At 40.0% G+C, this 72,089-nt stretch overlaps 1 protein-coding gene across 1 annotated transcript; it reads left to right on the top strand.

Annotated features, from left to right (window-relative positions):
- Positions 1-25,652: 25,652 nt before the first annotated feature.
- On the top strand, positions 25,653-40,624 carry cunh16orf78 (chromosome unknown C16orf78 homolog). The gene is made up of 5 exons (XM_008120435.3): positions 25,653-25,916; positions 28,596-28,739; positions 34,561-34,714; positions 37,072-37,462; positions 40,259-40,624. Exons 1-5 carry the CDS (start codon positions 25,818-25,820, stop codon positions 40,404-40,406), a joined length of 936 nt encoding a protein of 311 aa, XP_008118642.3. The 5' UTR covers positions 25,653-25,817; the 3' UTR covers positions 40,407-40,624.
- The last annotated feature ends 31,465 nt before the right edge of the window (positions 40,625-72,089 follow it).

A 72,089-nucleotide genomic window follows, 5' to 3' on the forward strand; every position in this document is an offset into this window, starting at 1 on the left:
ACAATTACAACTACTATGTCTTTGTGTCAATAATAATAATAATAGCGACAACAATTACAACTACTATGTCTTTGTGTCAATAATAATAATAATAGCGACAACAATTACAACTACTATGTCTTTGTGTCAATCATAATAATAATAGCGACAACAATTACAACTACTATGTCTTTGTGTCAATAATAATAATAATAATAATAGCGACAACAATTACAACTACTATGTCTTTGTGTCAATAATAATAATAATAGCGACAACAATTACAACTACTATGTCTTTGTGTCAATAATAATAATAATAGCGACAACAATTACAACTACTATGTCTTTGTGTCAATAATAATAATAATAGCGACAACAATTACAACTACTATGTCTTTGTGTCAATAATAATAATAATAGCGACAACAATTACAACTACTATGTCTTTGTGTCAATAATAATAATAATAGCGACAATTACAACTACTATGTCTTTGTGTCAATAATAATAATAATAGCGACAACAATTACAACTACTATGTCTTTGTGTCAATAATAATAATAATAGCGACAACAATTACAACTACTACGTCTTTGTGTCAATAATAATAATAATAGCGACAACAATTACAACTATTATGTCTTTGTGTCAATAATAATAATAGTGACAACAATTACAACTACTATGTCTTTGTGTCAATAATAGTAATAATAATAATAGCTACAACAATTACAACTACTATGTCTTTGTGTCAATAATAATAATAATAATAATAGCGACAACAATTACAACTACTATGTCTTTGTGTCAATAATAATAATAATAGAGACAACAATTACAACTACTGTCTTTGTGTCAATAATAATAATAGCGACAACAATTACAACTACTATGTCTTTGTGTCAATAATAATAATAATAGCGACAACAATTACAACTACTATGTCTTTGTGTCAATAATAATAATAATAGCGACAACAATTACAACTACTATGTCTTTGTGTCAATAATAATAATAATAGCAACAACAATTACAACTACTATGTCTTTGTGTCAATAATAATAATAATAGCGACAACAATTACAACTACTACGTCTTTGTGTCAATAATAATAATAGCGACAACAATTACAACTACTATGTCTTTGTGTCAATAATAATACTAGCGACAACAATTACAACTACTATGTCTTTGTGTCAATAATAATAATAATAATAATAATAGCGACAACAATTACAACTACTATGTCTTTGTGTCAATAATAATAATAATAGCGACAACAATTACAACTACTATGTCTTTGTGTCAATAATAATAACAATAATAGCGACAACAATTACAACTACTATGTCTTTGTGTCAATAATAATAACAATAATAGCGACAACAATTACAACTACGTCTTTGTGTCAATAATAATAATAATAGCGACAACAATGACAACTACTATGTCTTTGTGTCAATAATAATAGCGACAAGAATTACAACTACTATGTCTTTGTGTCAATAATAATAATAATAATAATAATAGCGACAACAATTACAACTGAGCAGAGTCAACCCTGAGTCATCTGCAAAGCACATTACACTTACCCACACATTAGATTAATTGGATTTAATATCTACCTTTAAATAAATGCCTATATTTGAGCCAGGATTACTATGGAAATAAGCATGTGCCTTGACTTTCAATTGGATTATTGCGGCAAATAACACAAATATGTGGCCTATTCCTCCCATAATTAGAGGCGCTATTCTCCCAATAATTGCAAAACCACTGCTCAATCCTACATGGATGGGCCCCAACCAATTCAGAGCCGTTTCTCTTAGCTCCATGTCTAATTCTTTAAATAATTACACAGCAAACAAATTAAGGCGAATCAAAAGGAAACTGCTTGTCTTTAGAAAACCCGCTTAATTTGGCATGCTCTGTTGCAGCCTCTAAATGCACCAGTTCTTTCTGGCCCCGAATCAGACCAACAATTTCCTCTTTCTGGAGCTAATCTTTATAAATAATACCAAATTGAATTTGGCACTAAGTGAGCTGTGAAATCCTTAAGCCGCTGGATTTTGTTATTATTGCCATTATTATTTTAAAGACACATTAGTGTCATAGAGGCGGCTTTGGTTTCGCCCTCGAATGTTTGGTGGGAAAATTAAATTACTAGTTAGGAATACACAGAGGCGTGTACATTGCGGAACGGAGGAAATCAGAAGCAAAGAAGCTACAATTAAAACTATTTTCTCCCCAAAGCTGAACCACCCTCATCAGTTGCAAATTAGTTTCAAACCCACAGATTAACTGATTAAATGCATGCTTAATACTAGTGGTTCTGTTAAGTAGTTTTATACTCAGAGTCTAACAAACAGGGGAAGGCGCTCTTTGGATTCTATGTATATCGCTTCAAAAAGTAATTAGTTCTCCTGCATTTGGAAACCCTTCTGTTAATTCTACTCAATATAATAATAGTAATAATAATAATAATAATAATAATAATAATAATAATAATAATAATAAGACAGCTGGCACAACAAAACACTGCATGGAAAGTTCCTTGACAAAATTGAAGGAAAAGCTGATAAGGAGAAGACCTGGCTCTGGCTCACGAATGGGACCCTGAAGAAGGAGACAGAAGGCCTGATCCTTGCAGCCCAGGAGCAAGACATCAGAACAAAGGCAATTCAGGCCAAGATCGAAAAATCAGCTGATGACCCAAAATGCAGACTCTGCAAGGAAACCGACGAAACCATTGATCATATCCTCAGCTGCTGTAAGAAAATTGCACAGACAGACTACAAACAGAGGCACAACTATGTGGCCCAAATGATTCATTGGAACTTATGCCTCAAGTACCACCTCCCAGCAGCAAAGAACTGGTGGGATCACAAACCTGCAAAAGTATTGGAAAAGAGCACGCAAAGATATTGTGGGACTTCTGAATCCAGACTGACAAAGTTCTGGAACACAACACACCAGACATCACAGTTGTGGAAAAGAACAAGGTTTGGATCATTGATGTTGCCATCCCAGGTGACAGTCGCATAGATGAAAAACAACAGGAAAAACTCAGCCGCTATCAGGACCTCAAGATTGAACTTCAAAGACTCTGGCAGAAACCAGTACAGGTGGTCCCGGTGGTGATGGGCACACTGGGTGCCGTGCCAAAAGATCTCAGCCGGCATTTGGAAACAATAGACATTGACAAAATTACGATCTGCCAACTGCAAAAGGCCACCTTACTGGGATCTGCACGCATCATCCGAAAATACATCACACAGTCCTAGACACTTGGGAAGTGTTCGACTTGTGATTTTGTGATACGAAATCCAGCATGTCTATCTTGCTTGCTGTGCCATACAACGTCGTTGTGTCAATAATAATAATAATAATAATAATAATAATAATAATAATAATAACAACATTATTTTTATGCCCCACCCCATCTCCCCGAAGGGACTCAGGGCAGCTTACATGGGGCCTGGCCCGATACAGCAATCAAATAACAATAACAGAGCAAAACACAATTATCCCAATAAAAACATGAGCATCAATAAAAAAAACAATCATTAAAATCAACATGCAACATACAGTGTTAAAAACAGGGGACTAATTCATAAATCATACTCAATCAGATCCTGGGTCCTCGTTGGACAATTTATTTATTTATTTATTTATTTGCAGTATTTATATTCTGTCCTTCTCAGGGCAGATTACAATGCACAAATACATGGCAAACATTCAATGCCATTAGACATACAACATATAGACAGAGACAGAGGCAATTTAACATTTTTCCAGCTTCCGGCTTCATGAGGGTATGCTCGATTCCGGCCACAGGGGGAGCTGCTTCTTCTGACACCGAGTCCTTGATGGTAGTACTTCCTCATTCCTTTCCTCACACTGCTAGCAGTTTTTACAATGTCAGAAATTAGTTAAATTAGCCTCCTCTCATAAAGCGGTACCTAGGATTTTCTACTCAACAGATGCAATTGTTTTCTGAGCTGCTTAGGTGGGCAGTGAGCTAGGCTATTGATGGTCAGGAGCTCAATCCGACCTGGGCTTCAATCCCATGACCTCTCGGTAGTGATTTATTGCAGCTGGCTACTAACCATCTGCGCCACAGCCCGGCTGGACAGTAAGCCACAATGGACCACCACAAAAGTAGAAAAATCATGAATGTAAAAAATGGCACAGTGGGTAAAACCACTAAGCTGCAGAACTTGCTGACCAGAAGGTCTACGGTTTAAAACTGCAGGATGGGGTGAGCTCCCACTGTTAGCTTCAGCTTCTGCTAACCTAGCAGTTCGAAAACATGCAAATGTGAGTAGATCAATAGGTACCGCTCTAACGGGAGGTAGTTGTACAGCGCTCCAAGCTGTCATGCCGGCCGCATGACCTTAGAGGTGTCTACGGGCAATGCAGCACTCTGAAAACAGAAGAACTCCAGACATGAATCAATCAGGGGCAGCTAACGACTCTGAACAACGGATTCCCCCAGGCCTGGATGTGAGGCTGGGAAGGCCATTTAATGCTAACAAAGGTGATTAATTACAACATTCACACTGGCCTCCAACAGACAAGAGTTCTTTCCCCCCACCCAGGAACTTCCACAGATATATAAACCTTCCTTGCTTAGTTTCTCCATACCTCACAACCTCTGAGGATGCCTGCCATAGATGTGGGTGAAACGTCAGGAGAGAATGCTTCTGGAACATGGCCATACAACAACCCTGTGATCCCGGCCATGAAAGCCTTCGACAACCCACATTGGAACATTTGCTTGGCTTGGCTTAGTTGCATTTCATAGTTCCACGTTATATTCTCATTCCTGGAGACCTCTTGGGTCCTCCTCCCGCGAAAAAAGCAGGATTCGTATGGAATTCCTGCGACAAAACAACTATTGACTTGAAATCAACTTGTTTTATAGCTACACGTTTATTTGCCCCCTCTCTCCCAGCTTTCAGAGCTTAAGAGGTAGTGCCGAAGCACTTTCTGCCGTTTATTTCAGTTCCCTTCGTCTGAAGAGTTGAAATTACAACGTTCTTTCAGGGCTAATTTAGTGGTTTTCTCCTTCTCTGTTGGGCAAATATTGATTTTCTATTAGACTTTCTTTCAGGCCACAAGCCAGCTGTTTTCGTGTGGTGAAGGGAGCTCCGAAAGGAAGAAAAGACTGACCCGAACACCAAAGCTGGGATAAACAAATACAACCCTAGCCGCTCATTCCAAGGCCTTCTTCCCACTGTCTCTCCATTCTTTGAAGGGACATCGTCAAATCGCTGCTAATGAATTGGGTCAGATGCCACAACTCCGTAACTTATCTATGTCTCGGCTCCAGGCCCAGGCAAGAGCTTTATCAATGGCTATTTCAGGAGAGATCAAGAAGAAATGGCACTTGCGGCTCATCTTTAACTCTTTTGGCCAGCTGGGCATGTGTCAACTCTGGCCACAAAGCAGAAATCGCCCCGGCTACTTCTAGGAGCAAAACCTCCCCAATTCTACTCATTATTTCTCTACGCTGCAGTCCTACTTTTTCCAAAGCTTGGACCGGTAGCTTAAAAGAAAACTACGAATAGCTTGTTTTATTAGTGAGTGCCAAGAAGTTATTCATTAGCATGAAGGTCCGCAATTTAATCTTTAATTTGTTGCTTTGTGTGACTCTGATGAGGATTCTGGGATGCAGTTTCAAGATGATGGGATTCAGGTTCAGGATGAGTTTCAAGATGACTCTGATGGGAATTATGGGATTCAGGTGCAGAGTGTTCCTGCTGTGGGAGATGAGGAGCAGGGAGGCTTTCCCATGGGAAGAAATGATGTTGTTGCTGATGATGGTTTTCAGGTGCAAGAAGCAGAAAGGGAGAGTAGCTCCCAGCCTGATAACGCTAACAAGCCCTGTGGCCTTGAAAGCTATTATTATTATTATTATTATTATTATTATTATTATTATTATTATTATTATTTTATTATGACACAGCAAACAAGATAGACATGCTGGATTTCGTATCACAAAACCACAAGTCGAACACTTCCCAAGTGTCTAGGACTGTGTGATGTATTTTCGGATGATGCGTGCAGACCCCAGCAGGGTGGCCTTTTGCAGCTGGCAGATCGTAATTTTGTCAATGTCTATTGTTTCCAAATGCCGGCTGAGATCTTTTGGCACGGCACCCAATGTGCCCATCACCACTGGGACCACCTGCACTGGTTTCTGCCTGAGTCTTTGAAGTTCAATCTTGAGGTCCTGATAGCGGCTGAGTTTTTTCTGTTGTTTTTCGTCAATGCGACTGTCACCTGGGATGGCGACATCAATGATCCAAACCTTGTTCTTTTCCACAATTGTGATGTCTGGTGTGTTGTGTTCCAGAACTTTGTCAGTCTGGATTCGGAAGTCCCACAGTATCTTTGCGTGCTCATTTTCCAATACTTTTGCAGGTTTGTGATCCCACCAGTTCTTTGCTGCTGGCAGGTGGTACTTGAGGCATAAGTTCCAATGAATCATTTGGGCCACATAGTTGTGCCTCTGTTTGTTGTCTGTCTGTGCAATTTTCTTACAGCAGCTGAGGATATGATCAATGGTTTCATCGGTTTCCTTGCACAGTCTGCATTTTGGGTTATCAGCTGATTTTTCGATCTTGGCCTGAATTGCCTTTGTCCTGATGTCTTGCTCCTGGGCTGCAAGGATCAGGCCTTCTGTCTCCTTCTTCAGGGTCCCATTCGTGAGCCAGAGCCAGGGTTATTATTATTATTATTAAACTTTATTTGTACCCCGCTAGCATCTCCCGAAGGACTCGATGCGGCTTACAAAGGCCAAGGCCTCAACACACAATATAACAATACAAAACAAAAGGCAATTTAAAAACAATTAAACAGTATAAACCACAAGCAATAACAATACGCTAAAACACAATAGACCTGGGCCGGGCCAGAGTAATGGGTACAAGATTAAAAGTGCTGATGTGACAGGTGATATATAAGGCTTCTAGGGCAAGTGCAGAGTGTGATATGCGATCTTAGTTCTAATAAAGTGCTTATGGGACTTGGTGTTGGAGATTTCCTATTAATCTGGGAAGGCACATTGGAACAGCCAGGTCTTCAAGTTCTTTCTGAAGACTGCCAATGTAGGGGCCTGTCTGAGATCCTTGGGGAGGGTGTTCCAGAGTCGGGGGGCCACCTCAGAGAAGGCTATGATGAAACCGCTTCTCTAAATCGGGCTACCCTGTTTCCCCTAAAATAAGACATCCCCAGAAAATAAGACCTAGTAGAGGTTTTGCTGAATTGCTAAATATAAGGCCTCCCCCGAAAGTAAGACCTAGCAACGTTTTTTTGTTTTTTTTTTTGGAAGCATGCCCGCCTAACAGAACACCAGAGCATGCAGGATCGGTAAATGTATGTACCATAAAGTGTTGTACATGGAAATATTGGTAGTAACAAGAAATTATTGATAGGATTCACAGTTTGTCTGGTTATGCTGGTTTATGATGACAACTACTGTACAGTATATAATAAATGTTCATTTTTTTGTTCAACAATAAATGTGAATACTTCTTCATGGAAAAATAAGACATCCCCTGAAAATAAGACCTAGAGCATCTTTGGGAGCAAAAATTAATATAAGACACTGTCTTATTTTCGGGGAAACACAGTAGTTGTTTGGAATTTCGGGGGTTGCGCAGAAGTCTCAGAATAGCAAATAAGAGGGAGGTTAAAGGGCAAAGAAATGCCTTCACGGTATGCTATTAAAACAGTCTGCTGAGAGGGAAATATTCGTCAAAGCAACTCCTCTCTTGAATCCTTTCCTGTATTATCTCATAGCCTGGATGTATCCTCGTTTCTGGGACTTTGGCTTCATTTTAAGGACCTTGCTTCATGCCTAATGTTTTCATGGATTTGTTCCTACAGCCTTGTTTTTGTAACTATCTTTTGTAACTGAACTTTTACCTGTTATAAACTATCTTTTCCTTATTTCCTAATAAACTACAAAAGACTACGATCTGTGTGCAACCTGGTGTCTATAGCAAGGTGAAGCTAACCTGAGGTGTGACAGTTGCATTAACTGGCAAAAAAGGATTACCGTATATACTTGGGTATAAGCCGACCCAAATATAAGCCGAGGCACCTAATTTTACCACAAAAAATTGGTAAAAGCCGAGGGTGGGAAATGCAGTCACTACTGGTAAATTTCAAAAATAAAAATAGATAACAATAAAATTACATTAACTGAGGCATCAGTAGGTTAAATGTTTTTGAACATTTACATAAAACTGTAATTGAAGATGAGACTGTCCAACTCTGATTAAATCATAATTTTAACCTTCTTCAATGTCAATGTGATTTTGTACCCATCCAATAGTAATAAATACACTGAAATAATAAATGTAATAATAATGACAATAATAGAGAAAAATAATAAATGTAATAGTAACAATAATAGAGTAAAATAACAATTGTAATAATAATAATAATACGTAAAGACAAATAATAAATGTAATAACAACAATAGTAATAATAGAGAAAAAACAATAAATTACATATATACTCGAGTATAAGCCAACCTGAATATAAGCCAAGCAGGACCCTCACTCAAATATAAGCCGAGGGGGGCTTTTTCAGCCCTAAAAAAGGACTGAAAATTTCGGCTTATACTTGAGTATATTCGGTAAATAAAATATATGGAAGAAAGAAGGCTCATGTAACAAGAAAAAGGTTTAAGTTGTCAACAGGGAAGGGGGTGGATGTCGGGAAGGAGAAGGGAATGGAAAAGGAAAATGTATTTATTTACAACATTTTTGCCCTGCCTTTCTCACCCGAGGGGACTCAAGGGAACTGTATTGTATTGTAACTATGATTATCTATATATATAAAAGGGTAATGAAATTTCGACCTAGGACAAAACAACAAAACTGCACATCTCAGAAACACTAAACTTGGCAGCACAACCCCTCATCCATGCCTCTACGTTCATACAACAAAAAGAAAAGAAAAATAAAGTCCTAATTAGAGGGAGAGGAATAATTATTTTTATTCCAATTGCTGCCAGTTAAAAGGCTAAGCTCCGCCCACTTGGTCTCCTAGCAACCCACTCAGCCCAGGGGACAGGCAGAGTTAGGCCTCACTTAGGCCTCTTCCACACTGCCTATAAAATACAGATTATCTGATATTAACTGGATTATATGGCAGTGTAGACTCAAGGCTCTTCCACGCAGCTATATAACCCATTTATAATGGACTTAATATCCAGGAAAAGCTTTACCCTTTACCTTAATTACCACTAATTCCTCAATACTTGTATTTCCCATACCACCATACTTCGCCACAGCAACGCGTGGCCGGGCACAACTAGTGTATTATAAAATAACAATGATTGATAAAAAATTCCCTTTGGGGTGAAAAAAAAATTTTTTTTTTGCAGTTTGCAAATCAGGGTTCCTGTTGGAGGCAAAATTTTGCAAAGCTTCTCTTATATGCAAAATCTGCCAAGGCTGGAAACCAAAGCTCGTGTCATGGCAAAGCCGTCCCCAGCTGGAAATAGCTTGCCCTATTTTGGTATCTCTTTTTTGTTTCCTCTTATTATTTTTTTTGTAAAAAGAGCAATAAAGGACCACATGGTTTTCGACGTAACAGATCACTGCCAAGAACTGGTTCCTTTGGTCTTTAAAACAATTGAACGACCCCTGTATCTGTGGGGAACATGTTCCCGAACTTACTTTAGAAACAGGAGGGTGGGGATAAAAGTGAACCCAATGAAATGAACTTCTGCTAGAAGTTACGCTGGAAGACCTAGAAAATTTCTACAGAGGTATCATCTTTAGGAATTTGATAAATTATGGTAACTTCTGTACATTGGTGGGCATGGAAAATTATTTGAGAGGGTATATTTTTCTGGAAGGCTGGCCCTACAAATACAGTGGTTGTCCTATACTCTGCAAATAAAATGCAAAAACATATAAATACCAACCTGTAGAGAAAAGTGTAAGGCACATCTTCAGCCCTCTTTGCCAAAGGGGTTCCTAAGATCATCAGAAATACTGTATATACTCGAGTATAAGCCTAGTTTTTCAGCCCTTTTTTTAAGACTGAAAAAGCCCCCCTCGGCTTATACTCGGGTGAGGATCCTGGTTGGCTTATATTTGGGTTAGCTTATACTCGAGAATATATGGTAAATTTATTATTTTTCTCCATTATTATTGGTATTATTACATTTATTATTTTTCTCTATTATTGTTGCTACTATTACATACAGTAGTCTCACTTATCCAAGCTAAACGGGCCGGCAGAAGCTTGGATAAGCGAATATCTTGGATAATAAGGAGGGATTAAGGAAAAGCCTATTAAACATCAAATTAGGTTATGATTTTACAAATTAAGCACCAAAACATCATGTTATATAACAAATTTGACAGAAAACGTAGTTCAATATGCAGTAATACTAGGTAGTAATTACTGTATTTACGAATTTAGCGCCAAAATATCATGATGTATTGAAAACACTGACCACAAAAATGCGTTGGATAATCCAGAACGTTGGATAAGTGAGTGTTGGATAAGTGAGACTCTACTGTATTTGGGTCAGCTTATATTCGAGAATATATGGTACATTTATTATTTTTCTCCATTATTATTGGTATTATTACATTTATTATTTTTCTCTATTATTGTTGCTACTATTACATATATTTTACTCTATTTTTATTATTATTAATAATACATTATTATTTCACTCTGATCTTATTATTATTATTATTATTATTATTATTATTATTATTATTATTGCATTTATTATTTTACTCTATTTATTATTACTTGTATTATTTTCCTGTATTTATTATTATTATTATTACATGTATTATTTTACTCTATTATTATTAAAAGGATATGTAAGCACATTTACATTGAAGAAGATAAGAATAATGATTTAATCAGAGTTGGACAGTCTTATCTTAAATTTGAGCTTTATGTAAATATTCAAAAACATTTTACTACTGATACCTCAATTAATGTAATTTTATTGGTATCTATTTTTATTTCTGAAATTTACCACCCTCGGCTTATACTGGAGTCAATGTTTTCCCAGTTTTTTGTGGTAAAATCAGGTGCCTCGGCTTATACAGTAGAGTCTCACTTATCCAACACTCGCTTATCCAACGTTCTGGATTATCCAACGCATTTTTGTAGTCAATGTTTTCAATATATCGTGATATTTTGGTGCTAAATTCGTAAATACAGTAATCACTATGTAGCATTACTGTGTATTGAACTACTTTTTCTGTCAAATTTGTTGTGTAACATGATGTTTTGGTGCTTAATTTGTAAAATCATAACCTAATTTAATGTTTAATGGTCTTTTCCTTAATCCCTCTTTATTATCCAACATATTCGCTTATCCAACGTTCTGCCGGCCCGTTTACATTGGATAAGCGAGACTCTATTGTATTCAAAAACATTTAACTACTGATACCTCAATTAATGTAATTTTATTGGTATCTATTTTTATTTCTGAAATTTACCATCCTCGGCTTATACTGGAGTCAATGTTTTCCCAGTTTTTTTGTGGTAAAATTAGGTGCCTCGGCTTATATTCGGGTCGGCTTATACTTAACTATATACAGGTAATCGGTTCCAAATATAATTGCTAAAGCAACTATTCAAAGTGTTGAAGCTATTTTGCGGAGTAGCCAGCACCTTGTTCTGCATCTACAGTTCAGAGTTGAGCACCAAAACCTAAAACAGGTTCACTGCACCTTACAAACAGAGCCACCCTCTGCGTTCACTACTGTGTTCTTGTCTGATTTGCATCAGCTTGGTGAGGAAAACGGTGCCGTATTTCCCAGGAAATGCACCAAGGATTAATTATTTTTAACCATGTATTTTTAACCGACTAATTGGATTTCTTTGTAAGCGGAAAGAATAAGCAGGCGGCCCAGCCTTCTCTGTGATGGAGACGTATCTAAACAGTCACCGGAGTCCATTTCTAAAGTTCTAACTAAGCAGCATTTTAATGAAAGTTGTGAGGCGAACCGCTTGTGTTGTCTCCGCTGGTGACATAGAAGCAAGCAGCAGTCGGCACGCGGTACCCTGAAGGCAGACATTAGGAGCTTCTCTGCCGAATCCAGCTGAGAAGGTTCTCTGTTGAACGCCGCCATGCTGTGATTAGTTAATCATTTAAGTACATGGTGGTTTTAATTAACTGCCAGCTCTAGCTGGGCATCTGTTCTGGAGATCACATCTGATCCTGATTGTTCCAATCTGCAACATGTTTCCACAATCCAGCGACTGTGCCACCCTACTGTTTACGTCTACTGCATTCTGCAAAATAAGGCTTGGTGGAATTTGCAGCCCCTTGGAGCGTCCCTGAGGCCTACCAGAACCAAATGAGACTTACCGTCCAAAGTGCCACAGATGGTCTCCAAGCATTTGTCCACACAGGCATTATAACCCAGACTTACACTCAGTTGATTCCTAGTTCTTCACTTCCAGTGACTACTGTGTTTTAATCTATCCTTGGGTCACTTTGGAGTTTGTTACTACTTTGGAGTAGTGTTACGTCTTGGCTCTGCCTTTTCCTCTCCTTTGCTTTAGTTCCCCCTGCTTATAAGTCTTTCTAATAGTGTAGATACCTCACTTCGTATTATTTTTTGGGCGGAGCATAAAAACCCCCTAGATGCCAGTCTTAGCTGGTCTATTCCATTTGCCTGTATAGAGCTCTCTTGCTAGAGGGTTGTTGTATGTTTTCTGGGCTGTACGGCCATGTTCAAGAAGTATTCTCTCCTGACGTTTCACCCACATAATAATAATAATAATAATAATAATAATAATAATAATAATAATAATAATAATACTTTATTTATGCCCCGCCACCATCTCCCCAACGGGGACTCGGGGCGGCTTACATGGGGCCATGCCCAGAACAATACAATATAACAAAATATAAAACAACACATCATAACACAATTAAACAATACAATAGATAATAATATACATAATACAGCACAAAATCAGAAAAGCAATTAAACCAGAGCGGGCCACATGAACACTAAGTTAAAACTCGGGGTGAGAAAGAAATAAGAATAAAAACCAGGGGGAACCCACATCTATGGCAGGCATCCTCAGAGGTAGTGAGGCAGTGAGGTCTCTTGCTAAACTCATCTTTCTGCAGCAGAGCTACAGTGACCAGAAGCTTGGGCATTGTCTGGTAATCCTGGGCCCAAGCATTCCAAAACAGGTATCCTTAGCACCTTCATTCAGCCAGTATTCATATACCACCAGTCCCAGAGACAACAGAAGCTTTTGACTAGCTTAAGCTTCACAAGAAAGAAGATTGAAACAATTTATGAACACCAGCTTGCAAACCATTGCTTTGCATCAGAGGCAAAAGACTTTCAAAGACTCCAGAGAGATGACTGCAACCAGCAAAATCCCCTTTTGTAATGTATTATCCTAAGCTATCTTATAATAGTCCCGATAGGAGTTAACCCTTTATTCATCTTGTTTTCTCATTCTGGTTATCTTCTCACCATGCCTGAAGTGCCTCTGTATGTTAAGGGTCTTGATCTTAATAAATACAGATAGTCCCTGAGTAAAGCCAGACACTATAGTTTTTCCCAAAGGCTCAGGCGTGGGTATGTTTAGCATGGTGAAGAGAAGGTTAAGAGGTGACATGAGAGACATGTTTAAATATTTGAAAGATGAAACCAACTAGATTTCTGCTACTGTAGACAGTAGGATATGGATCTAGACTACAGGGAAGGATATTCCACCTAAACCAGTGGTTCTCAACCAGGTTCTCAACCCAGATGTTTTTGGCCTTCAACTCCCAGAAATCTTAACAGCTGTAAACTAGCTGGGATTTCTGGGAGTTGTAGGCTAAAAACATCTGGGAACCCCAGGTAGAGAACAACTGCCCTAAACATTAGTTATTCAACAGTGGAATATGCTGTCTCTGAGTGTGTTGGAGTCTTCTTCTCTGGAGATTTCCAACCAGAGGTCAGATGACCATCTGTTTGCTTCTGTATTCTTGCATGGCAGAACGAGGTTGGATTGGATGACCCTTGTGGTCTTCTCCAACTGTATGATTCTAGATTTCCAACTGGAGATTTCCAACCAGAGATCAGATGACCATCTCTTTGCTTCTGTATTCTTGCATGGCAGAACGAGGTTGGATTGGATGACCCTTGTGGTCTTCTCCAACTGTATGATTCTAGATTTCCAACTGGAGATTTCCAACCAGAAATCAGATGACCATCTCTTTGCTTCTGTATTCTTGCATGGCAGAACGAGGTTGGATTGGATGACCCTTGTAGTCTTCTCCAACTGTATGATTCTAGATTTCCAACTGGAGATTTCCAACCAGAGATCAGATGACCATCTCTTTGCTTCTGTATTCTTGCATGGCAGAACGAGGTTGGATTGGATGACCCTTGTGGTCTTCTCCAACTGTATGATTCTAGATTTCCAACTGGAGATTTCCAACCAGAGATCAGATGACCATCTGTTTGCTTCTGTATTCTTGCATGGCAGAACGAGGTTGGATTGGATGACCCTTGTGGTCTTCTCCAACTGTATGAGTCTAGATTTCCAACTGGAGATTTCCAACCAGAGATCAGATGACCATCTCTTTGCTTCTGTATTTTTGTATGGCAGAATGAGGTTGGATTGGATGACCCTTGTAGTCTTCTCCAACTGTATGATTCTAGATTTCCAACTGGAGATTTCCAACCAGAGATCAGATGACCATCTCTTTGCTTCTGTATTCTTGCATGGCAGAACGAGGTTGGATTGGATGACCCTTGTGGTCTTCTCCAACTGTATGATTCTAGATTTCCAACTGGAGATTTCCAACCAGAGATCAGATGACCATCTCTTTGCTTCTGTATTCTTGCATGGCAGAATGAGGTTGGATTGGATGACCCTTGTGGTCTTCTCCAACTGTATGAGTCTAGATTTCCAACTGGAGATTTCCAACCAGAGATCAGATGACCATCTCTTTGCTTCTGTATTCTTGCATGGCAGAATGAGGTTGGATTGGATGACCCTTGTGGTCTTCTCCAACTGTATGATTCTAGATTTCCAACTGGAGATTTCCAACCAGAGATCAGATGACCATCTCTTTGCTTCTGTATTCTTGCATGGCAGAACGAGGTTGGATTGGATGACCCTTGTGGTCTTCTCCAACTGTATGATTCTAGATTTCCAACTGGAGATTTCCAACCAGAGATCAGATGACCATCTCTTTGCTTCTGTATTCTTGCATGGCAGAATGAGGTTGGATTGGATGACCCTTGTGGTCTTCTCCAACTGTATGAGTCTAGATTTCCAACTGGAGATTTCCAACCAGAGATCAGATGACCATCTCTTTGCTTCTGTATTCTTGCACGGCAGAATGAGGTTGGATTGGATGACCCTTGTGGTCTTCTCCAACTGTATGATTCTAGATTTCCAACTGGAGATTTCCAACCAGAAATCAGATGACCATCTCTTTGCTTCTGTATTCTTGCATGGCAGAACGAGGTTGGATTGGATGACCCTTGTGGTCTTCTCCAACTGTATGAGTCTAGATTTCCAACTGGAGATTTCCAACCAGAGATCAGATGACCATCTCTTTGATTCTGTATTTTTGTATGGCAGAATGAGGTTGGATTGGATGACCCTTGTAGTCTTCTCCAACTGTATGATTCTAGATTTCCAACTGGAGATTTCCAACCAGAGATCAGATGACCATCTCTTTGCTTCTGTATTGTTGCATGGCAGAACGAGGTTGGATTGGATGACCCTTGTGGTCTTCTCCAACTGTATGATTCTAGATTTCCAACTGGAGATTTCCAACCAGAGATCAGATGACCATCTCTTTGCTTCTGTATTCTTGCATGGCAGAATGAGGTTGGATTGGATGACCCTTGTGGTCTTCTCCAACTGTATGATTCTAGGAAAACTGATTCACCAACAACTGCTATTTGTGATGCTCATTTTCTAACTTGGATATTCAGGCCTGTTGGCAAGCTCACTGGAACAAAAGTTCAAAGTATCCCCTTGTGATGGTGGCGGTGGGTTATTTTCCTCCCTTTGTAAAGTTCTTCAGCAAAAGTGCAGAGGTGTCTCATTCTTGTGAGGGGAAATAAGTGTTTGTGATGTGAAGGCAATTTGTACATTTCCTCCCCCATCCTAATTGTTTCTCACCTGAACAATGCAGTTCTGCACTGAGTTCAAGGGTGTTTCCTGGAACACTTTCAGCTCCGATGACATCAGAAGAGCACAGTCACTTAGGTGACTAACTTTTGTTACTATGGTAACTGCAGATTTCAAAACCAACCATGAAGAGGACCCTGACCAAGTAAATTGGAGTTTTGCTGGCAAAATGCATGCTGGTAGCAGCACAATCTCATTCATCGGGACAACATGGGGCCACATTGAGGAAGGGAGCGGAGACAAAAGCAACCGGAAGTTTGGATGAAAGCCCGTTCGGGGCTGCTGGAGGGGAAAGGCGACAGATCTGGAAAATCAAATTATTTGAGTAATTAAAAGTTCAATTAATGGGGAGAGGGCATAAATAAATTCAATGCAGCACTATGCTTGCAGACAAAGGTTAGTAGTCCCAACTAGAATACAGTAAGATCTCCATATTTGCATGGGATACAATGTTGTGTTGTGTTGGCTGACGGTTCAGCAGTCAAGTCAACTGCTCAGCTCTTGTTGGAAGTAACAACTGGTTTTAGTCCAATGTCTTGCTATCATACACAAAGGGGAGAAATTGTGTTCTCTTGCACAAGAAGAAAACAGGGCAAGATTATCTCAAAATCCTGATTTAAAAATGATTAAGACAGATTTAGAGAGGGGAAAGGTTTCTGGAGAAACCTAGTTTTGTAGAACCCGGTGATGTTCTCCTCCATCCTGGGACATATGGCAGTAATTCCAGGGAAAATCACACTGGTTTGTTCCCATCCCTTGCAAGGTTTTCTCCTTGTTTTGTTGTGTCCTGGAACAAATAATCAATTTCTGCTCCCACCAAGGTAGAAGACCTATTTGGAGGTAGAGGAAGCACCATGTTATAGCTCAGCCATCAAGATCTGGCCCTCCACAGGAGTTAGAGTGGGACTCAAAGGATGATTTAGATTTTGAGCCTCTCCGGGATTTGGATCAGAGCCCAATGGCTTTGCAGGTGCCTGAAGTTGTGGTTACAGAAGAACAGCTAATTGGAGAATATTCCGATGTTATCTCAAGGCTAAATTCACCAGATGGAGTTGTTGTATAGGAGGATGAGTCTTTTGATCGGAGGCAATCTATCTCACAGGATAGGAGTCAAAGGGAAGTGCTGAGAAGAAGTAAATGTTTGACTCTCAAACACTTCAGTTAATAAACTTTCCTATGGGAAGTTGTGATCTGGATCTCATGAACGGTAGCCCTGAGGTTTCCTTAAAGGGACATCGCGCCTTGTTTTCTTTGTGGTGTCAACGTTGCCTTTCTTGGAAGAAGCATCTCCGTTCCTGTCTCTTGCTCCTTGCCTTGTTCCCGTGCTGTTTCCAGGATATCCAGTTGCAGTTCGTGCCTTGTGACTCTTGAGTATACCTCTCCATGTTATTCCTGTTTCCCTGCTCTCCAAGGGATACCTTCCATGTGGATTACAATTAGCACTTTTGCTATGTCTTGTCCCTGATTTCTGCAACTACTGGCTCTTTGCTGACTTTGACTCTTTGCTGGAACTCTTTGTGTTCTGTTTGTGGATTATAACTTTGAAAGACTTTGAAGAACCATCTTTTGAACTATTGTGAACATTATATTACGGACTACTGACTCTTATTACTCTTACTGCTATTTACTTGCATATATACATATATATAACCTTCAATAAACTGTGTTGCTTGAATACCTGGCTTCCATGTGGTTCTCAGAGTGCTCTCGTACCCTTGGGGTGCAACACACCACCAGAAACTTCCTGGGACAATCCCGCTTTGCATGTTTTGTATCTTTTGCTGGTCTTGATTTCCTTCAATGAACTTGTGAAGAATGGCTATCTCCTCCAAAGAGATCCAAGAAATGCATCTCAAGTAAAGGGACTCTCAGTACAAGCTCTGGGCATTTGATTCTACAGGTAATACAAAAGCAGGTCAAGACATTATTCTATGGTCCCCAGTTGCCTCCTAGACCTCCCAAAGCCCACAGACAATTACGCACAACGGGTCGTCTTTGATCAGTTCAGGTCCGCAAAGCGAATGTCTTTACTCCCAGCCAGTTTTAAGGCCACACTGGGGAGACTGCACTGCTTCTGTCACAGTGAGACATTTGCTCGAGACAAATAGCCTTCAATTTTCAACCAAGTTCCGAGGCACCCTGCTGGGTTTTATTTTCATTTTGTGCCCTCTCCTTCCTTCAAAATTAAATTATAAGGCACTAAAAAAATACCAGCAGCCAAGTCGTCTTAAAGGTTGAGTAAAAACATTAGAGATCAAGGGGAGCGATTTCGAAATCACCCGCGGGATCTGCTACTTCCATCTTCCAGGTTTTCATTGATCTTCTTCTTCCGGCTCCTTCTCAAACTCCCAAGAAGATATCTGACATTGAACTTGGACCTTAGATTGAAAGCAATTGTTTATCCCTGGTGAACAGACACAGTACTTAGGCCCCATATCTTTGTGTCAGTGTGTGCATCTACACTAGGGGTCCTCAATATTTTTAAGTAGAGGTCCAGTTCACGGTTCCTCAGACTGCTGGGGGGCCGGTCTATGATGAAATAGTCCAAAATTAGGATTGTGATTGTTGTGTGCCTTCAAGTTGTTTCAGACTTAGGTCAACCCTAAGTCTAAAGTTTAGGACAGGGGCCAGGTCAATGACCTTGGAGGCTCACGGGCCTGATCTACACTGTAGAATTAATGCAATTTGACGCCACTTAAACTGCTGTGGCTCAATGCTATGGAATGCGGAGGCACAGCACTCTTTGGCAGTGAAGGCTAAATACCTTGTAAAACTACAACACCCATAATTTTAAAGCATTGAGGCACAGCAGTTGAAGTGGTCTCAGACTGCATTAATTCTACAGTGTAGAACAGGGGTCCCCAAACTAAGGCCCGTGGGTTGGATGCAGCCCTCCATGATCATTGACCTGGCCCCTGTCCTAAACTTTAGACTTAGGGTTGACCTAAGTCTACCTGGTCTTTGGAGGTCTCTTTGCTTACCTATGGTCTTATGAGATGGTCTAGATGGTCTTTGAAGGTCTCTTTGCTTAGTTATGGCCTTATGAGACCATTTAGATTGCTTTTGGAAGTCACTTTCCTTACTATGGTCCTATGAGACCATCTAGATGGCCTCTGAGGGTCCCTTTCCTTACCTATGGTTTTATGAGATTGTCTAGATGGTCTTTGGGGGGGCCTTTACTTACCTATGGTCTTATGAAACCATCTAGATAGTCTTTGAGGTCCCTTTCCTTGCCTATGGTCTTCTGATGGCCTTATGAGATCATCTAGATGGCCTTTGAGGGTCTCTTTCCTTACTTATGGTCTTATGAAACCATCTAGATGGTCTTTGGAGGTCTCTTTGCTTACCTATGGTCTTATGAGATTGTCTAGATCAGGGGTCCCCAAACTAAGGCCCTCCAAGGTCATTGACCTGGTCTTTGTCCTAAACTTTAGACTTAGGGTTGACCTATGCCTGAAATGACTTGAAGGCACACAACAACAACAATCCTAATTTTGGACTATTTCATCATAGTCAGCCCCCCCAATAGTTTGAGGGACTGTGAATAGTCCCTCCACTTAAAAAGTTTGAGGACCCCTGGTTTAGAAGCACCCAAGGTCTCCTGGAAAGATCCTGGAAGTAGTTTTTCTTGGCTAATATTTCATCCAATCTTTCGTCTGCATTCCCTCTGTCTTGTGAACCTCCACTCAAGGGCTCTATCAGTCACCCACACCATTCTAATTAATTAAAACTAAAATTTATGAAGGGGGTCCAAGTATTTTTATTTGTGATTGCGAAAGGAAATCATCGGTAACGTGTCTAAAAACGGCCACGTGGGAGTGATGCAAAGTAATTGTGTGTGAAAATGTAGCCGCGGCTCCCAGCATGTTACCAAACGGAGTTCCTTTATTACTGCTAAAAGAAGCAGACACCGAACATTAGGAGAAAAGAGACACGTCTTCAACTTCTGTGGCCCAGGTTCACAGAATATCAAGCAGACTATCTTACGGAAGTACTGAGTGAGGGCGATGGGAGATGTAACCCAAGGTTTGCATGTCTTGTTTGATAAAGTCCTTAGTCTTTTGCAGAGTGGAATCATCTATTTCTATATCTATCTATATATATATAAAAGGGTAATGAAATTTCGGCCTAGGACAAAACAACAAAACTTCACATTCCAGAAACACTAAACTTGGCAGCACAACCCCTCATCCATGCCTCTACGTTCATACAACAAAAAGAAAAGAAAAATAAAGTCCTAATTAGAGGGAGAGGAATAATTGTCTTTATCCAATTGCTGCCAGTTAGAAGGCTAAGCTCCGCCCACTTGGTCTCCTAGCAACCCACTCAGCCCAGGGGACAGGCAGAATTAGGCCTCACTTAGGCTTCTTCCACACTGCCTATAAAATACAGATTATCAGATTTTAACTGGATTATATGGCAGTGAAGACTCAAGGCCCTTCCACACAGCTATATCACCTATTTATAATGGACTTAATGTCAAGGGAAAACCTTTACCCTTTACCTTAACTACCACCAATTCCTCAATACTTTATTTCCCATACCACCATACTTCGCCACAGCAACGTGTGGCCGGGCACAGCTAGTATCTCTATCTATCTATCTATCTATCTATCTATCTATCTATCTATCTAGCTATCTATCTCTATATATTTCTATATCTATCTATACCTATCTAGCTAGCTATCTAGCTATCCACACACACACACACATACACTCATGTAATGTGTGTTTTTCCCACAGGGTAAACAACAAAACCACTGAACCAAACCTCACCAAATTTGGCCACAAAAGACATAGTCATCTAATCTATGTCTTTCAATCAAATAAACCTAGAAATATAAAGTCCAAATAACTGAAAAAAAACCCAAAATGAAAAATTGCTTACTACGCATGTGCAGAGCCCCCCCGGGATCTGAATCAACTACATTTCCCAGAGGACCTTGCAGCTGTGAGCTTCCTTCCCTTTTCCCACCCCCTTTCCTCCTCAGGCTTGAGCATCCACAGCGTTTTGAGGAAGGAGAGAAGTAGTGGGTATTATCAGAGACATTATTATTATTATTATTATTATTATTATTATTATTATTATTATTATGCTGCTGTGAACCATGAAAATAAACACAATCTGGCTCCCAGTATTTAAAAAAACTCTAGAATCAGAACAGTAAAGAAAGGACAACACTCTGGAAACACGAGAATTCCGGAAGAAACAATCAGGGCCAGCTAACACCTCCGAACAAAGGATTTCCCCAGGGAGAAAGCAGCCAGGCTTTGAAGCTGAGGCCATTACATGCTAATCATTCTGGCAAATTGCAGCATTCATACTTGTCTCCGACAGACAAAAAAAGGAACAACCAGAAATATTGTATAGCCACAAGCTTTAGGAAATAACATATACTAACTACAGTAGAGTCTCACTTATCCAACATAAACTTTGTCAGTTTGGATTCGGAAATCCCACAATATCTTTGCGTGCTCATTTTCCAATACTTTTGCAGGTTTGTGATCCCACCAGTTCTTTGCTGCTGGGAGGTGGTACTTGAGGCATAAGTTCCAATGAATCATTTGGGCCACATAATTGTGCCTCTGTTTATAGTCTGTCTGTGCGATTTTCTTACAGCAGCTGAGGAGATGATCCATGGTTTCGTCGGTTTCCTTGCACATTATTATTATTTGAAACACAACAAGATGAGTCCACAACAGACACTTTGCTGGCTTGTTAATAAATAATAATAATAATAATAATAATAATAATAATAATAATAATAATACAGTAGAGTCTTGCTTATCCAATGTAAACGGGCCAGCAGAACGTTGGATAAGTAAATATGTTGGATAATAAGGAGGGATTAAGGAAAAACCTATTAAACATCAAATTAGGTTATGATTTTACAAATTAAGCACCAAAAACATCGTGTTATACAACAAATTTGACAGAAAAAGTAGTTCAATACGCAGGAATGCTAAGTAGTAATTGCTGTATTTATGAATTTAGCACCAAAATATTACTATGTATTGAAAACATTGACTACAAAAAAGCGTTGGATAATCCAGAACGTTGGATAAGCGAGTATTGGATAAGTGAGACTCTACTGTACCACCAATTCCTCAATACTTTATTTTCCATACCATAAGACTTCACCACAGCAACACGTGGCCGGACACAGCTCGTAGCAGTATAATTTTGTAGTTTGGAAGAGACACAGGTTGGAAAAGCCGGCTTGAGCTTTTGCAGACTTGAGTCCACTTATGTCTAAACAAAGCTTGCTAAAGTTATTTATGGGACTCCGATAATTTTGAGAGTTGTGGTCCACAAAAAAAGGAACTTTTTAAGGGGTGCAATTAAATAATTTCTTTCCTAGAAACTGGCCCAAAGGGGGTGGCCACCTCATTGAGTAAAAAAAATGTCATTGGGTCTCCGAAGATTTATAACTGGAAAATCAAATAATCCCGTAAAAGAAAGAGAGAGTGAAAGAAACCGGTCTCTTGCCATTAAACTTTCTGCCCAACTCCTGTAATTTTCAACCATTAGTTTGTTTCCCTGTCCAATATTTCTAACATGGGTCCAATACCAGCGATCGCTCCCGTTCCCAGTGGAAGTGAATCTCTTCCAGCAACTTGTTTCATCAAGCTATTAAGATGTCTAAAAACCCCTCGGAGGCTTAGATTAGTAGGTCTGGACTCTTTTTTTCAAAAGAACCCCCAGCTTCCATCCTTTCCCGCCTGAGAAATATTTACGGGTGAATGATTTTTCTACCTTTTTCCAAAGATTTATCGGTTTAATTTAACAGCCGCTCCAAAAATGGAAACATCCCTCCCCATCCAAGACCTGTTGACTGCAAAAGCAACTCTGCCTCGGATGTGCCTTTCAGTCTGGTGAAAAGGACAGTGGAATTTGGGATTCCAAGACATAGCTATGTAATATAAAAAGCTCAAATATTCCAACACTTTACTGATGCTGCTTCCTTTGTTTCTTGGCATCGATTGCCTGAAGCTGACCCTGTTATCATCGCTTCTTGTGTCAGTAAATTCCGCAAGAAACTATCCACTGTGTATCAAAATGCCTTTCCTATAGAAATGCCTTTCCTATACACTCCCAGTCCCAAAAAATCCCATGATAGGGTCACCATAAGTCAGAAATGACTTGAAGGCATACAACAACTACAACAACCATCCCAGTCTTTGATAGACTTTCTCTATCAATTGGATGGTCCCTCTTTCTGGTTCCAAAATGCTACCCGATTTGTCCAACCATCCACACAATGTATTGTCGAAGGCTTTCATGGCCAGAATCACTGGGTTGCTGTGAAAGACTGCTGTAAGACTGCTGTATATATTGTTGCCTTGTTTGATCTTTTGAACTGAAGTTACTTGTAACACAAACCTGAGTGACATTTTATTATACTGCAGGGTATATCTTGGTTCAGAAACTATGGTAAAGCTTCTATTTATTTATATCTACAACCACTATAACAGGGTTGCTGTGAGTATTCCATGTTCCAGAAGCTTTCTCTCCTGACGTTTTGTCCACATCTGTGGCAGGCACCCTCAGACGTTGTGAGTTTCTGGAACATGGCCATACAGCCCGAAAGACTCACAGCAACCCTGTTATAGTGTAGGTATAAATTAATAGAAGCTTTACCATAGTTTCTGAACCAAGATATACCCTACAGTATAATAAAGTGTCACTCAAGTCTTGTGTAACAAATAACAGTAGCTTTACTTCAGTTCAAAAGATCAAACAGGGCAACAATATATACAGCAGTCTTTCTGAATTCACACAGAGAACAGGGGGAATAAACAGTCTGTTTATAGTGGTTGTAGATATAAATAAATAGAAGCATTACCATAGTTTCTGAACCAATATATACCCTGCAGTATAATAAAGTGTCACTCAGTCTTGTGTAACAAGTAACAATAGCTTTACTTCAGTTCAAAAGATTGAACAAGGCAACAATATATACAGCAGTCTTACAGCAGTCTTTCACAGCAAAAGATCAAACAGGGCAATAATATATATACAGTAGTCTTTCTGAATTCACACAGAGAATAGAGGGAATAAACAATCTGTTTATAGTGGTTGTAGATATAAATAAATAGAAGCATTACCACAGTTTCTGAACCAATATATACCCTGCAGTATAATAAAGTGTCACTCAGTCTTGTGTAACAAGTAACAGTAGCTTTTTTTCAACAATATATACAGCAGTCTTTCTGAATTCACACAGATAATAGAGGGAATAAACAATATCTTTATAGTGGTTATAGATATAAATAAATAGAAGCTTTACCGTAGTTTCTGAACCAAGATATACCCTGCAGTATAATAAAGTGTCACTCAGGCTTGTGTAACAAGTGACAGTAGCTTTACTTCTGTTCAAAAGATCAAACAGGGCAACAATATATACAGCAGTCTTTCTGAATTCACACAACAGAGGGAGCAAACAGTCCGCTTAATCAGTCTTTCAATAGGCCTCATTTCCTTATAAATAATCAGGCTTCAGAGAGTTGGCAGCTATTTCATTTCCTGACTATTTCCAGTCAGCGCTCTCGTCACTCTCCGAGGCGAAAGTGGCAGTTAAAGCCGTTTGTCTCAGCAGCAAGCTAGAGACAGTAGCCAATCGGAATTCTGGCTCCTGGCTGACTCAGCCAATCAGCTGTTGACACATGCCTTTCCAGTCAACCTATTCCATCATGGTGTCTTTTTACAAATCCTCACAAACCCATCCACACAATCATAGCCTTCTCTATAGAATCATAGAGTTGGAAGAGACCTCGTGGGCCATTCAGTCCAACCCCCTAGTACAGGAAAATTGCATTCAAAGCACCCCCGACAGATGGCCATCCAGCCTCTGCTTAAAAGCCTCCAAAGAAGGAGCCTCCACCACACTCTGGGGCAGAGAGTTCCACTGCTGAATAGCTCTCACTGTGAGGAAGTTCTTCCTGATGTTCAGGTGGAATCTCCTTTCCTGTAGTTTGAAGCCGTTGTTCCGCGTCCTAGTCTGCAGGGCAGCAGAAAAAAAGCTTGTTCCCATCCTATGACTTTCCTTTGCATATTTATACATGGCCCTCAGCATGTCTCATCTTCTACAGGCTAAACATGCCCAGGTCTTTAAGCCGCTCCTCATAGAGCTTGTTCTCCAGAACCTTGATGATGTTAGTTGCTCTCCTCTGGACACATTCCAGCTTATCAACATCTCCCTTCAATTATGATGCCCAGAATTGGACACAATGTGATTCCAGGTGTGGTCTGACCAAGGAAGAATAGAGTGGTAACATGACTTCTTTGGATCTAGGTACTAAACTCCTATTTATGCACTATTTATCCAAAATCTCATTGGTTTTTTTTAGCTGCCACTATGAAGTACTAGGCTTAAATCCTGCATGACAAATCCACATTAGCAATTTAAGATCTTTAGTGAAAGACTTTCCATGATATCACAATCCCTTCATGTTTGCAGCCTGGTTGGCAAGACAACGTTCTCGGAAGCCAGCGAAGAACACTACCTTGTGACATCACACTTCTTTAGCGTGTGCTTCATCTTCGTCGAGGCCAGCCAATGGCTTTCGTAGTGCACAAAAGTAATAAGTAAATGACCCAGATACCATTAGGGTATCCGGATGGTGTGAAGTCACTCTTTCCTCTTCTCAATCAAAACCATGGCCGAAAGAAACTGGAAAGGGTCGGGGAGCACGGACTGGCTGGAGGCGAAACGGGCAAAGGCATTGAGGGTGTCCAATGACAGGGAGGCCTTGCAGGTATGGAGAAGGCCTCCTGTTCCCATGGGTGTCCTTTTAAGTAATTTAAGAGGCATTTTACTTTGCTCCTCAAACTTACAAAACTCATCTGGATCCATTGTTTCAACTCAGTACGATTTTCTAATGAGTTTTCCCAGCATCCGTCCCTTTTGTGGACAGTACCTGGGCTTCTACATCTTACTTTCTAATCCAGGATAGTCCTAGGACCTGTCATAATAATAATAATAATAATAATAATAATAATAATAATAATAATAATAATAATAATAACTATTTTTATACCCCGCCCCATCTCCCCAAAGGGACTCGGGGCGGCTTACATGGGGCCTAGCCCGATAAAACAATCAAATATCAATGATACAACAATAAAACAATTATACCAGTAAAACCTCAATTATCAGTAAAACAATCGATAAAATCGACATGAAGCATACAATATTAAAACAGGAGACTAATTCATAAAACCCAGTACAGAATGTGCCGGAATGGGGAAGGTATTTCACGGTTGAAATGGACAATAAAGTGCAAAATAACATTGGCAACACCTCAAGAATGGAGATATTATAAAATGGGCAGATAGATCAGTCCAACAACAAATTAAGTGTCAAAGGCCTTTTGGAAGAGCCAGGTTTTTAAGCTCCTTCGGAAGGAGAGGAGGGTAGTTGCATAACTCTCATAGTTGCATAATTTTACCTTCTGCACATTCAGTTTTACTATTGTCTAGGTTTGAAAATTTTGCTGATGGGTTTTATGTTGTTTTATATTGTTTATAGTGTTTTAATTTCATGGTTCTGTGCTTTAATTTATGTTGTTGTTGGGCTTGTCCCCATGTGAGCTGCCCCGAGTCCCTTCAGGGAGATGGAGGCGGGATACAAAAATAAAGTTATTATTATTATTATTATTATTATTATTATTATTATTATTATTATTATTATTATTACACAGCAAACAAGATAGATATGCTGGATTTCGTATCACAAAATCACAAGTCAAACACTTCCCAAGTGTCTAGGACTGTGTGATGTATTTTCGGATGATGCGTGCAAATCCCAGTAGGGTGGCCTTTTGCAGTTGACAGATCGTAATTTTGTCAATGTCTATTGTTTCCAAAAGCCGGCTGAGATCTTTTGGCATGGCACCCAATGTGCCCATCACCACCGGGACCACCTGCACTGTTTTCTGCCAGAGTCTTTCAAGTTCAGTCTTGAGGCCTGATAGAAAATTGCACAGACAGACTACAAACAGAGGCACAACTATGTGGCCCAAATTATTCATTGGAACTTATGCCTCAAGTACCACCTCCCAGCAGCAAAAACTGGTGGGATCACAAACCTGCAAAAGTATTGGAAAATAAGCACGCAAAGATACTGTGGGACTTCCGAACCCAGACTGACAAAGTTCTGGAACACAACACACCAGACATCACAGTTCTGGAAAAAAAAATGGTTTGGATCATTGATGTTGCCATCCCAGGTGACTGTCGCATTGATGAAAAACAACAGGAAAAACTCAACCGCTCTCAGGACCTCAAGATTGAACTTCAAAGACTCTGGCAGAAACCAGTGCAGGTGGTCCCGGTGGTGATCGGCACACTGGGTGCCGTGTCAAAAGATCTCAGCCGGGATTTGGAAACAATAGGCATTGACAAAATTACGATCTGTCAACTGCAAAAGGCCACCTTACTGGGATCTGCACGCATCATCTGAAAATACATCACACAGTCCTAGACACTTGGAAAGTGTTCAACTTGTGGTTTTGCAAAACGAAATCCAGCATATCTATCTTGTTTGCTGTGCCATACAACGTCGTTGTGTTGATAATAATAATAATAATCCTAGACACTTGGGAAGTGTTCGACTTGTGATTTTCTGATATGAAGTCCAGCATATCTATCTTGTTTGCTTGTGTCATAATAATAATAATAGTAATGCATCTACTCTGGATCTTAGCCTGTAAGGCCTGTCCAAGGTGCTGAACCCAAAACAGGTTCAACTCAGTGTGGATTCACTACATTACTCACATCTCGATAATGATTTACAGTAGAGTCTCACTTATCCAACATAAACTGACTGGCAGAATGTTGGATAAGCGAATATGTTGGATAATAAGGAGGCATTAAGGAAAAGCCTATTAAACATCCAATTAGGTTATGATTTTACAAATTAAGCACCAAAACATCATGTTATACAACAAATTTGACAGAAAAAGTAGTTCAATACGCAGTAATGCTATGTAGTAATTACTATATTCATGAATTTAGCACCAAAATATCACGATGCATTGAAAACATTGACTACAAAAATGTGTTGGATAATCCAGAACATTGGATAAGTGAGTGTTGGATAAGTGAGACTCTACTGTACTTGTAAACAAATAGACATATTACATCGCTGGCCCTGCCATTAGCCAGAATGAGGCAGCTGCCTCGAGCATAGGATACTGGACTCCAGTTGATAGCTCTCAAACTTCTAAACGAAAATCCCAAAATAAATTCACAAAAGCCTGAACTCTGTCTGCCTATTTTTAAAACACCTGAAATGTTTATTTTCTAAGAAGTTTTTTCCCACCAGAGCACATTTTTCTTACAAATATTCCCTTTGCTCGGATTTTTCTTGTTTTTAATTTTCTGTCTTGAATGATGCACCTGAGGGTCACAACCACCCAATCTCTTCTGCTCAGTTAAAGAGGATTCGACGGTCCCTTGATTCCATGAAGGTCATGAACGAGAACCTGCTGAAACAGGAGGAGAGAAAAGTGAAGAGATGGCTCAAGAAACAAGCCCAGGTCTCACCCACGGGATCCTATCAGTCATATTGCTTTAAGGTAATGTTGCTTTTTGTAAAGACAGGCCAGCAATTTAGATGTGTTTCATACGCAGGGAGACACAGGACTTTATCGCACAATTCTGCTATCCCACCGCAGTTCGGATAAATACTTAATTGAGTATTTTTGATACAGCACCTCTCTTCCATTGCACCAATTTACCGATCTGTGGCCCACTGATTATACTTTTGCATTTCCTTGTAACCCCAGCTTCCTGAAATTGCACAATTCCAAATTAAAAAAAAAAAACAAGGTGAATTTAATAATAATAATAATAATAATAATAATAATAATAATAATAATAATAATTTTTTGCCGTGACATAAGATCTCAGCCGGTATTTGGAAACAAGAGACATTGACAAAGTTACAATCTGCCAACTGCAAAAGGCCACCCTACTGGGATCTGTGCGCATCATCCGAAAATACATCACACAGTCCTAGACATTTGGGAAGTGTTCGACTTGTGATTTTGTGATACGAAATCCAGCATATCTATCTTGTTTGCTGTGTCATAATAATAATAATAATAATAATAATAATAATAATAATTTTTTTTTGCCGTGCCAAAAGATCTCAGCCGGCATTTGGAAACAATAGACATTGACAAAGTTACAATCTGCCAACTGCAAAAGGCCACCCTACTGGGATCTGCGCGCGTCATCCAAAAATACATCACACAGTCCTAGACGCTTGGGAAGTGTTCGACTTGTGATTTTGTGATACGAAATCCAGCATATCTATCTTGTTTGCTGTGTCATACAATAAAAATAGTAATAATAGTAATAATATTATTATAGTAATAATAATAATAATAATAATAATAATAATAATAATAATAACAATAATATTATAATAATAATATCAACAGCCTGCTGTGGCGCAGGCTGTTGAGCAGCTGCAATAAATCACTCTGACCTTGAGGTCATGAGTTCGAGGCCAACCCGTGGTGGGGTGAGCAATCGTCAATTAAAAATAAAAAATAGCCCCTGCTCGTTGCTGACCTAGCAACCCGAAAGATAGTTGTATCTATCAAGTTGGAAATAAAGTATCACTTATAAAAGTGGGGAGGCAAGTTTAACTAATTTTTACAACGTTGGAATGAGGAAGTGCCATCAGAGTGGATGATGAAGCAGCTGCTCCCCCCTGTGGCCAGAATCGAACATCCCCTCAGGAGAAGGTTAAATTGCCTCTGCGTCTGTCTGTCTCGGTCTCTGTTTGATGTGTTTATGGGCATTGAATGTTTGCCCTATGTGTGTATAATGTGATCCGCCCTGAGGCGCCTTCGGGGTGAGAAGGGCAAAATATAAATACTATAAATACTATAAATAAATAAATAAATAAATAAATAAATAAATAAATAAATAAATAAAAATAATAATAATAATCTTTATTTATATACCTCCCTATCTCCTCAGGGGACTCAGGGCGGTTTCCAACATGATAAAAACAATACAATACAATACACATTATAAAAACAGAACCATACAACAATTTAAAAATAATACAAGTAATAAACATAAATACACAACTTCCACTCCAACAATGAACAATAAAACTAGTAAAAATACCCCATTTACGGGCCAGTTATAGTGACCAGGAGTTCAACATCTTAACTATAAGATATAATGATTGAGGGGAGCAGATAACTTGGGGAAAGAGGTGAGAAGAATGTCACCTTTAGATATCACTTTATTTCCAGCATGGTGGCACAGAAGCATAAAGGACCTATTGCACCAAAGTAGATGACAGGAAAATTGCAGAATTAGGAGCTATTGACAAATCAATAGCTAGGACTGGGAGCATCATTTTTGGAATGGGAGATAGACCAGTAGTTGATGCGCACAGCGTCCTGAGCTCGGGACCATCACCATAAATTGTGATCTAGCTGCAATGCCAGATTGACGGCTCATGCGATAAAGTCCACAGAGAATATCAAATGAAATGAGACCAAATGTTGCCTCTCTGTTCTTTGTTCTACATTGTGCTCACACTCTGTGTGGTTTAGTGTTAAGAAATGGCATCCCTTCTTGTTCTCAATTTGTGGAGATGGTCTCAACATCTTTGTGTGGCCAAAACAAAGCCATTAGTATAGAGGAAGCACATGCATGCGGTTCAGAATTTTATCATTCAAGTCAGTGGTTTCTTAAATTATATCCCCAAATAGCAGCGTTTCTCAATCTGGGGGTCAGGACCCTGGGGGGGGGGGTCACAAACGGGTGTCAGAGGGGTTGACAGACACCATCAGAAAACTGCAAAACTCAAGATCAATGCCCACCAAACCCTTCTTTTGGTCATGGGAGTTCTGTGAGCCAAGGCTGGTTCAATTCCATCATTGGTGGAGTTCAGAATGCTCTTTGATTGTAGGCAAACTATACATCCCAGGACCTACAACTCCAAACTGTCCAGGCCAATACTTCTCAAAACCCACCAGCATTCAAATGTGTGCATACCGGGTATGCATGCCAAGTTTGGTCCAGATCCATCATTGTTTAGGTTCATAGTGCACTCTGGATGTAGGTGAACTAAAACTCCTCTAAATCCCTCCAAAGACATCCAGTATTTTTTGTTGGTTAAAGGGACTCTGTGTGCCAAGTTAGTTCCAGGTTCATCATTGGTGGAGTTCAGAGTGTGCATTGATTGCAGGTGAACTATACATCCCAATCCTTACAAATCTTCCAATCATGGTGAATACTCCCCAAACCTCTCCAGTATGTTCAGTTGCTGATCAATTCCTGTTTGCTGTGAAAAGAAAAGAATAGGAAAGTGTTAAGGGAAAGGGTTAAGGGAGAGGTAAGGAGCCCCGGTGGCGAAGTGTGTTAAAGCACTGAGCTGCTGAACTTGCAGACTGAAAGGTCCCAGGTTCAAATCCCGGGAGCGGAATGAGCTCCCGCTGTCAGCTCCAGCTTCTGCCAACCTAGCAGTTCGAAAACATGCCAATGTGAGTAGATCAATAGGTACCGCTCCGGTGGGAAAGTAACGGCACTCCATGCAGTCATGCCGGCCACATGACCTTGGAGGTGTCTACGGACAACGCTGGCTCTTCGGCTTAGAAATGGAGATGAGCACCAACCCTCAGAGTCAGACATGACTGGACTTAACATCAGAGGAAACCTTTACCTTTAAGGGAGAAGCAGTGAAGTCATGTAAATTCCACACCAATGGAGAGAGAAAGGAACACTGGGATGTCTGAGAAAACACATAAAACTACAAATCCCAGCAGCTACAACAGACAAAATAACCTGCTTTCCCAAGCTCTGTGTTTGCCTCACCTGGCATAAACGGCTCCAAAGTTGGCTAAGAACCCATCATTCCTTCCCCTGTTGCTCCAGAAACTTGGAAATGAAACTGAAATAAAGAGCTGGGGTGGTTGTTGTTGTTTTCTCAAAGTGAAGCATCACCCTTCCCAGCTTTTGCTCAAAGCGACATGAGAATGCAGCGTGTTAAAATGCACCAATTAAAACCAACCGACACTTCTTTTTCCATTGAACGACGTCCAAGTTTCCCTTCTCTTGTATGAAGATAATTGTAGAGAAGGCACCAACATCCTCTTCATTTGAAACAGAGAAAGGTCTCATCACCAGCCCTTTAGGCCTTTAGAGAATATTTTCCTTAAGTGTATTGGATCGGAGTCTCCCAGGGAGTATTTGTCTGTGTTTGCCATCTGTCTCTCACTTCCCCCTGTGAACATGTCTCTTTTTTTTCCTTTGGGGAAAAGGAAACTTTTCTTTCAAAAGCCGGCGTGTTTACCCATCACCAGCTGGCAACCCAAAGAGGAAGTGTGCCTACAATTTGGGTTTGTGTGAGTGGGGGGCATTCAAGTGCCTTACGCGTTTCCATCTCAAATGTATCGCAATAAAGACCAGGCATCTGTTACCATTAACTTCAGAAAGCTGTCTCATTGGAACAAACCAAAGTGTCACTAAGCCTCACCTTCCACTTCCAGAAAAAGGCAGTCAAATGCCTTGCTCAATCTGTTGTTCTCCAAAAGATAAGAGATGATGGAAGAGATGCCATTAAAAACCCAGGACACGACTGTTTTGTATTCACAATCCCAAGTTAACCCTATTTTAGGGGATTCTTAGGTAAAGGTGCTGAACTTGCTGAATGGGGAGCGGAGTGAGCACCTGCTGTAAGCCCCAGAAATGGAGATGGATAGATGGATAGATGGAGATGGAGAGATGGAGATGGAGATGGATAGACAGAGATGGATAGATGGAGATGGGAATGGATAGATGGACAGATGGAGATAGGGATGGATAGATGAAGACGATGAGATGGAGAGATGGAGATGGATAGATGGAAATGGATAGATGGAGATGGAGAGATGGAGATGGAGAGATGGAGATGCAGAAGGATAGATGGAGATGGATAGATGGAGATGGATAGATGGAGATGGAAAGATGGAGATGGAGAAATGGAGATGGATAGATAGAGATGGAGATGGATAGAGATAGAGATGGATAGATGGAGATAGATTGAGATGGAGAGACGGAGATGGAGAGATGGAGATGGATAGATGGAGATGGAAAGATGGGGATGGAGAGATGGAGATAGAGATGGAGAGATGGAGATGGAGAGATGGAGATGGAGAGATGGAGATGGAGATGGAGATGGATAGATGGAGATGGATAGATGGAGATGGAGAGATAGAGATGGAGATGGATAGATGGAGATGGAGAGATGGAGATGGAGATGGAGATGGATAGATGGAGATGGATAGATGGAGATGGAAAGATGGAGATGGAGAAATGGAGATGGATAGATAGAGATGGAGATGGATAGAGATAGAGATGGATAGATGGAGATAGATTGAGATGGAGAGACGGAGATGGAGAGATGGAGATGGATAGATGGAGATGGAAAGATGGGGATGGAGAGATGGAGATAGAGATGGAGAGATGGAGATGGAGAGATGGAGATGGAGAGATGGAGATGGAGATGGAGATGGATAGATGGAGATGGATAGATGGAGATGGAGAGATAGAGATGGAGATGGATAGATGGATAGATGGAGATGGAGAGATGGAAATGGATAGATGGATAGATGGATAGATGGAGAGATGGAGAGATGGAGAGATGGAGAGATGGAGAGATGGAGAGATGGAGAGATGGAGAGATGGAGAGATGGAGAGATGGAGAGATGGAGAGATGGAGAGATGGAGAGATGGAGATGGAGAGATGGAGATAGAGAGATGGAGATGGACATGAGCACCAACCCCCAGAGTCAGACATGACTGGACTTAATGTCAGGGGAAAACCTTTACCTTTAAACCTTACTAAGAAGTCACACACATAAACGTGGAATAAATATGTTGTAGGCACCAGATATCATTTTGATTTCAAAAAATGATGGCCAACAAGTCCCATTTATAGGCCCATTTCAGCCTAGGTTAAGGATAAAGGTCTAAATGCCCTATACATACCAGATCCTAGTTGAGTTTGGAAGCTAAGTAAAGCTCTGGTTAGTACTTGGATGGAAGAACACAATGAGTACCAGGAGCTATGGACTATATTTCCTAAGAAGTACCTGGCAAAATCACCTCTGCACTTTCCTTGCCTAAGAAAACCCTATGAAATGCATTGAGTTGCCATAAGTCAACAGATGACATCAAGGCAGATGCACACACAATAGTTTTTTAAGAATGATGGGATGAGATTACCTTGGATGAATGCAACATGATAAGGAAAGGAGTTACACTTGTATTGTTGAAATACAAGGTGTGTTGAAACCTGATGTTTGCAAAGCAGGATGGACATCTAATACCCAAATAAATAAGTAATGAAACACCTTCTACTTCCACCCACATTTTCCTTTCAAGTCATCCAGCTATCCTGAGTCGAGTCAAGATCTAACCACCGTCACACAGCCACTCTCTGGGAAAGACTCCATTGACATGCCTTGGAGCCAGTTTGGAGACCACTTGCCCAGCTTTGTGAGCTTTCTTCGACTGCCAACCAAAAGGCCAAGCTGCGGTAAGGAACACCATTCTTCTCAAACTCTCCATATATAATAGCATTAATAATAAACTTTTAAACCATAATGAATTTTTTGTGTGTGTCAGGAGCGACTTGAGAAACTGCAAGTCACTTCTGGTGTGAGAGAATTGGCCGTCTGCAAGGACGTTGCCCAGGGGAAATTGCCCGGATGTTTTGATGCTTTACCATCCTTATGAGAGACTTCTCTCATGTCCTTGCATGGAGCTGGAGCTGACAGAGGGAGCTCATCTGCACTCTCACCAGTTTGGATTCAAACTGGCAATCTTCAGGTCAGCAACCCAACCTTCAAGTCAGCAGTCCTACCAGCACAAGGGTTTAACCCACTGCTCCATTGGGGGACTCCAAAGCATAAAATGTCAGCTGGCAATTTTTGATATAATGAATAATACGTATTTGTTTCCCTTTGGGGTCATTACTATGAATTTGGGGACATTTTCACAAATAGACAGCTGACATCCTGTGAAGCAGTTGTGACATAAATTTTAACACTGTTTAAATACAGTAGAGTCTCACTTATCCAAGCCTCGCTTATCCAAAGTTCTGGATTATCCAAGCCATTTTAGTCAATGTTTTCAATATATCATGATATTTTTTGTGCTAAATTCGTAAATACAGTAATTACAACATAACATTACTCTATATTGAACTACTTTTTCTGTCAAATTTGTTGTATAACATGATGTTTTGGTTCTTAATTTGTAAAATCATAACCTAATTTGATGTTTAATAGGCTTTTCCTTAATCCCTCCTTATTATCCAAGATATTTGCTTATCCAAGCTTCTGCCGGACCATTTAGCTTGGATAAGTGAGACTCTACTGTATTTTGATCATGCAGTTTGTTTTGATATTTAAACTATATTTTTAGTTATTTTTTTCTGTCTTTTCCTTAATCTTTTTAAAATGAGGGTGGACAGAATTTATTTTTTCTGGCTGTTCTTTCATTTGGTCATCTAGTTTAATAAAAAGAGAAGTTAGACATTTATTTATTTCTTAGCAACATTTATATCCTGCCAGGGCGGCTTACAAGTTATAGGTACATACAATATATTATATTATTGGTACAGAACAATATAAGCATTATATATTACTATACCACTATGTTGCAATATTATTAGTAATATTACATGTAATATATAATATACAATTATAATAGTGTATTATTATTATATTGTATTACATTATAATATTATTATCAATATTATATGTACAGTAGAGTCTCACTTATCCAAGCTAAACGGGCCGGCAGAACCTTGGATAAGCGAATATCTTGGATAATAAAGAGGGATTAAGGAAAAGCCTATTAAACATCAAATTAGGTTACGGTTTTACAAATTAAGCACCAAAACATTATGTTTTACAACAAATTTAACAGAAAAAGTAGTTCAATACACAGTAATGTTATGTTGCAATTACTGTATTTATGAATTTAGCACCAAAATATCACGATATATTGAAAGCATTGACTACAAAAATGCCTTGGATAATCCAGAAGCTTGGATAATATACAATATATTATATTATTAGTATAGCATAATATTAGTAATATATATTATTACTAGCTGTGCCTGTCCACGCATTGCTGTGGCGAAGTGTGGTGGTATGGGAAATAAAGTACTGAGGAATTGTTGGTAGTTAGTATATGTTATTTCCTAAAGCTTGTGAATATACATTGGCATTCTGGGTTATATAGCTGTGTGGAAGGGCCTTGAGTCTACACTGCCATATAATCGAGTTCAAATCAGATAATCTGTATCTTATAGGCAGTGTGGAAGAGGCCTGAGGCCTAACTGTGCTGAGTAGGTTGCTAGGAGACCAAGTGGGCAGAGCTTAGCCTTCTAACTGGCAGCAATTGGATAAAAAACAATTATTCCTCTCCCTCTAATTAGGACTTTATTTTTCTTTTCTTTTTGTTGTATGAACGTAGAGGCATGGATGAGGGGTTGTGTTGCCAAGTTTAGTGTTTCTGGGATGTGTAGTTTTGTTGTTTTGTCCTAGGCTGAATTTTTTTATCCTTTTATATATATAGATATTGTTATATTGACATAGGAGACATAGATTACAAAATCTATTTATTATTAATATGACTATGATATATGGATTTATTGTTGCTTCTATATTACCATGATAAAATAATTGAAAACACTCTTCAAAAAGCAGTGAGGATATTGTAAACTGGACTTGCAATATCATACATGCTGGCGGTTCACATATACAGTCATGAATGGCTGAACATGATCTGAAAAATCTACCTTTGCAACTTGACCGTGCCTCAACTGAAAAGGAAAAGTCGGATATGAGAGTAACACAAATATGTTGGGTTTTTTCCCCACAGATCGGAAGTCTTCCAAGGATCTCACACCGTTCAGTGGGATAGACTTGCCCATGCAAACCCTTTTGTCAAGAAATATGGTTCCTCGAAGCAGCGTTTCCAACATGTCTTCTGCCAACAAAGACTCCTGGAAGGCCAGCATTTCCAAGCAACCGAGTCTCAACAACAGCATCTCCCTCCAAGAAGCCATGGCCTTCTTTCCTTCCTTGCAAAGGTTGTCGAAAAGAGGAGACAAGCTCTCGCTCCCAGCGGCCCATCTCCCTAAACAGATTTCTGGGCTCCCATCACTACAGAAAAGGCTCAAGAATATGATGGAGAAGGAGCGAGAAGCGGAGAAGTTTAAGCTATTCGAGCCGTTGCCTCAGATCAAACCTGAAGAAATCCTGAGCTGCAGGTCAGAGGGTAACTGTTAATGTGGGATTTGTGTATTGGTAGTGTTTAAATGAAATTTGTGTCTGGCATGTATTGCATATAGGTTGCATCATCCAGAGTATGCTATAGTCTGTAAAGGGTTAATGACTGAGAAGCTGTGTTGACCTTGATGTGTCTTGGGAGTATCCAGACTCAAGTGGTTTTGTACATTACTGATTGCATCAGTTGAGATCTTGCTCTGTTCTGGTTTGTGTCTGCCTAGAGTGAAAGCCAAGCCTGTGTTCGTCTGCAATTCTGTTTTGTTTTATAAAGTAAAGCTTTGTATATACTTTTTAACATAGTTTCTGACGTCTCTTCATTTCTGCGCTCCATTGACAACATACAACTGCTGCTACGCTGCGAATTACTCTGACAGTAACCTAAGGATGCTTTTTTTGGGGTACAACTCTCCAATTCCAATGCTAAGTTGAGGACTCAGAGAGTTGTATTCCAAAGCTCTGTATTGGATCTACAATTGAGGTTGCCAGGTTTCTAGATCCCAGGGAATTATGCTTTTTTGTCATTGGACAGGAAGATAAATCTCAAAGGAAGCAGCAGTGAAGGGAAAAGTCTGGTTTTGTACTAGGAGGTTTTACCTTATCTTAAGAAGGTTGATGTATGTTGCAATTGTGCTGTTTAAGATGGTGGATGCATTCATTGGACCCCATCATGTGATATAGAGCAAGGCATGGAGTCAAGTGCCGGAACCGAATTTCGTGAACCTCCTTGGTGCAGATGTAGTTGAGTAGTTGTTGTGCAAAGAAGCTATACAAAGAAAGGATTCCCTGAAATGCACAGGCAAGAGGCCGCTATAGCTAGAAATGTAATCCAATAATCTGAACTATAAAACAGTAATTAAACCAAAATATAATCCATGTGTTACCAACACACATACATTCATAGAAAGTAAAACTCTATATTCAGAGTTGAGTCCAATGCCCACCAGAGATTATATTTTGGTTTAATTACTGTTTTATGGTTCAGATTTTTGGATTATATTTCTAGCTATAGTGGCCTCTTGTCTGTGCAAAGAAGCTAAACATGCCGCAACTTCTGCATGCGATGGCAAGTTTTTGGTGTGTGAAGTTACCAAGCAGGGTCCTTATAGTGTGCGTTTTTGGGCAGACCACTATCAACCTCCCTGTGTATGTGTTTTTAATGTTGTTTTTTATTGATTGTACTGAAACAATGTGGTTTAGTGTAGGGGTGGTTTCGCACATGCCTTTAGGTGCATGTAATGCTGGCTCATAAAGCTTCAACAAGAAGTGAACAATCAGTCAAAACAATAGCACTTTTAAAACAATAGCAGAGCAGCTAGCCTTAATTACAGGAGGCAAGCCCACACTCAGCTTCCTGATACAGTCTCAGAAAAGAGTCAAGCACATGGCTTCCTAATGCAATCTAAGAAAAGAGTCAAGCAGACGACTTCCTAATGCAGTCTCAGAAAAGAGTCAAGCACATGGCTTCCTAATGCAATCTAAGAAAAGTGTCAGCACAAACTAAGCTTTTTAATGCAATCTTAGACAAGGCTTACCTAAAGCAAGGAGCAAAGCTGACTTCTTGCCTGCTCACAAATAAAGATTATTATTATTATCATTATCATTATCATTATTATTTTATTATGACACAGCAAACAAGATAGACATGCTGGATTTCGTATCACAAAACCACAAGTCAAACACTTCCCAAGTGTCTAGGACTGTGTGATGTATTTTCGGATGATGCATGCAGATCCCAGCAGGGTGGCTTTTTGCAGTTGGCAGATTGTAATTTTGTCAATGTCTCTTGTTTCCAAATGCCGGCTGAGATCTTTTGGCACGGCACCCAATGTGCCCATCACCACCAGGACAACCTGCACTGGTTTCTGCCAGAGTCTTTGAAGTTCAATCTTGAGGTCCTGATAGCGGCTGAGTTTTTCCTATTTTTTTCTGTCAATGCGACTGTCACCTGGGATGGCAACATCAATGATCCAAACCTTTTTCTTTTCCACAACTGTGATGTCTGGTGTGTTGTGTTCCAGAACTTTGTCAGTCTGGATTCGGAAGTCCCAAAGTATCTTTGCATGCTCATTTCCCAATACTTTTGCAGGTTTGTGATCCCACCAGTTCTTTACTGCTGGGAGATGGTACTTGAGGCATAAGTTCCAATGAATCATTTGGGCCACATAGTTGTGCCTCTGTTTGTAGTCTGTCTGTGCGATTTTCTTACAGCAGCTGAGGATATGATCAATGATTTCGTCGGTTTCCTTGCACAGTCTGCATTTTGGGTCATCAGCTGATTTTTCAATCTTGGCCTTAACTGCATTTGTCCTGATGGCTTGCTCCTGGGCTGCAAGGATCAGGCCTTCTGTCTCCTTCTTCAGGGTCCCATTCGTGAGCCAGAGCCAGGTCTTCTCCTTATCAGTTTTTCCTTCAATTTTGTCAAGGAACTTTCCATGCAATGTTTTGTTGTGCCAGCTGTCAGCTCTAGTTTGTAGTGCGGTTTTCTTGTACTGATTTTTTGTCTGCTGTGTTTTGAGGAGTTTCTGATTTTTGACTTCAATCAAAAGTCAAATCAGGTTCTTCACTTTGCTTTACATATTCTGCCAGGGCATGTTCTTCTTCTTTGACTGCTTGACATTATTATTGTTGTTGTTGTTGTTGTTGTTGTTGTTGTTATTATTATTATTATTATTATTATTATTCTCCACTTATGAAGACTTAAGTGCCATACTGAATTCCAGCCATCATGACTACCACTACCTAAGTGTGCTTCCTCACTCCTTCTCTTCTTTTCACAGGTACCTCCGTTTGTCTCAGAGCAATATTGACACTTTGCTGGACCTATGTAAAGAGTCTGGGATCCACGTAGACTTGCATCCACATATGAAAGAATCGGACATCGACGTCAGCACAGTCCTCTCACCCAATACCAGTAGAGCACCGTAGACTGAAGACCGTGCCCAAATGTGGTTGTTTTCAGGTTGGGCACTGTTTCCACAGTGGCCCATAAAATGCAAATTTCCCACCAGTATTTCTACTTGGAATAACCAGACACTTTGGGAATTAAAGGCATAGTTGACAAGAAACTAGGGAAGTCCTCCAGGATTTAGTAATGCAATGATAAAACAAATCTTGCTCTCGCTGTGAGTAAAACTGTAAGGTGACGTTGTTTTCCTCTCCTTTTAACAGCAAGAAAAACTGGTAAACGAGTACTTCATTGGGCCAGATATGTTGACCATGTCATTAACTGGACTAAATACTTGAAAGGTGTTACATTAAATGATACATCCCATTTGTGCACATTCACCCAGATTTGTTTCAAGGTGTGACCAAGGTCTCCAAGATGCTGAATTTTACCCACAAATAGGTCCAGGATTTTCAATAGATCCTTTAGTTTATAGCTTGAGACATGAATGGGTCTGTGGCACACTCTGATATCGGGGCCATGAATCATCACTAGATCCCACAGCAGATTCTCAGATTGAAATACAGTATGTGTTGGATACATAAGTAACCTCTCTTATCCATCCATTGGACGTTTTAGCAGTGCAATGGGTATATTTAGTTTGTGGTTGCAAAAGCAGAGTTTCAGAGTATTACCATTTCATACAGTAATCCTGTTATCAGTGTCAACTAAAGTAGAGTCATTGAATAAATTGGAATTACCTTGAGGCACATTTCGAGACCACCCGAAGGAATGCCCACACTTTGCCATCACTACAACTATCTAACATGGGGGAATCTGACAATTCCCTTCCCATTCCATCTGTAAATAAGCATCTTTAGCCATTTCAGGAGCTCTGAAGATGTTAATAATAATAATAATAATAAGAAGAAGAAGAAGAAGAAGAAGAAGAAGAATCAGTACAAGAAAACCGCACTACAAACTAGAGCTGACAACTGGCACAACAAAACATTGCATGAAAAGTTCCTTGACAAAATTGAAGGAAAAGCTGATAAGGAGAAGACCTGGCTCTGGCTCACGAATGGGACCCTGAAGAAGGAGAGAGAAGGCCTGATCCTTGCAGCCCAGGAGCAAGCCATCAGAACAAATACAATTAAGGCAAAGATTGAAAAATCAGCTGATGACCCAAAATGCAGACTCTGGAAGGAAGCTGATGAAACCATTGACCATACCCTCAGCTGCTGTAAGAAAATTGCACAGACAGACTACAAACAGAGGCACAACTATGTGGCCCAAATGATTCATTGGAACTTATGCCTCAAGTACTACCTCCCAGCAGTAACGAACTGGTGGGATCACAAACCTGCAAAAGTCTTGGAAAATGAGCACGCAAAGATACCGTGGGACTTCCGAATCCAGACTGACAAAGTTCTGGAACACAACACACCAGACATCACAGTTGTGGAAAAAAAAAAGGTTTGGATCATTGATGTTGCCATCCCAGGTGACAGTCGCATTGATGAAAAACAACAGGAAAAACTCAGCCGCTATCAGGACCTCAAGATTGAACTTAAAAGACTCTGGCAGAAACCAGTACAGGTGGTCCCGGTGGTGATCGTCACATTGGGTGCCATGCCAAAAGATCTCAGCCGGCATTTGGAAACAATAGACATTGACAAAATCACGATCTGCCAACTGCAAAAGGCTACCCTACTGGGATCTGCACACATCATCCGAAAATACATCACACAGTCTTAGACACTCGGGAAGTGTTCGACTTGTGGTTTTCTGATACTAAATCCAGCATATCTATCTTGTTTGCTGTGTCATAATAAAATAATAATAACACTGAGGGACTCAGAGCGGATTGCAACATACACAGATAGGCAAACATTCAATGCCTTTAATACAGTAGAATAACAATGACATACAAATACACAGAAATACAAATACACTTTCATCTCTGGCTTTCTAGAGCCTGTGCTCAACTCTGGTCATGGGGAGGTGCTCTTGTTCCATTTCCAAACTAAGGAACCAGTTGCCAGTAGTCATCTCCTGGTTGTGTTGCTGGCATGGTAGCAACATGCCTTATTACCTTCCCGCCCAAGCAGTACCTATTGATCTACTCATATTTGCATGTTTTTGAACTGCTAGGTTGGCAGGAGCTAGGGCTAACAGCAGGAGCTCAACCCAACTCAAGACTTCGAACAGCCAACCTTTAGGTCATCAGATTCAACAGTTCAACAGTTTAACTTCTTGCGCCACTACGGCTCCTTTTTTGCTCCTCAACTCCAAAACTTCACACTTTAAAAACAGTTTAAAGATAGAGTTCCACAGGAAACTGCCAGAAGTAGCCTTGTGTCATATAACTGGCTCGGTGGGACTCTGTCTTTAAACAGTTTTTCAATTGGGTTGTTGTATGTCTTTCGGGCTGTGTGGCCATGTTCCAGAAGCATTCTCTCCTGACGTTTCGCCCACATCTATGGCAGGCATCCTCAGAGGTTGTGAGGTATACACCTCACAACCTCTGAGGATGCCTGCCATAGATGTGGGCGAAATGTCAGGAGAGAATGCTTCTGGAACATGGCCACACAGCCCGAAAGACATACAACAACCCTGTGATTCTGGCCATGAAAGCCTTCGACAACACAGTTTTTCAATTGTGTAGAAATGGGAATGGGTCTGATGAGGTCCTAAAAATTGCCTCTGCCTCCTGCTCCCAGGGAGAGCCAGGCTTGTGATGCACACTGCTCTGTTCACAAACCCTAACAGAAAACAGTCAAGAATTTTCAAGTGTTCATAGTCATGCCATTCGAGCAATTCAAATCTGTTGCGATGAAATGAACCTGCACACCCTAAGGCAAAACAGCAGCTCTTTTCAAGAGTGCTTTGTTCCATTTGCCATTTGCGGTGGCTATTATAAAACACACCGATTCAAGGTTTCAGGCTTAGGATGGCTTCATTCTCAAGTCCTATCTTGTTCAAGGGGGAGTTTAACTAGCCTAGAGAAAACGGAAACCAGTACCAACCAGTAAAAGCAACCAGGCCTATGAATCTATTATATATAAGGTAAAGGTTTCCCCTTGGCATTTAGTTGAGTCCAACTCTGTGGGATGGTGCTCATCTCCATTTCTAAGATGAAGAGCCGGCGTTGTCCATAGACACCTCTAAGGTCATGTTGCATGGAGTGTTGATACCTTCCCACCGGAGCGGTACCTATTGATCTACTCACATTTGCATGTTGTTGAACTGCTAGGTTGGCAGAAGCTGTGGCTAACAATGGGAGCTCACCCCACTTCACAGATTCAAACTACCAAACTCTTGGTCAGCAAGTTCTTCAGCTCAGCAATTCAACCCACTGTGCCACCTGATATATAAATATACACACACACACACACACACACACACACACACACAGTAGAGTCTCATTTATCCAAGCTAAACAGGCCCGCAGAACCTTGGATATGCGAATATCTTGGATAATAAGGAGAGAGTAAGGAAAAGCCTATTGAACATCAAATTAGGTTATGATTTTACAAATTAAGCACCAAAACATCATGTTATACAACAAATTTGACAGAAAAAAATAGTTCAATATGCAGTAATGTTATGTTGTAATTACTGTATTTACGAATTTAGCACCAAACTCTCATGATATATTGAAAGCATTGACTGTAAAAATGGCTTGGATAATCCAAAAACTTGGATAAGCAAGTCTTGGATAAGTGAGACTCTACTGTATATATATAATATCTCCGCAGAGTGGGGTGAGCTCCTGTCGTTAGCCCCAGCTTCTGCCAACCTAGCAGTTCAAAAACATGCATATGTGTGTGTGTGTGTGTATGTATGTGTGTGTGTGTGTGTGTGTGTGTGTGTGTGTATATATATATATATATATATATATATATATATACACACACGATTTCAACCAGTTAAATTAAACCAGTTATTTCAGTTTAAATACGAGTGGCCTTTACTAAATTTTCAAAATACATACCGAAAAGTGGAACTTAGCAGGTAAACTGTAAGAACTACACAAAAGTAAAAATAACATTGGCATATATGTGCCAATTCGTGCATATTGCCACCAGATGGGGCTCAATAATAGCTGAAACAAACTATTATGTATATACATTTTCCAGCCATTTCCTCATTTGCCTTATTAGCAGCTTTCATACAAAAAAAGAAAGAAAATCTATTCACTTACTCCCTCTCATCCTTCACATTTGAATAGCCGCTAATGTGGCAATTGAAGGACTTTTGAAAAATTGTCACGACTTCAAAAACTGTACATTTAAAAACTGTCGTAAGTGGCTTGGAAATGGCGGCATCGGTTTTATATTATAGTCAGATTTCTGGGTTCGACTTTTGTGGATTTGATTATATTCAGAGATTTGATTAAAAATGTTCTCTCGAGGAGATGTCATCTTTCCGACACAAGGTGAATATTGTTCCTCAAGCAATATTATTTCAGAACACAGAAATGTTAGACCACTCTGACAACCAACATGTTAGACGACACAGAGAAGCCACTGAAATCCATAAGTATATGGACAATTTTAACATAAAGGAGGAAATCATGAAAATGAACACAATATAGCTACCAGTATTAAAAACATGAAAATTAAGACAGTAAATAAAAAACACTGCTCAAAAATGAGAACTCCAGAGAGTAAACAATCAAGTGCCAGTTAACACCTCCCAAATAGAGGATGCCTCCAGGCAACAAAGCCCAGGCTACCTCTATGCAGATACTCTCACTGATTGACTTTGCAGCTTCATGGCTACTCAATGCCATTCAAACTCTCTAATTGCAACATTCACACTTGTTTCAACAGACAAGAGTTATTTCTCCCACCCTGGACATTCCACCCCACTTGCTCACTGAACCTCTAAAAGTGCCAGCCACAGATGCAGGTGAAACATCAGGAGAGAATACTATTGGAATATGGCCATACAGACTGAAAAACTCACAGCAGCCCAATGACAGCAATAATATCAATAGAGTCAATATTATGATGTGGACTCAATTTGCTTGCAATGCTTTGCTTTCAAAGAATGACAAAGCATTACAATCACCCAAACAACAGTTTTTGCTTTGTAACAGTATATTGTCGAAGGCTTTCATGGCCGGAATCACTGGGTTGCTGTGAGTTTTTTGGGCTGTATGGCCATGTTCCAGAAGTTTTCTCTCCTGACGTTTTGCCTACATCTGTGGCAGGCATCCTCAGAGGTTGTGAGGTCCTGTGCAACTTTTTGTAACAATAGTTGCACAGGAGCTTCCTATCAATTCAGAGCTTTATAGTGTTACGTTTGGAGGACTAAAACTCTCAGAATCCCCAGTCACCATAACTATTGTCATGCTAGCTAGTAGATTTAAGGAACTGCTGTTCCAAAAGTTAATTTTCCATAGCTCTGCTTCCAACCAATTTTCATGGATAACTGTATTTGTGTATCTCTGTGTTATTTTATCTTATCTCTTTTACAATATACAGTAGAGTCTCGCTTATCCAGCCTTCACTTATCCAACGTTCTGTATTATCTATTGCAGTCTGTCTTTTAGTAGTCAATGTTTTTGAAGTCAATGTTTTCAATACATTGAAATGCTTTGGTGCTAAATTCGTAAATACAGTACAGTAGAGTCTCACTTATCCAAGTTAAACAGGCCGGCAGGACCTTGGATAAGCGAATATCTTGGATAATAAGGAGGGATTAAGGAAAAGCCTATTAAACATCAAATTAGGTTATGATTTTACAAATTAAGAAACAAAACATCATTACAACACATTTGACAGGAAAAAGTAGTTCAATACGCAGTAATGTTATGTTATAATAGCTGTATTTACGAATTTAGCACCAAAATAGCACAATGTATTGAAAACATTGACTACTAAAAGGCAGACTGCTTTGAATAATCCAGAACATTGGATAAGCGAGTCTTGGATAAGTGAGACTCTACTGTAATTACAGTAGAGTCTCACTTATCCAACATAAACGGGCAGGCAGAATGTTGGATAAGCGAATATGTTGGATAATAAGGAGGTATTAAGGAAAAGCCTATTAAACATTAAATTAGGTTATGATTTTACAAATGAAGCACCAAAACATCATGTTAGACAACAAATTTGGCAGAAAAAGTAGTTCAATACGCAGTAATGCTATGTAGTAATTACTGTATTTATGAATTTAGCACCAAAATATCACGATATATTGAAAACATTGACTACAAAAATGCGTTGGATAATCCAGAACGTTGGATAAGCGAGTGTTGGATAAGTGAGACTCTACTGTACTACATAAAATTACAGTAGAGTCTTGCTTATCCAACCTTTGCTTATCCAACGTTCTGGATTATTCAAAGCAGTCTGCCTTTTAGTAGTCAATGTTTTCAATACATTGTGATATTTTGGTGCTAAATTCATAAATACAATAATTACTACATAACATTATCATGTATTGAACTACTTTTTCTGTCAAATTTGTTGTATAACATTATTATTATTATTTATTATGACACAGCAAACAAGATAGATATGCTGGATTTTGTATCACAAAATCACAAGTCGAACACTTCCCAAGTGTCTAGGACTGTGTGATGTATTTTCGGATGATGCGTGCAGATCCCAGTAGGGTGGCCTTTTGCAGTTGGCAGATCATAATTTTGTCTATGTCTATTGTTTCCAAATGCCGGCTGAGATCTTTTGGCACGGCACCCAGTGTGCCCATCACCACCAGGACCACCTGCACTGGCTTCTGCCAGAGTCTTTGAAGTTCAATCTTGAGGTCCTGATAGCGGCTGAGTTTTTCCTGTTGTTTTTCATCAATGCGACTGTCACCTGGGATGGCAACATCAATGATCCAAACCTTTTTCTTTTCCACAACTGTGATGTCTGGTGTGTTGTGTACCAGAACTTTGTCAGTCTGGATTCGGAAATCCCACAGTATCTTTGCGTGCTCATTTTCCAATACTTTTGCAGGTTTGTGATCCCACCAGTTCTTTGCTGCTGGGAGGTGGTACTTGAGGCATAAGTTCCAATGAATCATTTGGGCCACATGGTTGTGCCTCTGTTTGTAGTCTGTCTGTGCGATTTTCTTACAGAGGCTGAGGATATGATCAATGGTTTCATCGGTTTCCTTGCATAGTCTGCATTTTGGGTCATCAGCTGATGTTTCGATCTTGGCCTGAATTGCCTTTGTTCTGATGGCTTGCTCCTGAGCTGCAAGGATCAGGCCTTCTGTCTCCTTCTTCAGGGTCCCATTCGTGAGGCATTATTATTATTATTATTATTATTATTATTATTATTATTATTATTATTATTAACTTCATTTCTATCCTGCTCTTCTCACCCCACAGGGGACTCAGAGCATTTAGGCAAAAATTCAATGCCTCGTTATCCAAAGCAAATAAAACATAACATAAAATCAATAGAAACAATCAACATATAAATACAATTTAAAACCATTAACATTAAGATATTAAAACATAAAACACCATCTAGATAGTGATCCACCCTACTAGCACCTCCCTCCCATCATGATCTTAAGGTCTTCTTTGGCTCCCTTGGATGGTGCTTAATTTATAAAATCAAAACCTAATTTGATGTTTAATAGACTTTTCCTTAATCCCTCCTTATTATCCAACATTTTTGCCTATCCAACGTTCTGCCGACCCATTTATGTTGGATAAGTGAGACTCTACTGTAGTTGGGACCAACTTTTAGATCATTACCTTCACCCAGCAACTTAACAATTTTGTAGACATCCGACAGGTTCCTTCCGCTGTCATCTTTTTTGCAGCTCAAAAATAAAACTCCTTATAACACTTCAAAGCCACATTTTTTGAGCCCTTGTACATACATTCGACCTCGACTCACATCAGTTGGTGTTTCAAGAAGGCTGCTTTAGATGACATTCACTATGTTGGATCTGAACTTCACAGAAGTACAAAACGTCAGGCAGGGGAGGACTCTTGCGGTGAGGAGAGAGCGTCCAAAATATCCCAATGAGAGCCGAGCATGCTCAGTCAATGCAGAATACCAACCGACTGTGAGCGGAAAAGGATTGAAACTTCGGAGGGGGAGATGGAATGAATATCCAGGAAAAAATCATGGCTGGTTAGCTCTCTAAACCAGCGAAAGCCATCCTGCAGTATTTTGTTTTAGGTCCCATTTGTGTATGCCAATATTGTCACACCCCAGACCAGAGCATCACTCAAGAGTTCAGAGTAACGGTTTATTATAAAAACACACAAAAGATATATAGTATTGTAAAGGACTATGAACGACTAAGATTCTTTCAGGCAGGGGGAATCTTTTTATCCCATTGCTGCCACCAATTTGTAAAGATGCAACCACCAAAGACTCAGAGAGGAGACCTTTTACTTTTTTCCCCTTCTTCTTTTTATTCACTTTAGATGGTAACACAACTTGGTTTATAATATATGCGACAGAGGTTTAGATGTTGGAGGAACAATAACAAGTTTATTCAGGCACAGAGCTTAGTGATTACAATGTTGTTTCTCACTTAGAGGCACTTTTATTAACAGTTACAATACTAGAATGAGGTGAGTCAAACTCCTTAAAGTGTCACTTCTTTTACTTAAAGTAGTTAGAACTTCTTCCTCTGCTACTTTTAAACCGCAGTCACCCTGTGATATACGATCACAGATTCTCTGTTCCTTACCAGGACACAGACTACATTAAATAAGTCACCAAACTTATTTTAAACCGACTCAAAATGAACAATTGAGTCTCCTTGATCCCCTCAACCTAGGATCAGTCTTCCCTGTGCCTCATCAGAGCACAGACTGAATCCCTTTTTTAAAAACTCTGCACTTCAACAAAACGGCAGTTGGCTCCGCCTACTTCTCCATGGCAACCAGCCTCTGAGTGCTGAGATGCAATAACTGTAATACTTACCCTTTTAAAACACAAACACACAATTAAACATAACATCTGTAAACCAAAAATTCATACTTCATTACAAGTATAAAGCAGGAATAAGAAAAAAGGTGAAAAATCCAAAAAGTCAGCAATTGAATGTCACTTTTAAATCCAAAAGTAAGGCAGTTCCAGGATACTCCCAAAATCCAGTAGCAACTTGAGTCCATGAGCAAATCTTTAAAAGGATACACAACATGAACATAGAGCAACTACCAGAATACAGTAGAGTCTCACTTATCCAAGACTCGCTTATCCAAGTTTCTGGATTATCCAAGCCATTTTTGTAGTCAATGTTTTCAATATTTCGTGATATTTTGGTGCTAAATTCATAAATACAGTAATTACAACATAACATTACTGTGTATTGAACTACTTTTTCTGTCAAATTTGTTGTATAACATGATGTTTAGGTGCTTAATTTGTAAAATCATAACCTAATTTGATGTTTAATAGGCTTTTCCTTAATCCCTCCTTATTATCCAAGATATTCGCTTATCCAAGCTTCTGCCGGCCCGTTTAGCTTGGATAAGTGAGACTCTACTGTACTTGAATCCCAAAACCAAGACAAGAACTAGAGAACCTAGGCCTGACTGTATTCTGAAAGAGCAAAGAGCCCATTAGTTCCTAATACACAAACATGAAAGCATTACATCTCCCCGACTGTCTGCGCAGGGTTCCATACTTTAAACTTACTCTCCCAATGATGCGCAGTACTCACATCAACACAATCACATCTTGCATTCTCTGATGAATCTCCTTTGGGGCGACACCTTCTGCTGCCAAGAATTCAATGACTACACGTTGCTTAAGTCGCATCGACCAACCGTCTGCGCAGGGTTCCATACTTTGCACTTTAACAACCATTCAATGCTAAGGCTTCCCAACAAATGGAACTGTAGAGCCAGTACCTGCTGCATACCAGTACTGCCATCTGTTGAGGTGTTATGAAGGTGGAGGCATTACTTTTCATTCAACCCTTGTAGATATCATGGTTAGATGACACAACTGGACTTAATGTCAGGGGAAAACCTTTACCCTTTACCTTAACTACCACCAATTCCTCAATAGTTTATTTCCCATACCACCATACTTCGCCACAGCAATGCGTGGCCGGGCACAGCTAGTCTATATATATATATATATATATATATATATATATATATATATTCTTCTTCCTGACTTGCAAGAGCTTCTTTCACTTTTCAAAATATTCCCTTGGTTAAGAGTGAGGAAGACTTTGGAAAAGAAAGCACTGATAAGGGAGAGTAAGAGGAGAGATAAATATGTCATATATTGCAAGCAACGGCCTCCAGGCTCTGCTGCCGGCTTCACCTTGACCCGATTATAAGCCGGGGGAGGCTTTTTCAGCTCATAAATAAGGGCTGAAAAACTCAGCTTATCTTCGAGTATATACGGTAATTTCATTATGGGGATGCATTTCCTTTTTTTTACTCTGTGGGGAAGGTTATAGCTTACACCAGGGGTCCCCAAACTTTTTAAACAGGGGGCCAGTTCACGATCCGTCGGACCATTGGAGGGCCGGACTATAGTTGGCCACTGAGCAATAACAACAGCAACAACAACAACAACAACAACAATAACAATAAAGAGGGTTGGAAGAGACCCTTTGGGCCATTGAGTCCAATTCCCTTCTGCTTTTGGGCACCAAAAGCACAAGCAAAGCACCCCTGACAGATGGCCACCCAGCCTCAATGTTAATAATTACTACTACTACTACTACTACTACTACTAATAATAATAATAATAAAGAGGGTTGGAAGAGACCTCTTGGGCCATTTAGTCCAACCCCCTTCTGCCTTTGTGCACCAAAAGCACAAGGAAAGCTCCCCAGACAGATGGCCACCCAGCCTCAATGATAATAATAATAATAATAATAATAATAATAATAATAATAATAATAATAATAAAGAAGAAGAAGATTGGAAGAGACCCTTTGGGCCATTTAGTCCAACCCTCTTTGCCTTTGTGCACCAAAAGAACAAGCAAAGCACCCCTGACAAATGGCCACCCAGCCTCAATGTTAATTAATAATAATAATAATAATAATAATAATAATAATAATAAAGAAGGTTGGAAGAGACCCTTGGGCCATTTAGTCCAACCCCCTTCTGCCTTTGTGCACCAAAAGAACAAGCAAGGCACCCCTGACAGATGGCCACCCAGCCTCAATGTCAATAATAATAATAATAATAATAATAATAATAATAATAATAATAATAATAATAATAATGGTTGTAAGAGAAGAAGAGACCCCTTGGGTCATTTAGTCCAACCCCCTTCTGCCCTTGTGCCATGGGGGCCGGATAAATGGCTTCGATGGGCCACATCCGGCCCCCGGGCCTTAGTTTGGGGACCCCTGGCTTACACAATAGCAATATGTTGAGGAAGGCCTTCGTCTTTGAGCTGTATCTGACACACAGAGACACACACATTTCTTAAATATGTTGCTAGGGAGAAATGAAGCCTCTTTAAAAACACACACACACACTTAAAGGTAACACATAACAGGCACGCACTGCAACACAGTGGCTCTGTGTGTTTCCCAGCCACTGCTGGCTTGATGCTACCAGCCAAACTGGAGGTGGCATCCAATCAGAAAGACGGCCGCTGAGGTCCAGGGAAAACGGCTGCCGTTTATTTTGTGCTTTATGTCCCTGCAAAGTGCAGGAAATGTAACCCAATAAAAACCGATCCAGGGACAAATAATGAGGGCTACTAATTCACAGAAATTATTCTTCCTCCCACTACTCTCCACCATCCGTATTTATTTAAGGCAATAGCACACTGTTCCCTTTTCTAAAGGCCAACACTTTGAACGTTCCATTTTTATATTTCGTTTACTTCCCTAGGGTGCAAAAGCCTGCTTGAAGATGCGGCGATGGAGGGGAAATTATTTATGTTAACCGAGAGTCATTATTCGGTGCACGCGGGACATTTGCAGCACCGGGGGGAAAGGGCCAGGCGGAGACATCGCTCACAAACAGTTAACAAGAAATTCGGGGAGGAGGGGGTCATATTTGGAAAGAATACTTTTGTCAGTATGTTCAATACTACAAAGGCGAGTCCCTCTAAATTAAACAAATGGAGGAGTACTGTATATACTCGAGTATAAGCCTAGTTTTTCAGCCCTTTTTTTAAGACTGAAAAAGCTCCCCTCAGCTTATACTCGGGTGAGGGTCCTGGTTGGCTTATATTTGGGTCAGCTTATACTCGAGAATATATGGTACATTTATTATTTTTCTCTATTATTATTGGTATTATTATTATTATTATTATTTCGTGTCAGGAGCGACTTGAGAAACTGCAAGTCGCTTCTGGTGCTATTACAGTAGAGTCTCACTTATCCAACACTCGCTTATCCAACGTTCTGGATTATCCAACGCATTTTTGTAGTCAGTGTTTTCAATATACAGTAGCGTCTCACTTATCCAAGCCTCGCTTATCCAAGCCTCTGGATTATCCAAGCCATTTTTGTAGTCAATGTTTTCAATATATCATGATATTTTGGTGCTAAATTCGTAAATACAGTATTTAGCATTACTGTGTATTAAACTACTTTTTCTGTAAAATTTGTTGTATAACATCATGTTTTGGTGCTTCATTTGTAAAATCACAACCTAATTTGATGTTTAATAGGCCTTTCCTTAATCTCTCCTTATAATTAATAATAATAATAATAATAATAATAATAATAATAATAATAATAACTTTATTTATACCCCGCCACCATCTCCCCATGGGGACTCGGGGCGGCTTATATGGGGCAGAGGCCCAAACAACATAAGGACAAAATATAAGCAACATAATACAATCACAATATAAAACAGATAAAAAAGTAATGCAATATATCAATTAAAACAACAATACAGGATAAAAAACATATTCGCTTATCCAACGTTCTGCTGGCCCGTTTACGTTGGATAAGTGAGACTCTCCTGTATTACATTTATTATTTTTCTCTATTATTGCTACTATTACATTTATTTTACTCTATTTTTTATTATTAATAATACATTTATTATTTCACTATGATCTTATTATTATTATTACATTTATTATTTTACTCTATTATTACATGTATTATTTTCCTGTATTGTTTATTATTATTATTACAGTTATTATTATTATTATTATTATTACTATTATTATTATTATTATTATTATTATTATTATTATTATTATTAAAAGGATACATAAGGGCATTTACATTGAAGAAGATGAGAATAATGATTTAATCAGAGTCAGAGAGTTATCTTAAATTAAGAGTTTTATGTTAATATTTAAAAACATTTAACCTACTGATGCCTCAATTAATGTAATTTTATTGGTATCTCAGTTTATACTTCAGTCAATGTTTTCTCAGTTTTTGGGGGTAAAATTAGGTGCCTCTGCTTATATTCGGGTCCGCTTATACTCGAGTATATACGGTATATATTAAGTCATTTATGAAATCATTAAATATAACGCTTCTGGTGATGGTGCATTGATTGATCAATGGATTGATTGAATTTATTCCCTTCCTTTCTCCCAGGATGGGATTCCTTTCCATACGCTGCTGGAAGTTTTTATGGTGTTGTAAATTAGTTAAATTAGCCTCCCTGCATAAAGCGGTACCTAAATTTTCTACTCGACAGATTGCAGTTGGCCACGTTGAATCAGTAGCATTCAGTGATGGTGCATTGATTGATTGATGGATTGGCTGAATTTATTCCCTTCCTTTCTCCCAGGATGGGATCCAAAGTGTCTTACAGTAATTTAGAACAAGATTTTACAAACCATGACACCACTCTCACAACCACCAGGTCAGACAACATGGAGAAGCCACTGAAATCCATAAGCATGTGGACAATTTCAACAGAAAGGAGGAAATCATGAAAACTAACAAAATCTTGCCACTAGTATTAAAAAAAACTCTAAAATCAGGACATTAAATAAATAAGAACACTCAATTCCAGACAGCAAACACTCAGGGGCAGCTAACACCTCCTAACAAAGGATTCCTCCATGCAAGAAGCAGCCAGACTTTGAAGCTGCAAGGCAATTTGGTGCTAATCAACGTGGCCAATCTGTCGAGTAGAAAATTTAGGTACTGCTTTATGTAGGGAGGGTAATTTAACTAATTTGCAACACCATAAAAACTTCCCTCAGTGTATGGAAAGAAATGAGGAAGTACTCCATCAAGGACTCGGTGTCACAAGTGGACGATGAAACGGCAGCTCCCCCTGTGGCCGGAACCGAGCATATCCTCATGAAGGCAGTAGCTGGAAAATGTTAAATTGCCTCTGTGTCTGTCTATATGTTGTATGTCTAATGGCACTGAATGTTTGCCATATATACGTGCATTGTGATCCGTCCTGAGTCTCTTTCGGGGTGAGGAGGGCAGAATATAAATACAATAAATAAATAAATAAATAAATAAATAAATAAATAAATAAATGTGTATTTGCTCTCTGACAGTTGGAAGAGAAACTCTTTTCCTGTGTCGGTTGCCCAAAAGCTTTAATCTGAAACATCTCAGATGAAACCTGAACCTGTGTTTGCGTCTGGGGTTATAGTTAGGGATTCCTCTTCTTCAGAAGACGAAGGGGAGCAGGAAAGTGTTTATGAATCTGAGGGGGAGTTGGAATCTGAGGAGATTTTGCAAGTACCCACATTTCAGGAAAGGCGAAAGGAAACAGAGCAGAGACATCGTTCAGCTAGAATAGCTACTAGAAATGCAGCTGAGTAATTGGGAACTGCCCTAGCAGCGGTGAGGGAATTCAGGGCTATAAAGCAGAAGCATGTGCAGCCAGCTTTTGCTGGTAACAAACTGACTCTAATGCTTAAGCCTTCGCTCCCCTTGTGCCTGCTTCGAGTGTGCAGCTGGGAAACTGCTCCTAAGGATTTATTGCTTTTTCTTTGTCTGAAGTAAGACTGCTACTTGGTTTGTGAATTTATCAGACTTAAGAACTGTGTTTGCCCTAAGACTTCCTTGCTTCCTTTTGCATTATACCACTGAGTGTGCTGTCCTTTATGTGAATTGACCATAAGCCAGAAAATAGTAAACCTTTGCCTATGTGGCTTTGCCTCTGCATATGCCCCTCCCTTCCTGTGAGCTGGTGCCTTTCTCCAGAAAGTTCCAAGACCAAAAGTTAGCTTGAAATCAACAAGTGAGGTCACAGGTATCACTTGTGCCAAAGTAGTGGGGAAGGTGAGGAAGACCCTCAGCCATTGGTCAATTTTAGATAAGCCAAAGGTATATGTTCTTTGTTTGCTGCGACATGCTTTTGCGACGGCCATTTGCATAGTACGGACCCATTAAAAGTGGGTGCCTACGGCTGTTTGCCTTATCATAGCTGTGATAACAATAAAAGGCTTGTTTTATCGCTTTCTTGGAATTCTCTCCTTTACTTCTCCTCCGAATACGCAGGAAGAACAAGGTCAGTCTCTTACATATGTTTTGCTGAAGTAAAGCATTTTTCATTTACTTACCACATTGTTTTAAGGCTGTTCTTGAAAGACAAAACAGGACAGTTATGAACCTCTTCCACATAGCAAGTCTTTTCTCGGAGTAGTTAAACCCAGGGCGAAGGAAAGGGAAAAGAATGAAACTCAGAAATATTATAGTACCTTCAAATCCAATAAACATATTCAAAGGGAGCCATGTTTTGTCAAAAAGAGAGCGCTCTTTACAACGTAAGTACAAATTAGCAATTAAGCCCAACTCGAAGCACGAAGCAAATCCTGGCAGCATTTAGAGGTGAGCTTTCCTTTCCTTTCTTAATCAGTAGCTAAGTCAGTTATCTCTCGGTTCAGTGCAAAACCTCCCAGGAGAAGTACCTCCGTTCTTCAAATGTCCATAAGGCAATTAGGTTTTTTTCCTTCCTCTCCTCACCCCGAAAGAGAAGGAGGTGGGGGGAACACAATGAGCCAATTTGTACATTTCCATAATAAGAAAAGACTTGGGGCTACCAAAGTATCTATTTCGAAATGGCTTAGGTGGCATATTACTGAACCGCACAAAACCCAAGGGCTCCCAGATTCCGGAGTCTTTAACTATCATTTTGCAGAGACTACCTGGGTAGAATATAGAAAAGCTTCACCTTTTTAGGCAGCTTTGTAGAACCCTCTGCTATTCAGTGTTTCATGAGCGTCGATGGTACAAAGCCTTCTAAATCATTGGCTGGCCTTTGAATGCCGGCTTCTCAGCAGAAGAGTTCTTCCACAGTTGTAGGTAGGTTGTTTCTTGGCTTCCTTTTGAGTCTCGGCTCCTTAGCTCTCGGCCAACTCTCAGGCATTTAAAACTGAAAATATAGTTAGAAGACACACAACAGTGGGATGACCCCGGGGTCAGCTCTTTTAGCACACCTATGTATGGGATGTTTCACAAATGCGGAGGGGGGAGAGGGCAGAAGACTCTTGAAGCTGTGTTGTCGAAGGCTTTCATGACCGGGATTTCTGATTTTGGAGTTTGTTAATACTGGTAGCCAGATTGTTTTCATTTTCATGGTTTCCTCCATGAACAGTAAATAAGGAGCAGCACTCTGAAAACAGAAGAATTCCAGACAGGAATCAATCAGTGTGTCGCACCTCAGAATAGTTCACCTTGCTATAGACACTCAGTCAGACACAGAAGAAAGTCTTTTGAAGTTTTATTGAGCAAAAGCAAATATATATCAAAGCAGGCAGTTGAAAGGTTTTTCAAAGTTGCAAAAAAAAAAAAAGAGTCAATAGGAATCCAATTAGTTCATAAGCCATAAAAATCCATTAGTCCATAAGCCATAGCAATCCAATAATCGGGGTTGTTGTATGTCTTTCGGGCTGTGTGGCCATGTTCCAGAAGTATTCTCTCCTGACGTTTCACCCACATCTATGGCAGGCAGAGGTTGTGAGGTATGGATAATCCAATAATCCACAGGTCAAAACAGTAGACAATAGATCCCAAAGAACAAAGGCCCAAAAGTTACAAAGATCCAGAAGACTTCTCTTAGGCATGAAGCATAAACATCCACACAGGGGAAACGAAAATTTGCTTTGACCAAGATCTTTCTGCAAAAACACACTTTTAAAAGCACCCTAGAAAAGCATTTCTGTTCCCTGAAGAGGCCTCTCTCTTTCCCACCAGCCTCACACTCCTACGGAGCTGAACTCCTTTCCATAACAACCGGTCCGCCCTAGATAATTAAAGGTCTTTGTTATCTTGCACCTGAATCGGGACTTGAGACATCTCTTGCTCCTTAATTCCCATGGGAATGTCATCCTGGCTGTTATCTATGGCTTCTGGGGTCAACATCCTCACTCTGGCTATACTGTGGCTGAGTCACAACTCAGTGGCAGCTAATGACTCTGAACAAAGGAGCAAATCATGTGACGTTCAAGATGTTACTGAACTTCAACACTCAGATTCATCATCATTGGCTACACAGGAAGTTATGGAACAGAAGAAACATTTTAAGGTTGCTCTTTCAGAGCTTCCCATGGAAATTGGCTTTGCAGTTGTCCTGACATTAAAATAAGTAATGTATATACTCGAGTATAAGCCGACCCGAATATAAGCCGAGGCACCTAATTTCACCACAAAAAAACCTGGGAAAACATTGACTCCAGTATAAGCCGAGAGTGGTAAATTTCAGAAATAAAAACAGATACCAATAAAATTACATTAATTGAGGCATCAGTAGGTTAAATGTTTTTGAGTATTTACATAAAGCTCAAATTTAAGATAAGACTGTCCAACTCTGATCGAATCATTATTCTCATCTTCCTTAATGTAAATGTGGTTATGTATCCTTTTAATAATAATAACAGAATAAAATAATACATGCAATAATAATAATAAATACAGGAAAATAATACATGTAATAATAAATATAGTGAAATAATAAATGTAATAATAATAATAAGACCAGAGTAAAGTAAATGTAATAGTAGCAACAATAATAGAGAAAAATAATAAATGTAATAATACCAATAATAATAGTGAAAAATAATAAATGTACCATATATTCTCGAGTATAAGCTGACCCAAATATAAGCCAACCAGGACCCTCACCCGAGTATAGGCCGAAGGGGGCTTTTTCAGCCTTAAAAAGGGCTGGAAAACTAGGCTTATACTCGAGTATATACAGTATGCCTTGTCTTCATGTGTGCATTAAATCATCCCAGGATATCACATTTCATTATCTCACAACTCCAAATTAGTGCTATAGAAGACAAGGATTGAACTACGGAGAAGGCATGAAGATGAACGGATCTGATGTTTGAAATCTATATTTTGTAATTTATAATATATTTTAATAGTTTTAACTGTTTTATGTACTGTTTTATATTGATTTGTATGGGCATTGAATTGTTACCGTTGTTGTAAGCCGCCCTGAGTCCCTTCAGGTGAGAAGGGCGGGATATAAATGTGAGAAATAAATAAATACGTTTATGCGATTATTTTTATGTGATGTGTTCTTGACCTTTTTGGTGCTGTTTTGGAGCATGTAGTTGCTAAGCACTTTTCAGCTTGTGGTTTTCACGGAGGAGGAAAAGCCAAGAAATGCTCGCTGACAGGCTTGAGAGGAGCGGAGAGGCTGGGGCAGAGCCCTTGAATTTTTACCATACTTCTGGCAATTTTCCTATTTAGTTGCTCTGACCATGACCTGCCCGAAGCCAGGCCACCCCTCAGCCCTTTCTCCTTTGACCTGTTGCTTTCTCCATTTCCTTGAAGCCTTGCCTGAGCATTGCAGGCATTACAGTTGGACACCTCCACGTGTGGCTGTTGGGTTTTGCTCTTTCTCTCTGCTTGACCTTGAGAACATCTTTCCGAACACACAGGCACACTGCTTTCCCTTAGGAACATTTGTATTGTATTCCACCTTTTCAATATAAGAGGGGACACAGTGCATATGAATCTCTACCTTCCAAGCTGTTAGTGAGATGGGCTACTAACCGCTGGGCAGAAATGGATTCAGTGGTGAAGGCTGTACTGATAGTGCTAAAATACACATATCAAATGTATATTTTAGCGCATGCCCCATTTTAAGAGTACAGTGTTTTCTCGCTACTTCACAGTTTGATTTTCACACCCTCGCTGTTTCCCAGGTTTTCAATTAATATTAATGTGCACCATTTATCATGGTATTTTATTTATTTATTAGACTTGTATATCGCTACTCCCAGTTTGGCTCGGAGCGGTTTACAGACATAGATTAAAACAATACACTTAGCTTTAAAATAACAATAAAAACAATAAAAAACAACAATAAAAGCAACAATAAAAACAGACATAGCCCCGGGTTTTTCACCCATCGAAAGCTTGTCGGAAGAGAAAGGTTTTGCAGGCTTTCCGAAAGGCAAGTAGGTCTCAGATAGTTCGAGTTTCAACTGGCAAGGCGTTCCATAAATGAGGGGCTACAATCGAGAAGGCTCTCTGCCTAGTAGAAGACAAATGATAAGTCTGTATGTTAGGGACTTCAAGCAAATTTTGGTCTTCGGAACGAAGTAATCCCTGGGGTTGGTAGGGGGATAATTGGGCCCTCAGGTACGCCGGCCCCAAACCATGTAAGGCCTTAAAGGTTAGAACCAGTATCTTGAAAGTAATCCGGTACTCAATCGGTAGCCAGTGCAGCTGTTGTAGAATTGGAGTGATATGCCACCTCGCCGGTGCCCCAGTGAGAAGAAGGGCTGCCGCATTTTGCACCAGTTTCAGTTTCCGGATCACTGACAGAGGAAGGCCAATGTAGAGGGCATTACAGTAGTCGAGCCTCGAGATGACCGTCGCCTGGATCACCGTAGCCAGGTCATTCCTAGATAGGTAGGGAGCCAGTCGCCTAGCCTGACGTAGGTGGAAAAACGCAGATCTGCTCACAGCAGAGACCTGGGCCTCCATTGTGAACAGAGGGTCCAATAAGACACCGATTTTTTACAGAAGATGACGGACGTAGTGTCTCACCATCCAAAGTAGGCAGCTGGATCTCCCTCCCACCTGGACGGCCCAGCCAAAGGATCTCCGTCTTCACTGGATTCACCCTCAACCTGCTGGCACGCAGCCATCCAGCAACGGCCTCAAGGCACTGATGGAAACTATCAGGTACGGAGTCCGGCCGGCCCTCCATCCTCAGAATGAGCTGAGTGTCATCAGCGTACTGGTGGCACTTGAGCCCAAAGCTCCGCACCAGTCGGGTAATCGGTCGCATATAGATGTTAAATAATAGAGGAGAGAGAATAGCTCCCTGTGGGATCCCACAAGTTAGCGGAGACCACTCGGAAACCATCCCTCCCCTCACCACCCACTGTCCCCAATTCTGGAGGAAGGAGGACACTCATTTCAGGGGTATCCCCCTAACCCCTGTCATTTTCACTGTTTCGAGAATTTTTGCTGTGTACAAAGGGTTTTGTAAGGGTTGTTTAGCTTCCATTCTTCTTCTCTGCCAGTGTACTGTATATTGTAACTACTAAAATAAAGTGTAGACTGCATTGTAGTAAGTAGTGTGTGTTTTGGTCTTCTCCATGCATAGAATAAATATAGTGTCCCTGCTTCACGGATTTTCATTTATCACGGATGGTCCTGGAACGTAACCCCCGTGATAAGTAAGGGAACTGTTGAAAGACAGACCCCGTAAAGCACCAGACCAATCTTTAATAAAAATAGAGTTTATTAGTTCACAACAAAAAGAGCCCAAAAACAAACTCAAAAAGGCTCAAAACACTTAATCTTCAGTGTGAAGCACAGTATTTTCCACAGTTAAAGCAAAACCCCACACCCTAGAAAATAACCCAGATTTAACCGGAGTATAATGCAGATCAAACTCCAAACTGTGCAAAACAACAGAAAAAATATAAATGCAAGAATTCCCGGAGAGCAGGGAAGAGCGGGCACCTTCTCAAGGGTGTCCCTAATTGGTTCTGGCACGGAAATGTCAACAGGAGGCATCTGGAAAGGAATTGAATCTTGCTCACTTGGGAAAAAACCCAAGTCCTCTTCAGTTTGGTCAGCAGTGGCTGCGGGGTCAGGGGCCAAAGGTGCCTGAGACATCCCAAAACTGCAGATAATAGCCAACCGTACTAAAATGAACCATTCCAGTTGTAGCGTACCATAGGATTGCACTAGAGGACCTAGAAAAGGCCTACCTTAGGGTTGCCGCTATAAGCCAGAAATGGTTTGAGCTGAAGACACATGACAAGAAAAGTGGGTGCCCTTGAATAAGTCCCTTATACAACATGGGAAAACCCAGGTTTATCATTTGAAATTGAATATTTTCAAACTGTGGAAGGTGGGATCCGTTGAAGGTGGGATCCGTGGATGCAGATTCTATAGATGCGGAATCCGTGGATACAGAGAGTTCTCTGTAGTGCTTGGCTTCTGCCTGGGAAATCTTCCTCCTCTCCCGAGTCCCACTTGTAACATGAAGAATTTCTGCACTGCCTTTTGCTCATGCAGTTGAACATTTAACAGCCTTAATAATTCCCCTAACCATCTAATTAGACTAATAATAAAGGCTTAATTACATATCCAGTTAATCATCGAGTTTGTTCACTCTTTACGCTTTTAATTGGTAACTCAAACTGTTAAAGCCTTCCAGGTCTTAAAGCCTTCACCCATTTCCTTGCTCACAGCCATATCCACACGGGGGTTGGGGAAATGATCATATTTACAGTTTCGAGGGGGGGAGAAAACATATTTTTACTCAAGGTTTAGAAACGTCAAAGAATGACAACTTAATAGCAAAGAAGAGCACAGGCTAAGTTCAAATAATACATAGTAGCACTTTTGCATTCGTAATAACCAAGAAACGTTTTGGATTCCAGAAAATTTCGGATGAGTCTTTTCCTAGGCTGGGGGGGAGGGGGCAAGTGCAAGGAGTTGGAAGTAAAAATGCAACCATATTCTATAATGAGAAAAAAATATGAATATATGGTATGAATGAATTGTATGGAAGATGGATGAATGAAACCTAATATTTTTGGAGGCACCATTCTGAAATATTAAGGCCTACAATGACTAACTATAGGAACCCCGGTGGCGAAGTGTGTTAAAGTGCTGAGCTGCTGAACTTGCGGACCAAACGGTCCCAGGTTCAAATCCCGGGAGCGGAATGAGTGCCCACTGTTAGCCCCTGACAACCTAGCATGCAAATGTGAGTAGATCAATAGGTACTGCTCCGGCGGGAAGGTAACGGCGCTCCATGCAGTCATGCCAGTGGAGGTGTCTATGGACAACGCCGGCTCTTCGGCTTAGAAATGGAGATGAGCACCAACCCCCAGAGTCGGTCACGACTGGACTTAACGTCAGGGGAAACCTTTACCTTTACTTATATATATATATATATATATATATATATATATATATATACACACACACATATATACATATACACACACACACACACATACATACACATATACAGTAGAGTCTCACTAATCCAAGCTAAACGGGCCAGTAAACCTTGGATAAGTGAATATCTTGGATAATAAGTATGGATTAAGGAAATGCCTATTAAACATCAAATTAGGTTATGGTTTTACAAATTAAGCACCAAAACATTGTATTATACAACAAATTTGACAGAAAAAGTAGTTCAATACGCAGTAATGTTATGTTTTTTTTAAAAATATGTTTTTATTGTAGATACCAGCGAAACAACCACAAAATCCATCAACATACACATCCAATCACATATTCTCGGTAACATTACACTTGCTAGTTCCACTTTTATCTCCCATTTATGTCCAGTAGTTTTTCACCCCTCCCCCCTCCCTCTGGGAACAATACTTCCTTCCATTCAGATATTATTTTAATTGATCAATCGTAAGTAGAGAATGATTCAATTCTTTATATTTTCTTTGTCCTTTGACTTTATCTATCAAACTTCCCCATTTCAGCTCCCAATTCTTTTTGATTCGGCCTGATATATATTTAGTTCTCCTTTCAAGGATATAATCCTGAAACATAACATCAGCTAGGTATCCATACCATTTTTTTAACTTCCCACTTTGTTTGCTCTTTCCAACCCAAGGCAACTGTTGCTTGAGCAACTAACATGTATTTTATAATTTCCCCCCAGTCCTTAGTAATTTTGTTCTTATCTAATTTCTGGACGAAGAATTCTTCATTTTTCAAAATCAATTTATGCCCTGTTAAATCTTCAATTTCCTTCTTTACCTTGTTATAAAATTTTTGCACTTTATCACATTCCCACCACATATGAATATATGAGCCAGTTATCCCACATCCATGCCAACACAATTTTGTGGTTGTTTTAGTTATACAGTAGAGTCTCACTTATCCAACACTTGCTTATCCAACGTTGTGGATTATCCAACGCATTTTTGTAGTCAATGTTTTCAATGCATTGTGATATTTTGGTGCTAAATTCATAAATACAGTAATTACTACATAGCATTACTGCGTATTGAACTACGTTTTCTGCCAAATTTGTTGTCTAACATGATGTTTTGATGCTTCATTTGTAAAATCATAACCTAATTTGATGTTTAAGAGGCTTTTCCTTAATGCCTCCTTATTATCCAACATATTCGCTTATCCAACATTCTGCCGCCCCGTTTATGTTGGATAAGTGAGACTCTACTGTATAAGCTAATTGGATTGGGGTTCTATACCATTTAGTCAGCAGTAATGTTATGTTATAATTACTGTATTTATGAATTTAGCACCAAAATATCATGATATATTGAAAACATTGACTACAAAAATGCCTTGGATAATCCAGAACCTTGGATAAGGGAGTCTTGAATAAGTGATACTCTACTGTATGTATGTGTGTGTGTGTATGTATATATATTATTCATATACGAACTAACTATACATTTATCCGTATCTTATTTTCATTATTATTTTAGTGAAGGTGCCTTCATATTTTTTCTGTCCAAGGAGAGAACTTAACAACCGTGACAGATTTTCTCTACGGACGTAGCATACTAGATGCTCTTTGATCACGTTACAGCCATATTACGATCGAGGTTCTCTGGCAAATACTTCACTGATCTGATTAAATGCTGGAATTGGTATGCACATACAAAAACATAACTGGGTGAAGGATTTTCTCCCCCACTGTCAAATATATTTTTGACATTAACAGATCAAACTTGGAGGAGAAAGCAAGACAGAAGCAGCGTTGAGCGGAGCCTGTTACCGAAGCCGGAGCCGGGAGAGGAGGGGCGCGGAGAGAAAGGAAGTCAAGCGACAAAATGTATTGTGCACAAAGGCAGATATTCATTAATCTCTTTTTAAACTGCACGTTAAGGTTGTTTAAAGAACTGTGGCCCCTTTCCTGGAAGGTCTGTTGGATATTTGACAGAAAAGGCCGACTTGCATAAATGCGGTGCAGGTCTCTATGGGCTTTGACATTTCCATGGCTCTGCAGGGAGGCTGGTATTTTAGATTAGTTTGGTTAGCCCTGCAGTCGGAGCATGCTGATCGGCTAAACTCTGATGCAAGTACAACCCCCCTTCCTTCTCCCAAATAATTAGCTTATCAAAGATCACTTTCTCCCACTAGTCGTTGTCCCCCTCCCCAACCCACTTTTTAAAAAACCCAATCACTACATATAGGCCTCATTACAAGAAAAATATCTTCTCAGTTCTGCTCATGTGCAGACTTTGCTCAATCTAATGCTTGCTTAGGTAAAGGTAAACGTTTCCCCCTGACATGAAGTCCAGTCGTCACTAAAGTACACAGAAATCTATAATACATGTAAAGATACAGTTGTCCTATTACTAACTAATATATAGAATAAAACAATGGTAACAGACAAATTATAATCCTTACAGGCGCATGAGTAATACACAAATACAAACTGTTTACAGCATTACATCAAACATTATATTCATGTTTGTATGTTTTTTCAGTAACAAATAAGTCTGTTCAATAACTGAGTACAACACTTTAAATTCCAGTATTGTCCCACGTAGATAAACGTCTTAGAAATGCTTGGTCAACGGAGTAAACAACCGTGTACTGTGGTTCACACTTTAGATAACTTTATCATAGTCCCATGTAAGTTAATGTTTTGGAGATGCGCAAAAGGAATATAAACCATAAAGGAATGTAGAACAAAGAAATGTAGAAACAAAGGAATGTAGAAACAACAAGGATTCCCAGGTATATTTTAACCCTTGTTTCTGGATCAAAATCCCTTCTTCAGGTAGCTTCTGAAGGTTCTTTCAAACGTTTGTAGTAGACTTTTCTGCAGCTTTTGTAAACTATATTTTAAAAAGACAACATAATAGATTTACTGTTGCCAGCACCCAGCAACATTAAACAATTTGTCTGTTACCATTGTTTTATTCTATATATTAGTTAGTAATAGGACAACTGTATCTTTACATGAAGTCCAGTCGTGTCCGACTCTGAGGGTCGGTGCTCATCTCCATTTCTAAGCCAATGAGCCGGCGTCGTCCATAGACACCTCCAAGGTCATGTCCTTAGCCTTTCCCTCGTTCAGTCGTTTCCGACTCTTAGTGACCTCATGGACCAGTCCACACCAGAGCTCCCTGTCGGCCGTCACTGCCCCCAGTTCCTTCAAGGTCGAGCCAGTCACTTCAAGGATACCGTCCATCCATCTTGCCCTTGGTCGGCCTCTCTTCCTTTTTCCTTCCATTTTCCCCAGCATCATGATCTTCTCCAAGCTTTCCTGTATCCTCATGATGTGGCCAAAATACTTCAACTTTGCCTCTAATATCCTTCCCTCCAGTGAGCAGCCATTGGGCATTATTTCCTGGAGGATGGACTGGTTGGATCTTCTTGCCAAGGTCCAAGGCACTCTCAGGATTTTCCTCCAACACCAAAGTTCAAAAGCGTCTCTCTTCCTTCACTCAGCCTTCCTTATGGTCCAGCTCTCGCAACCATAAGTTACTATGGGGAATACCATTGCTTTCACTATGCGGACCTTCGTTGCCAGTGTGATGTCTCTGCTTTTCAGTATTTTATCGAGGTTGGCCATTGCTCTCCTCCCAAGAAGTAGACATCTTCTGATTTCCTGGCTACAGTCTGCATCTGCAGTGATCTTTGCACCTAGAAATATAAAGTCTGTCCCTGCCTCCATGTTTTCTCCCTCTATTTGCCAGTTGTCAATCGGTCTGGTTGCCATAATCTTGGTTTTCTTGATGTTTAACTGCAGCCCGGCTTTTGCACTTTCTTCTTTCACCTTGGTGATAAGGCTCCTCAGCTCTTCCTCACTTTCAGCCATCAGCGTGGTATCATCTGCATATCTAAGGTTGTTCATGTTTCTTCCAGAAATTTTAACTCCAGGCTTGGATTCGTCAAGCCCCGTATGTCGCATGATGTGTTCTGCGTGCAAGTTGAATAGGGAGGGTGAGAGTATACAGCCCTGCCGCACTCCTTTCCCAATCTTGAACCAGTCTGTAGTTCCGTGGTCTGTTCTTACTGTGGCTACTTGGTCTTTATACAGATTTCTCAGAAGACAGACAAGGTGGCTTGGTATCCCCATACCACCAAGTACATGCCACAGTTTGTTATGGTCCACACAGTCGAAGGCTTTAGAATAGTCAATAAAGCAGAAGTAGATGTTTTTCTGAAACTCCCTGGCTTCCTCCATTATCCAGCGGATATTGGCAATTTGGTCTCTTGTTCCTCTGCCTTTGCTGGGGAAGGTCATGTAGGTGAACTATAAATCTCAGCAATTACAACTCCCAAATGTCAAGGTCTATTTTCCCCAAACTTGACCAGTGTTCACATTTGGACATATTGAGTATTCGTGCCAACTTTGGTCCAGATCCATCATTGTTTGAGATCACAGTGCTCCCTGGATGTAGGTGCACTACAACTCCAAAACTCAAGGTCAATGCCCATCAAACCCTTCCAGAATTTTCTGTTCATCATGGGAGTTCTGTGTGTCAAGTTTGGTTCAATTCCATCGTTGGTGGAGTTCAGAATGATCTTTGATTGTCGGTGAACTATAAATCCCAGAAACTCCAACTCCTAAATGACAAAATCTTTTCCTCCCAATCCCACCAGTATTCTAATTTGGGCGTATTGGGTATTTGTGCCAAATTTGGTCCAGTGAATGAAAATACATCCTGCATATCAGATATTTACATTACGATTCATTGTTTATTATTATTTATTATTTACATCACTTTTACCCCGCCTTTCTCCCCGAGGGGACTCAAAATGGCTTACAATAAATAGGCAGAAATTCAATGCCTAAAAACAATGTAAAAACAACAATTCATATAAAAAAATCTACAAAACAACAATTCATATAAAACCGATACCATTGCAAAATAAAATCACATTATATAAAATTTTAAGCATGTCCAAGATTAGAATCCAATTCATAACAGGAGCAAAATTACAGCTATGGAGTAGCAACAAAAACAATTTTATGGTTGGGTGTCACCACAACATGAAAAACTGTATTAAGGGGTCATGGCATTAGGAAGGTTGAGAACCACTGGCATGTTCTCCATTTCTAAGCCAAAGAGTCAGCTTTGTCTGTAGACACCTCCAAGGTCATGTGGCCGATATGACTATTGATCTACTCACATGTGCACGTTTTCGAACTGCTAGGTTGGCAAAAACTGGGGCTAACAGTAGGAGCTCTCCCCACTCCCCGGATAAATTTATATTCCACCCTTCTCATCCTGAAGGGGACTCAGGGTGGATCACAGAACAAACATATGCAGCAAACATTCAATGCCGTTTATACACAGACAAGACAGAAAATTGAACATAGATATAGGCTTTTCCCATCTTCGGCTTCTTGGAGGTTTGTGGTCAGTTCCGGCCACAGGAGATGCTATTGCTCCATCTTGTTTGTAACTTCCTCCTTTTGATCAAATAGTTGGCATTTCTTTATAGGTGTCTTAATACCTCCCCCTATTTATCTACTAACATTTTGCTTTCAAACCACTAGGTTGGTGGAAGCTGGGCTAAAGGGCAGGAGCTCACCCTGACCTGGGCTTCAAACTGTCAACCTCAATTAACAAGATTTTATTGCAGATGGTGGTTTAACCTGCTGTTATATAGCCCGGCCCATTATACCACTTTTGGAATGGACTTTACACCTTGCAACAGAAACAGCGAAGATCTCTGCAGAATCTCAGACTTCCTCTGCTCTAGCTCCCAGAAGCAGAAAATTGAACAAATATGCATGAAGTGGAATGAATGGAGGACAATAAACAGATAGCTGAATGGAACTATATATATCTTTGTCCACTGCTACCTTTTCAAATGAGATCTCCAAACCCTTTTCCTCCAATGTTTAGGGGTTGTTGCTCTTCTTTGTTAGAAAGGTAACATCTATACTCATGAATATGTCTAAAACATTTAGTCAAAAAGTCAGCCCAAAATACATGAGTCAACTTAGCTGTGGTTACATTAGGGCCAGGCTGTGGTGCAGCTAGTTAGTAGCCAGCTGCAATAAATCACTACTGACCAAGAGGTCATGAGTTCGAAATCCGGGTCGGATTGAGTGCCCGACCATTAAAATAGCCCAGTTCATTGTTTACCTAAGCAGCCTGAAAGACAGTTGCATCTGTCAAGTAGGAAAATTTAGGGACCACTTATGCAGGGAGGCTCATTTAACTATGTACATTGTGATCCGCCCTGAGTCCCCTTCGAAGTGAGAAGGGTGGAATAGAAATACTGCAAATAAATAAATGAATACAGTACCTTAACTCTTAACAAGAAAAAGGAACTACCCTCTTCTCCAAGTTGAATGGTGAAGGGCAAGAGCTTAGTCCATTTCAGAAGAACCCCAAAGAAGCACCAACCCTTCTACTTTCTCCATCATGGCATCATTTCTAGACTTTATGAATACCTGGGAAGGGAAATGGCAACAAGAGGAACTGGTTCCCTGAGGCAGCACTGAGACTTTCCTCAACTGAATAATCCTCGACTTATCCATGGGTCATATCAAAATCCATTATTTAGGCCCCAAAACCTGTGCTCAACGTATGAAGTTGATTTATACGTGAGTATATATGGTAGCTACACATGGGGCTCTATAAGACCTGTCACCGTACTCATACATGGAGGGCAGCTCTAGGGGGCTTCTATAATTAAGTTAAGGATCTCTCCTCCTGCTGTACCTTGGATGGATTTCTTGAAACTGTAACGTGTGAGTTTCCCCCCTTTTTTTGCCTAATTACCAGCTTCCTGAGTATTTACCTGTGTTGCATAGTCACAAGCTCAGCACTAAGCTCCTGCATTGTGTCAGTATAAATATTCCAACACATCATGCTCCTACTAATGGAGTTCCAGAAGCAGAAGGACTATGCCAAGCAGATCTTTCTTGCCATTACCACAAAGGTTTCCGAGCACTGTCTGCCTTCTCCGCCCACAGACTTCCCTCTCTGCCGGCGAAGAGCGCCGCGATATCCTGCGCCTCCTGGGACGTCTTTCCCAGGGAACATAGCCTTGCAGCCCAAATGTCCTTCCTCTTCAAGAAACTAGAAAGGAGAACGCATCCTTTGTAATAATGAAATGAATAATGCATCCTTTGTAATGGAACAGCAAGGTACTAAAAGTGGGCCATGTTAATTTCCAGGAGCGTGAAATTTATTGTCACTCGCAGGCCCACTGGGAATAATTTATGCATCTTCTATTAAGAAAATATTTTTAATTTGAATTTGCATAATTTAGCCATTAGGATTAACCTTGATGCAGTCCTTTTTTTGTAGAACACCAAACCCACAGGTGTATGTCTAAGGAGAAGACAAAGCATCTACGGAGTCAAGGCGGAGGGGGAAGAGAAACAACACATGGAGGACTGTGTATACATGCTTTGTTTGGTGAGAGATTAACTTCTCTCCTATTTTTCTTCACATGTTACTATATACTCCAGCTGTCTCAATTTGACATAGACATAGGAACCCCGGTGGCGAAGTGCGTTAAAGCACTGAGGTGCTGAACTTGCAGACCGAAAGGTCCCAGGTTCAAATCCCAGGAGCGGCTTGAGCACCCGCTGTTAGCTCCAGCTTCTGCCAACCTAGCAGTTCGAAAACATGCAAATGTGAGTAGATCAATAGGTACCGCTCCGGTGGGAAGGTAACGGCGCTCCATGCAGTCATGCCAGTGGCCACATGACCTTGGAGGTGTCTACGGACAACGCCGGCTCTTCGGCTTAGAAATGGAGATGAGCACCAACCCCCAGAGTCAGACATGTCTGGACTTAACATCAGCGGAAACCTTTACCTTTTTATTTTTGTAAATGGACTGCATCATGCAATCCCCAGGCCCAATCCACACAGGCATCATAGTTTTTTTGGGCTACAGGAGTCCAAAAATGAAAAGAGCACCCATCCCTCCTCCAAAACCCCAGAAGAGTCCCTTAAAAGCTTTAAAAGTGTACCCAGCTGCCATTATGGTCCTCCTCACACCCTCCTGGTGTGAAGAATTAATGCGCCGGTGTTGTGGTTCAGTCTGATGATGAAGGGAGTTTTGGGTTTCAGCAACTTGATCCAGGAAATGTTGAAGGCTCAGAACTGCAGGCTGATCAAGGGAATGTGGAAAGCTTTGAGTTTAGTAGGGACACTGAAGTTAGTAATAAGGCTGACCTTTCCCAGGATTTTGAGCATTGTCAACATCAACAAAGTCCAGATGGCTCGGTCAGTGAGGGAGAGGATTTCTCCCTAGATCAGTGATGGCCAACCTATGACACGCGTGTCAGTACTGACACGCCTAGCCATTTTTGCTGACATGCTGCCACCTGCAGATTGATTGGATGACTATGTCTTTTGTGGCCAAATTTGGTGTGATTTGGTCCAGTGGTTTTGTTGTTTACTCCATGGGAATTATGCACATTACATTTATATATCCATATATATAAAAGGGTAATGAAATTTCGGCCTAGGACAAAACAACAAAGCTACACATCCCAGAAACACTAAACTTGGCAGCACAACCCCTCATCCATGCCTCTACGTTCATACAACAAAAAGTTCCAGCTACTCCAGAAAACGGCCAGGCTTTGAGACTGCAAGGCTATTCACTGCTATTCCATCTGGCCAACAAAGGATTCCCATAAGCCACAGCAATGCATGGCCGGGCAAAGCTAGTATATATATATATACATACATACAGTAGAGTCTCACTTATCCAACACTCGCTTATCCAACATTCTGGATTATCCAACACATTTTTGTAGTCAATGTTTTCAATATATCGTGATATTTTGGTGCTAAATTCGTAAATACAGTAATTACTACATAGCATTACTGTGTATTGAACTACTTTTTTGTCAAATTCGTTGTATAACATGATGTTTTGGTGCTTAATTTCTAAAATCATAACCTAATTTAATGTTTAATAGGCTTTTCTTTAATCTCTCCTTATTATCCAACATATTTGCTTATCCAACATTCTGCCGGCCCGTTTACGTTGGATAAGCGAGACTCTACTGTATATGTGTGTGTGTGTGTGTGTGTGTGTATATATATGTGTGTGTGTGTGTGTGTGTGTGTGTGTGTGTGTGTGTGTATATATATATATATATATATATATATATATATATATATATATAATCATTCTATTATTATTCTATTATTATTGTAGTATATTATCATATTATTACTATTATATTATTCATTACTCATGACTACATTGAAACTAGATTAGAGAGAAATCAGTGTGGAAACTGCAAGAGGTACCATAGATCGTTGTACACGGAAATAAGGGTAGTAAATAGTGTTTGATTTATTAAATACAGTTATATATTACAATTATACATTTTTGTTATTTAAACTATACATATTGCAAAATTATGTTTTTTTTCTCAAAGTGACACATCACCCAAGTCATGCTAGGTTTTT

Source organism: Anolis carolinensis, unplaced genomic scaffold, assembly GCF_035594765.1.
Source record: "Anolis carolinensis isolate JA03-04 unplaced genomic scaffold, rAnoCar3.1.pri scaffold_9, whole genome shotgun sequence".
In the NCBI taxonomy this organism is placed as follows: domain Eukaryota; kingdom Metazoa; phylum Chordata; class Lepidosauria; order Squamata; family Dactyloidae; genus Anolis; species Anolis carolinensis.

Excerpts from the sequence above, each read along its gene's own strand:
- cunh16orf78 (XM_008120435.3), top strand. The coding sequence starts at position 25,818 with ATGGCCGAAAGAAACTGGAAAGGGTCGGGGAGCACGGACTGGCTGGAG. Across the intron at positions 25,917-28,595 it reads ATGACAGGGAGGCCTTGCAG|TTAAAGAGGATTCGACGGTC; the intron begins GTATGGAGAAGG and ends TCTTCTGCTCAG. Across the intron at positions 28,740-34,560 it reads ATCAGTCATATTGCTTTAAG|TCATCCAGCTATCCTGAGTC; the intron begins GTAATGTTGCTT and ends TTTCCTTTCAAG.